Source organism: Rattus norvegicus, chromosome 2 (assembly GCF_021556685.1).
Source record: "Rattus norvegicus strain SHRSP/BbbUtx chromosome 2, alternate assembly SHRSP_T2T, whole genome shotgun sequence".
In the NCBI taxonomy this organism is placed as follows: domain Eukaryota; kingdom Metazoa; phylum Chordata; class Mammalia; order Rodentia; family Muridae; genus Rattus; species Rattus norvegicus.
This window is the reverse complement of record NC_141535.1, coordinates 62,774,664-62,846,061: the sequence shown is the minus strand read 5'-3', so window position 1 is coordinate 62,846,061 and position 71,398 is coordinate 62,774,664. Positions and strand designations below refer to the sequence as shown.

Below are 71,398 nucleotides of genomic sequence, written 5' to 3'. Positions count from 1 at the left end.
GCGCTTCCTAGGTAAGCGCTCTACCACTGAGCTAGATCCCCAGCCCCGATAGTGGGACTTCTTATCAGTTCATCCACAAGTAGATAGTGGGACTACTTTCACCTTTTGGCTACAGTAAGACTGCAGTGACTGCGAACAAATTCTGTTCAAGTCCCCACTTTCAGTTCCTTCAGGTAGGTACCTAAAAGTAGAATCGCTGGATGGCACAATATTTCTGTTTTTCATTACAGGGGAACCACCATATTGTTTCCTGTCAGCCACACTATTTTACATTCTCATCAACAGCGTACAAGGTTCCAATTTCTCCCAGCTGTCTTGAGCACTTGGTATTTTCTGTTCTGTTTGTTTTGCTTTTGTGGTTTGGATAGTGTGAGATGGCGTTCATTCATCCATCCCTAATTGACACTAGCATACAGTATTGTGCTCGGTGGGCATAGGGGAGCCTGCTGATGAAGAAAGACAAAAATGAGATATCAGAGACCATCTATGTTTCAGTATCACAATCTGTGCAGAGAAGTAAGGCAATGTTTGAGCTTCAACAGTAGGCCATGGCGAGGACTCTGCTGGGCTTGCTCTGAGTGCTTGGTGTGGTTGCTTTCCTTCAGTCCTTCCAACGGTGGTCTGTGAGGGAGATATGAGCACTATCTCATTTAACAGGGGAGGGAAGTGGGTGATTTGGTGACTTACTGAGGCTCTGTAGCCAGAGTTGTAAGTTTGCAGCCTCTTTCTCTGTAGCCTGGGATGCCCATAGCAGAGACAGAGTGATTAACCAGACCTTGGAGGGCAAGAGCAGCCAGATACCCTTGCAGATAAGGGCCAAGCTTCCGGGGCCCAAATTTGGAAAAAAATGGTCATCTGGAGCATTTTTATCCAGTTATTTAGAGCAGATGTGTCTAACCACAAGGCTCACCAGCCTCAGGACAGCTAAGAATGTGAACCATCTGGTCTTGTCCCAATATCAAAACATTGGACATCCCTGAATGAGAATGAAAACTGAATTTGCTGATTAGCAGAAGGAGTGGAGAATTCTCTTCATGCTTTCTCTTCATGGTTTCCATTGCTGTTTTAAGAGAAGAAGGAAAAGGCCCCATAGGCCCTAGCTTGTGTTATTTATTTTAGCATATAGAGTAACAGGATCCATTCTTGTCTCATCATACACAGGAATCCTCACACTTTGCTTTCCTTAGGGGCTCTCCCCTGTGCCTTTTGCTCTGGCTGCGTCCCCTCCTCCCTTCTCACTCCCAGTTTGTGTCTACAGACAATGGTATAGAAGAGGTGTGGAGAGGCCTGGAAGTTTGGCCTCACTGATAAGTCCTCTTCATTTTTGTGTGCTGGGGGCCACACCACAGCTTAATAATGATGCAGGAACCACCTTTTGTCTGAGGGCTTACTTCTGGGGCCGCACCTACCTGTGGATAGCTGTGTCTTAAGATGTCTAGAGGCCCAGGCTGGCCCCGAACTCGTGATCCTCTTGCCTCTGCCTCCTTCAGCAAATCCTACTGGCATGCGTCACCTCTGAAGAAAGAAATTGAAGAAGATCTCAGAAGATGGAAAGATCTCCCATGCTCATGGATTGGCAGGATTAATATAGTAAAAATGGCCATTTTACCAAAAGCGATTTACACATTCAATGCAATCCCCATCAAAATTCCAATCCAATTCTTCATAGAGTTAGACAAAACAATTTGCAAATTCATCTGGAATAACAAAAAACCCAGGATAGCTAAAACTACCCTCAACAATAAAAACTTCTGGGGGAATCATTATCTCTGAACTCAAGCATTATTACAGAGCAATAGTGATAAAAACTGCATGGTATTGGTACAGAGACAGACAGATAGACCAATGGAACAGAATTGAAGACCCAGAAATGAACCCACACACCTATGGTCACTTGATTTTTGACAAAGGAGCCAAAACCATCAAATGGAAAAAAGATAGCATTTTCAGCAAATGGTGCTGGTTCAACTGGAGGTCAACATGTAGAAGAATGCAGATCGATCCATGCTTATCACCCTGTACAAAGCTTAAGTCTAAGTGGATCAAGGACCTCCACATCAAACCAGATACACTCAAACTAATAGAAGAAAAAATGGGGTTCAGGGGTTGGGGATTTAGCTCAGTGGTAGAGCACTGGCCTAGCAAGTGCAAGGCCCTGGGTTTGGTCTTCAGCTCTGAAAAAAAAAATGGAGTTCAGAGCTAAACAAAGAATTCACAACCGAGGAATATCGAATGGCTGAGAAGCAGCTAAAGAAATGTTCAACATCTTTAGTCATCAGGGAAATGCAAATCAAACCAACCATGAGATTTCACCTCACACCAGTGAGAATGGCTAAAATCAAAAACTCAGATGACAGCAAATGCTGGCGAGGATGTGGAAAGAGGAACACTCCTCCATTGTTGGTGGGATTGCAGACTGGTACAACCATTCTGGAAATCAGTCTGGAGGTTCCTCAGAAAATTGGACATTGAACTACCTGAGGACCCAGCTATACCTCTCTTGGGCATATACCCAAAAGATGCCCCAACATACAACAAAGACACATGCTCCACTATTTTCATAGCAGCCTTATTTTTTTTTAAATACACATGTATATTTATTCACACACATATGTATATTTAATAACATTTTTTAAAAGCAGGCTATATATTGAAAGAGAAATGTTAGGTATATGGGAAAGATTGGAAGGAGGAAAGGGAAGAGGAAAATGGTATATTACAATATAATCTCAAAATTATTTTAGAAGAAACTATTTTAGATAAAAATATTCCACAAATATTTCTTCCCAATTAGCTTCTGCTGATGTATTCTAAGAAGTATATATGACATGATTAAATTCAAGCTAATTTTAAAAACAACTAGCTCCTGATTTGAAATTAATACATAAAAAGATTCACATGTTTCATATGTACTTACATGGTGAGGTTGAGCAGCCTTATTTATAATAGCCAGAAGCTGGAAAGAACCTAGATGCCCTTCAACAGAGGAATGGATACAGAAAATGTGGTACATCTACACAATGGAATATTACTCAGCTATCAAAAACAATGACTTTATGAAATTCATAGGCAAATGGTTGGAACTGGAAAATATCATCCTGAGTGAGGTAACCCAATCACAGAAAAACACACATGGTATGCACTCATTGATAAGTGGATATTAGCCCAAATGCTGGAATTACCCAAGATGCACAGAACACATGAAACTCAAGAAGGATGACGAAAATGCGGATGCTTCACTCCTTTAAAAGGGGAACAAGAATACCCTTGGGAGGGGATAGGGAGGCAATGTTTAGAGCAGAGGCTGAAGGAACACCCGTTCGGAGCCTGCCCCACATGTAGCCCATACATATACAGCCACCAAACTAGATAAGATGGATGAAGCAAAGAAGTAAAGGCTGACAGGAACCGGATGTAGATCTCTCCTGAGAGACGCAGCCGGGATATGGCAAGTACATAGGCGATTGCCAGCAACAAACCACTGAACTGAGAATGGGACCCCCGTTGAAGGAATCAGAGAAAGGACTGAAAGAGCTGAAGGGGCTCGAGACCCCATATGAACAATAATGCTAACCAACCAGAGCTTCCAGGGACTAAGCCACTACCCAAAGACTATACATGGACTGACCCTGGGCTCCAACCTCATAGGTAGCAATGAATAGCCTTACAAGGGCACCAGTGGAAGGGGAAGCCCTTGGCCCTGCCAGGGCTGGACCCCCAGTGAATGGGATTGTAGGGGGGAGGGCGGTAATGGGGGGAGGATGGGGAGGGGAACACCAATAGAGAAGGGGAGGGGGAAGGGTTGGGGGAATGTTGGCCTGGAAACTAGGAAAGGGAATAACAATCGAAATGTAAATAAGAAATACCCAATTTAATAAAAATGGAGAAAAAAAAGATGTCCAGAGGCATAAGTTTCATTCTGTTTTTTATGTATTGGTTGACTGATGTGTGTTTGTATGTGCGTGTGTGTGTATGTGTATGTGTGTATATGTGTGTGTATGTATTTGTGTATGTGTATGTGTGTGTATGTGCGTGTGTATGTGTGTGTATGTGTATGTATTTGTGTGTGTGTATATGTGTATGTGTATTTGTGTATGTGTGTGTGTATGTGTGTGTGTATGTGTGTGTGTGTGTGTATGTGTGTGTGTATGTGTGTGTGGGGGGTGTCAGAGGACAACTTGTGGTGACTGGTTCAGGTTCTCTCCTACTATCGTGTAGGTTCCAAGGATTGAAATCAGGTCCTCAGACTTCTCAGACTTGGCAATCATATTGTCAGGCTTGGTGACAAGTGGCTTTACCTGATGGGCCATCTGGCTTGGCCAATGATCCTTTATTATTATTATTATTATTTTGTTGTTGTTGTTGGTTGTTGTTGTTCTTAGCCCTAGCTGGCCTGGAGCTTTGCTGCCTGGAGCTTTGCTCCCTGGAGCTTGCCTTGTGGGCCAGGATGGCTTTAACCTCTTGCCTCCACCTCTGGTGTGTCAACATTATTGAGAGTATTAGCATGGCCACTTTAACAACTCATCAGTTTAAAATAACTTTTATTATAATAGTTTATATGCTTTTTATCTGCTCAGTGGTTATCATTGATCTCTCCCTTCTGAATTTATAAATTGGAAACTCTGCCACGAGGATGCATATCTGAGAAAGTCAGTACAAGAATGTTAGAAAACATGGTTTTCCTCTGTTCTCACTGCACATTCAACACAGAAGACCTTGGCAAAGGTCTGTGGGGGATTTGTCCAGAAGCAAGCAAACAGTCCTGCTGCTGGGAACACCGGCCACAGTGTCCTAGCGCAGTTGGTATTCTGTCACCTGGAGCTATGCCCTAAAAGGAAGTCACTGGCCAGTAACCTGTGAGAATGACCCACCATCAGTGTCCCCTTCGCATTTTATGTACTTTGCCTACGAGCTGACTTTCCCCTTTGTTCTTCCTTGCTTGTGTCTTGGTCAAGAAAATGTTCACCTGAATTGAAGGAAACCAGAATATGTTACTTTGAAAGTTTGTCTTAAAAAATCTATTTGGGCTAAAGAGAATTAGAAAGCTGCTAAATGAAGAAAATCTCCCCCTTACCCACTTTATATAAGAAGGCTGTACTTCCTTTTTTCCTAGATAGCCATAGGCTCTTACCAACCCTGGGAAGGGCCCTACAGTCAAACCTTACCCTAATGGCGTCCTCTCTGTGGCCATCTTCCCACAGTTCCCCACTGCTGGAAGCAGGAAAATCCCTTTCCTTTGTCTCTTCTCTTCTCTAAAAATGTACTGTTCTTTTTGAAGAAGCCAGAATTCTCAGGTACCACTTTAAGCTGCTTCCGTTGACTTCTCCTGTGTGGCGTGTGCTGTCTATGGTAATAAGCATGCTGATGTTTCTTTTCATAATTGTCTTTTGGTGTGCCTATTCCAACTAAGTGCACCTTAGAGAAAAGTTGCCTGTCTTCCCGACAAAGTGACATTTTCTAGAATTCTTTTGAAAAAAAAATATAGAAAATATATAGATACATATTTTTCCGTGAGTATATGACGAGCTGAATTTTACTTTGATTTTATGTACAGAAAGTAAATATATTTCCCCTTAAACATATGAATACCTGAATTTTCCTTTAGCTATACATTGTAAAGAAATGTGCATTCCCCATATGAACAAAGGAATCTCTCTGTATACATGCATTTGTATATGTTTTTTTTTTGTTATTTTTTAATTTTTTTCTTTGCTCACCCTTTGAGCCCTTTCTTTCCTTTTTTGGTCGGCTGGCACAAAAGCCTTCTGAGGTAAATCGTAGCAGGTCTGTTTCCCAGGACTGGCCTCTGGTGATGAGTGTGGTGGAGTTACACATGAAAAGATAAATGTGGGCATCTTTTGTACATTTGCCAAGAACCCTTTCCTTGGGAAGAAAAATCAGAGCCTATCAGGCAAATAGCCCATTAGGTGTGCTTTCGCTCAGCATGCCTCTGTACTCCTACTCTCGCTCGCTCGCTCGCTCGCTCGCTCATATAAAGATGCAGAGCTAGAAGCCGTGGCAGCCATCTTGTGACTGCTAGTGACAGCCTACGGACAAGAGGCTGAAAGGCTGTTAGAGATGTTTATTTGATGAAATCACTGGCATTTGAACTAGTCCCGGCTCCATAACTTTCAGATGTTAAAAGAAAAAAAAAAGGACAAAACCAAAATTTGTTTATTTGATAGGAGGTTTAGGTTCATAACAAAGTCACAGACACCCCGTCAACCCCCTGTAACTCCTGCCTCTGCGTGTGGCTCACCTTCTCCACTGTCACCCCCCTGCTGCGAGTGCAGTGCCTTTGCTAGAATTAGTGGACCCGTATGGACACAGCACAGTCTCCCCAAAGTACAACGTTTTCATTCAGCCTGCTCTTGGCGCTATCCACCTGCGTTTTGGACAATATGTGAAGCCATATGTCCCACCAACACAGCATCGTACAGAGACATTTCAGTGCCCTAAATATCCTTGTGCCGTGCCTGTTATCCATCTGTTCCCAGAATCGCCTAGATAGTACTGATTTTTGTGCTAGCTCCATAGTTTAAGGTTTCCCAGCGCGTTCCTCGCTGAATTCGTCGTCACGGAATCATTCCGCCATTAGCTTTGAAATCACTCGATACAGGGATGCAGTCTGTAGTCTCTTTGTATATTGCGTACACAATTCCAAAATGTTGTCAGTTTGGCTATGGGTTTAGCTCGCTGCAGTCAGAGCCTACAGCACAGTGGGCTAACAGAGTTAAAACACATACTAAAGCTGGCAGGAAATACAACTTTGGCTCACTGGGTCCAGCCTTCTCATTTTATGTAGAGAACTGGACAGGGTGCTTAATATTTGTTAGTGGCAAATGTAATGCTGGCTCCCTGGCTCCCTGTCTTTCCCTTAAGCCGTGCTTGTTTATCTCGGCTATTGGACCGCAACTCGTGACCTCCCCAGAACAGCTCCAGGCCCTCACATTAGTGTTTGCAGTAACTCGTGGTGTGGGTCCACTTGGAGGACCCACATGAAGTAGCATCCGAGAGATCAAAGAGACGCCCAGTGGGAGGGGCTCATGCTTACACTGTGATTGTTTGAGAAGGAAACCCGGGATTCCAGGGCAGTTGCAAAGATAGAGTAACTAGACAGCCGGAGGCAGACACTACCAGCTCTCTCTATGGTGTCTCCAAGTCCACACTTCTGCAGAGATGCTCTGTAGCGCGGCTTGCCGGTATCTTGGCCTCCACTCAGATGTGGTCCTACGCTCTCAGATACATTTGTAGGACAGGTCTACTGTGACAGTTTGATTTTGTGTGTCCACTTGGTAAAGCCTCGCATGATGCTTTTTGGGTTTGTTGTTTTAGATGCGACTGACACTTGTATTAGTAGTCTTTGAGTGGAGCAGCTCCCCATCTACGGTGTGGATAGACCTCACCCAATCTGTCAAAGACCTTGAAAAGAACATGGATGCTAAAGAGGCCGGGAGTCTGCCTTGCTGACCACTTTGGACTTGAGCTGCATCATCAGTTTTCCTCTGGGCCTCCAGCCTGCTGAACCACCCTGTTTAAACCCTTAGCCAATGTCTTTCAGTTTCACTCCCTGACACCTCCCTACCCCTCACACCTGTATCCCATTACTTCTCTTTCTTTGGAGAACCTTAATTAATTTAACGTAAAAACTGTAAAGTCCAAAGACAAATAACTCTCGCACTCTCTGGAATTTTGTGTTTGGGTGGATATTTACAGGGCCCCTGGGCCGGGGCCTAGGGGGGCAAAGCTGCAGGGATAACCAATAGGAGGCTTAGCAGGAAACAGTGTACAAAGGCAGTCCCTTTTAAAAAGTACCAGGAATGTTTATAGCCTGTCCTTAACACTCCCCGCCTCCCAACCCCCCGCTTGTCGCTTTCTCTTTATTCCTCCTCCTCCTGCTACTATTTCCTCTACTCACTCTTTCAGGGAACCTGTAAAACTGCCTCAGACTTATCCTCAGGAAGACAGCCAAAGAAACAACGACACACTTTGGGAATTAATGGTCCATCTCTATCCTGTCTCAGAGCTAATCATTCAGCCAGCTGTACAGGAGGCTGGGGGGTGGGGTGGGGCGGCTTTGCGCATGCTCAGAGGCCCAGCTTGAAGCGATGGTAAATTGATGCTACTAGAAGGAGAGAACTGGGGAACAGCAGCTGCAGGCAGAACCAGTAGAGAAGGGAATGGGGCTAGAGGAAGGGAAGAAGCCTGGCCCTGGCCCTGTGCATGCCCATGATGCTGAGGCAGAAAAGGGCCTATTTTTTTTCTGTAGCTATCACGGATGCAGGATGTACAAGATGCCAATCACTCCGCACCGTGCTATGAGCATCCTGTGTCAAAGCATTTAAAGCTACACCACCATCCATTTCACTGCTGCTTTCCATATCTAGAGAACAGCAACTCCTCTAGTCAGCGGGTTAGCTGTCTGAAATGACTTTGTAAATCGCTCATATGTGTTTTAGATTTCATTTTATGTGTGCCGTTAAGGCTTCACACTTAAAATGTAATTTAACTGATAACACTGTTGAAATTTCCCAATTATACAATTTAAAATGTGACCAGCTGTAGCTATTGGCATCCTTTTCAGCCACGAAGGGCAGAGCAAAGGAACAGTTATAGTGTGCTTTGGGTATGGGGAGGGGTATGCTGTTTTAGAGATCTCTCAGAGATACCTCTGGGAGGGAGGTATCGTGTGTCTCTCAACCCCGTTCCTCCCTAATCAGCTTCTATGTAGTATATTGAAAATACAGTTATGATGCGTTTTTGGAGACTGGTCTAAGTTAATAGGGGTGGAAGGTCTGTGATCAGCAAGGTCGAACTCAGAGTTCCCAGGCATTCATGGGGTTCTGGAAAGTTCCCAGGAGCTGAAACAATGACAAGTCTCAGAACTTGTGGTTTGAGTCAAGGACCATTTCCCTACAACCCCAGAGGGCATTTGGTAATGTTTGGAGACAGTTTTTGGTTATTTCTGAGGGGGTGTGGAGGGACACTGGCATCTAGGGAGTGGAGGCTAAGGATGCTGCTGGTTATGGTGGTCCTTATGTCAGGGAATGACCTGACTCAAAGTCGAGTAGCATTGGGGTCGAGGAACCCAGCCCAAGAGAAAGTCTGCCATCCCCCAGACTGGCCTCTCTTCCACTCCATGTGTGGAACCAGAGCTTAAGGTAGAATCATCAACCATCTCTGGTTTTTTTTTTCTCTTATGTTTTGAATCCCTTTTGAAATATCTCACCTAGGAAGTCCCCAGCAGCTGCTGCTGCTGCCTTTTACATGTAGTAAGGGAAAAACTCTCCAGTTTGACCTCTGTGCCCTTACTCTCCTTCACCTTCTGCTTCATTTCACGACCAAACCAGCAAATGAATCATGCAGGGGCATTGTCAGGATCAAGGTCTTCGTGGCGTGTGAGGCCTCCTAGGTGTCTCCCTTGGTCTCCAAAGAGATGTGCTGAGGAGAACCCCCACAGGCCCACTGCAGGGAGAAGCCCACTGGGTAGCATTCTCCTTTTATATCTGCTTAAGGGTCTGAAACTCTGATGTCTTCAGAGTTAACTTAGAACAAATGGTGGCACTCGGCCTTTGTCTGAGAGCATCGCCGTGAACGGATGTCTTGCTTCATTGAAATTGTCTAGACTCAGAAATGAAGGTGTCCGTTAGCGGTTATATTAAGAAGTCTCGTAAATTAGGCAGTTTGAAATGTCCTTCCTCAGGACTAAGGATGTAGTTTGGTTGCTAGAGTGCCCAGTTAGTATGTAGGGAAGCCTAGATTTTGGCCACAGTACCACTCACATAAACTGGGCATGTACTCTGTAATTCCCTGAACTTGGGAGGCTGGGGCAGGAGGATCCTGAGATCAAGGTCATATCCTCAGCTACATAGTAAATTATAGGATAGCCTAAACTACATAAGATTGCCCTTACAAAAAAATCCTTTTTCAAGTTGTTCAGTGCTGTTACAATTTGCCTCTGAAGGAGGTCCATCCCACATTGGAATGCTTGGTCCCCAGGTTGTGGTGCCATTTTGAAGGCTGTGAAGCTTTTATAGGTCTGGTTGATGGGGAGTAGGGGACTAAGGACAGGCCTTTGAATTTTATACCTGCCTCTGGTTCTGCCCTGCCTTCTCTGCTCCACATACCTGCCACGTGTTCCTAGATATTTAACCAGCGAAACTGTGCTGGTGGTGGTATGCCTGTGAACTATGAGCCCAAATAAACCTTCCCTTTAGCTTGGTTGCTTTGTTACAGATGATGTGGATAACACAGGAACACACACACACACACACACACACACACACACACACACACACACACGCTTAGTATATTCTTCAAGGAGATGTTGTTTATATATAAGTCTCTCAGAGCTGGGAGTCGGTAAAGGGAAGGAGAAATGCTGTGGGCACACAGTTTAAGGAGGAGAGGCCTCACTTTCAGGGTCCTGTTCAGGGCCAGCATGGTCTGCCATCGGCTCAGTAGTGCCTTGGGGACTCCCTTGTTTTACTTGGAGAAAGCACCCTGTTCTTATAGCACCCAACCTTCATGAAGGACACAGGAGGATAGAAAATGCTTAGAGGATTTGTCCAAGGTCATGAGTAATCGTGCACCTCCTTGTCTCACTTTGGAAACAAGCCCTCATGAGGTCTTCTGGTATCAAATTCTTCTCTTCAGCCCCCAAATCAGCCCATTCAAAACTCACAATTATTTCCCTAGTTCTCAGTGCCATTCCATTGTTTTCCTATTTCCAAACAGTTGATACTCCTTTATCTGACTGTCTGAGACACTTTCTGTACCTTCCAAATCTCTATGGTTCTCAACTCTTGTCCTTATGAATTCAATAAGCCAAATAATATTTACATCCTAATAGCTGAGACCATTTTCCACTATATACAGCAAAAGGGATTTGCAGATGTAACTGGGTTAAAGATTGGAGATGGTGAGATTTTTACTGTTTAGCCTGAAGGACCCTAAATATAACCAAACATCCTTTTTTTTTCCAAAGAGAGAGAGAGAGAGAGAGAGAGAGAGAGAGAGAGACTGTGTGTGTGTGTGTGTGTGTGTGTATGAATGTGTACATGTGTATAGGTATTCTTGGAAACCAGAAGGATATATCAGGTCTCCTGGAGTTACAGGTGGTTGTCAGTCACTCAACATGAGTGCTGGGAACTCTGCAAACACAGGAAGCCTTCTTCACCACTGAGCCATCTCTCCAGCTCCATAGCTATCTTTAAATGAGGAAGACTGTGGTGGTTTGAGTGAGCATGAACCCCTAAACATGTTCACATATTTGCATGTTTAGCCCCCCAATTGGTGAAGTCTTTTGGAAAGCTTAGAAGGATTAGGAAGTGTTGTCTTGTTAGAGGAAGTTTGTCACAGAGGATTGACTTGGAGATTGGGCCCATATCAGGCCCAATCCCCTGCCTCCACCCCCAGTGCCTGTGGTCTGCTGATCAGGATGCCAAGCTGTCGGCTACTGATCTAGCACCATGCCTGTCTGCTTCTCACCGTGACAAAATGGACTAGTCCTTTGAAACTGTAACCAACACCCACCAATCCCCCAGTTAAATGCTTTCTTATATAAGAGTTCCCTTAGTGTCTGTTCACAATAATAGAACAGTAACTAAGACAAAGAGACAAAGAAAAAGGGAGATTTGACTACAAAAGCAGAAGTGACACAAAAGGAAGAGTTGAAATAAAGTAAAAGATTGAGTGTGTGTGTGTGTGAGAGAGAGAGAGAGACAGAGAGAGAGAGAGAGAGAGAGAGAGAGAGAGAGAGAGATCCTTGAATCTAGTTTCTTTCCTCTTATTTCTTCTTTGAGCACATCTACTAACAAACTACCACCAACCCCCAACTCCACAGTGCAGGGCTCTAGCATTTATACACCCTCTGAAAAATTCCCAGAATTCCACACGTCACAGAATTGCAGGAACTGTCTGCAGCTGACAAAAACCACGCCTCTGCTAGAGCCCAAGGCAAATCATAGTCAGCTGCTGTGGACAAAGCAGTCCCATATGCCCACACCTGGGATTAAAACAAAACGATATCCTCATAATGCTCCTGTGTTTTAAAAAGAACCCAAAATTTCAAACTTCTCGCTTCAACAAGCAAATATATAAAATAAGTAAGCAGATGTACTGGTTAGTTTTTGCCAACTTGATACAAGCTAGAGTCATCTGGGAAGCGGGACCTCAACTGAGAAATTGTCTCTAACAGATCTGAAGCAGCTGGGACACACATGAGACCCAGGGTTCTATTCTCCAATACTACAAAAACTGGGCATGGTGGCACATGCCCGTGGGAAGGAACACCAGAAGCTCAAGGCCATCCCCAGTTCCACAATGTGCTGGCTACTTCTATGCCAACTTGACACAAGCTAGAGTCCTTTTAGAAGGGGTACCCTTTACTGAGACAATGCCCCCTCTAGATTGACCTGTGGACAGTTTGTGGTGCATTTTCTTGATTGATATAGGAGGGCCCAGCTTCTGTGGGTTGTGCTAGCCCTTGGCTGGTGGATCCATGTGTCATAAGAAAGCAGGCTGAACAGGCTGTGAGAAGAAGCAGTGGTCCTTCATGGCGTCTGCTTGAGTTACTGCTTCTAGTTTCTTGTTCTAACACATAGTAAGTGACCAAAAGGATCAGCTTTAAATTTTATTATTAGTATTACTATTACTACTACTCTATCATCATCATCATCATCATCATCATTATCATTATTATTATTATTATTATTATTATTATTATTATTATTATTATTCCAGAACCTAGTTCAGATTCCTGGCATATACTAACTACTTTTAAATCATCTTCTCGTCAAAAGATAAGAATATAACTCATATAGCGTAAGTTCGCCCTCTTAAATAGTATATGGTTTGGAGGGTTTTAGTCTGTTTACAAAACTGTATCACCACATCACAGAGCTGGCTCAGTTTTTACTTCCGGGGAAAGAAACTTCACACCCACAAGCAGTCACTTTGTTTCCGTTTCCAAACGGCCTGCACAGCACCTCTCCAGGTCAGTCAACCACAGTAGCTATTGACTCGATCTTGCCGAGTTAAAGAAACAGTTCTGTTTATTCAACAACAACTAGGATGCAGTCAACACACGCAGTGCACACCTTCTACATGGTGACAAACAGGACAAAGACAGCAACGCAGCTCCTGACACTGACACTGACTATGCATCCCCACATGGGCTGGCGGTGCCAGCCGGACAGCACCGTAATGTCCTGTGCCTGCGTGGTTTGCCTGTGTAAGAGAATTTGGAGGTGAGGAAGGAGAGCTGTGCCCTCCGAGTTTTCACCCGCAGCTCTTCCTCCCAGTCATGGCAGCTGATGGCTCTCAATGAGCAGAACCAATGGTCAGGGAACTGCCTCGAAAGCTCCTGTGTATTATTAACCTTTTGATTCCAGAAACTTTTATAGATAGCGTTATTTTGGTCACACACAAACAAGGGTGAGTCAAAGTGAAAATGACCTACTTCTCGTTCTGAGCTAAGGGTGCCTGCTTTTCACACCTGCACAGGGTGTGTGCATCATCCGGGATGAGGCCTGGCGAGGCGCACTCGTAGCTGAAGAAGGAAATGCATTTTCACCTGTTGAGAACAATTTCCCCCTGGGAGGAAATTCTTACATTTTTCATCACGAACCTTCCCTTACATTTCCTTAACAATGCTCTTCCCTTACATTTTTTTTTCCAATTTCACATCTCTTAGTGTTTTTAAAAGTTGTTTTTATTTCTGTACACGTGTGCCTGTGTGTGAATCCTTAAGTGTAGATGCCCGTGGAGGCTGGAAGACAGAATCAGATCTCCTGGATTGGAATTACAGCTGGCTATTGTGAGATGCATGAGATGGGAGATGGGAACTGAACTGGGAGACTTTGGAAAGGCAGGGAGAACACATAGGCACTGAACAATCTCTCCAGCCCTGCTTTCAAAACCGTGGAGTACACGTAGAGGTCACTACCTGGCTCGCCCCTGCCTTTGTGTAGGTTCTCTAGACTGAGCTCAGGTTGTCAGCCATGGTGGCAAGTACACTGAGCTATCTCACCAGCCCTGATTTAATTAATTAATTAATTAACTGTTTGCTGTTTATTGAGTCACAGTCTCACCAGGAAGGCCTGTTGTGGGGTTTCATACACAGACCCCAGCGGCCTTGAGTTTGTAGAGACCTGCTGGACTCTGCCCCTACCTAAGTGCTGGGACTAAGGGCAGGCAAGCAAACCAAGTCTAATCTGATTTTTAAATAATTTTAAAATTCTTAAATTAGCATACGGAACATTATATAGCATTATAACATATTCAAACAAAGTATGTTTTAGTAGATTCCCCTTACCCCCACATCCCCCACCTCCCTGCCCTTCTCCTTCCAGCCCCTTCTTCTCCTGTGTCCCATGTGTCCAGACTTCATCTTGCCTCATTACCTATTTTTACTCTCTTGATCTCCTTTCTAGTTTTAGATTTTACCCTAATCTACACATAAACACACACACACGCATGCACGCACGGACACACACACACACCACCACCACCACCACCACCACCACCACAACCACAGGTCATAAGAGAGAGAACATATGGTTTTTGAATGTTTGAATTTGAGTATTTAATATAAACCTTGGCTTTATGCTATACTTTCTAAATCTACCCATTTCCCTGCAGTTTGCATTTTCTTTACAGCTGGGGGAAACTCCACATTTTCATCATCTAACCATCAGGTGGGTGAGACTGGGGCCATCTTCTTGCTGCTTCAAGCAGAGTAGAAAGAGGCACAGATGTGCAAGTATCTGTCCGGTAAGACTCTGGAGACCTTGGGTACATCCCAGGAGTTGTATAGGTGGATCACATGGTAACTCTATTTTTAATTTTTTTTTTGAGAAACCCCAATACTAATTTCTACAGTAGGTAGACTATTTTGCACTCATGCCAGCAATGGGTGAGGGTTCCTCTGGTTCCTCTTTCTCCACATCCTTACTGGTATTTGTGATTAGATTTCTTGATAATGGCCATTCTGACTGGAATGAGGTGGTATCTTGAAGTAGTTTGAATTTTCTTCCTGCATCATCATCACCTCCATCATCACTATCATCATCACTAGAGCTGTTGAGAAAATGTCATCATGGAAAATAAACGAATTTAATCTTGACCTGACTCTGCATGGTTGATGGTTTCAAAATGCTAATTGTTGTCTATACCTATGGGGACGGTTCCTTGCTCTTGTTTTTGAAATAGCCCAGTTCTCTTTTTAGCCATCTGTGGCTGCAGGGGCACTGCTCTCTCGCTTGCCTTCTTTCTAGTCTCTTTCTAGTCTTTCAAAGTATGAGTAGCTGTCTTCTGAGGAGGAGGAACAACAGTATTGGCTACAGCTTCTTTGGACATCAGAATGTGGTGCTGTTTCAGGGTACTGTGTTTTGACTTAATTCTTGACATTTGAGCAGGTGCAGCCAAGGGGCAAGGATGTTTATACACACAGAATTACTAAAGAGCAGAACTTCTTGGAGGTAGAAGCACCAGTCTGTCTGTCTGTCTTGGTTCATTAATCGTGTTTAAACTGCAGAGCAAAAGTGATAGAGTCCACTGCTCCCAAGCAACAAACACATTTACTGGGGACAGAGTAATCAGCACAGGATCAAATGGCACTGTAACCTTGGCCTGGCTGGTCCTTCTCTTCGTAGCTGGCCTTGGGCTTCTGGGATAGCTGTTCAGAACTCTTGGGATCTCAGAGGTGCTGTTGCCCAACTGTTTTCTATTTGGATTTGTTAGTATAGGTGTGGCTGAGGTCTACTGTCCCTGGTCAGTGAATCTGCAGAGCTCGTGACAGATCTAGTTCTCACTTCAGCTGAACCCATGACAGTGTTGGCCAGTGCTCAGTCCCTATGACAGTTCATGCTCTGGTCCTTGCTAGGGGCACCACTGATCAATGCTAGTTCAGCATTGGGTCCAGGTAAAGAGAGGTGAACTTGGGCTAAGTTTTTCTTTATCTTTTTTATTTTTTTTTTTGGTTCTTTTTTTTTTTTTTTTTTTTCCGGAGCTGGGGACCGAACCCAGGGCCTTGTGCTTCCTAGGCAAGCGCTCTACCACTGAGCTAAATCCCCAGCCCCAATCTTTTTTAATTCATTATTTTATTTGTTTACATTTCATCACCCTAGCATTCCCCTACTCTGGGGCATCATGCCTTTACAGAACCAAGAGCCTCTCCTTCCATTGATGCTATGTAAGGCCATCCTCTGATACATATGCAGCTGGAGCTATGGGTTCCTTCATGTGTACTCTGGTTGGTGCTTTAGTCCCTGGGAACTCTGGGGTGTCTGGTTGATTGATAATGTTGTTCTTCCTATGGGGTTGCAAACCCCTTCAGCTCCTTCAGTCCTTTCTCTCACTCCTTCATTGGAGTCCTTGTGCTCAGTCCAGAGGTTGGCTGTGAGCATCTGCATCTGTATTGGTTAGACTCTGGCAAAGCCTCTCAGAGGACAGCTATATCAGGCTCCTGCCAGCAAGGGCTTCTTGGCATCAGCAATTGTATCTGGGTTTGGTGTCTGAAGATGAGATGGATCCCCAGGTGGGGCAGTCCCTGGATGGCCTTTCCTTCACCCACCTCCCCATCTCAAAAATATGAACCCAGAATTGCTCCTGTCTAAAGGAAACAGAGGGACAAAGAGTGGAGCAAAGACTGAAGGGTTGAGTTTTTAATTGGTTCTACCAGCAAAAGCATTAGAGTATTAAATATGAGGAGCAGTGAAGTTTTAACCCAAGTAATACTACTCAAAACCCCTTTTCACAGTGTCTCTTCGAGAGGCTATGTATTCATTCGGAAGCTGCTCCCATACTTGCGTAAAACTTGTTAGTGGGTCAATTAGTGGTCCTCATAAGTTCATTCTTTCATAAACATCTTCATCACTCACATAACTTATCTAGGAAACACTGGTCTACAAGTAGGAAATGGCATTTCTTGTCTCAGGGACTTTATAAAAGATGATGCTTCAAGAGAGCTACGTTCTCAAGAGACTTTAAAAAATGAACTCTGGCCAGTGTTGGAACCACTGTGGTGCTTGTGTGGCCTCCACGATGACTCTTGAAGGAGAAAGCACTTTCAGGTGCGAGTTACGGCATATGGATTAGAAACTAATTACACTGTTTTATAGCACATCAAACAGAGCAGGTGTAGCTCACAGGAGACGCACACTATTCACCCATTCAAAGTGGTATACACATACATTCGCTGTTATAAAGTGCATTCTTCTATAAAAAGTGATACAGTATGTCTAATGAAAGTTGGAGCTAAGAAAAGCTTCAGTACCAAGTTCACAAAAGTCACCTTGGGGAGAAAACACTCAGCAGTTTGAATTTTAAAGGCTTCCTTAATATAGTTTCTGGTACTCATTACACATGACCTTCATAGAACACACACTTATTTGTAATTATTTGGTAAGGAGCCTTAACACTTTAGAACTTTTATGACTTCTTTATATTGTACCAGGAAGGTTATGTTCTAAGAGCAGATAAAATATGAGCCTGGAGCAGCTTGTTCGAGACGATTTTAATAAGTAATTCATGGGTCTGCATGTTGGGGAGCAAAGGCAGATTTTCCTTTTCTTCTTCTTACCCCTCCAAAAAATTGTCTCCTTTGGGATCCAAATGACCAGCACCACTGGCAGAGCTGCTGGCTGAACGGCGCCTGAACTTTTCTAAGGGAGACAATCACTAGTTTATGATAGATGAGGCAGACCAAAGGAATGATTCCACTCAAATCTACTCGGAGAACTGATGAGTTTCATTATGGTTGCTAGTTGAGCAAATAGGTTATTAAGAAGGACATGGGCAAAGGCTTCTTATCAGGATCATGGCTCGACTTCTGAGTGCTTATACCATGGAAGAGATTGTCTCTCACTCTCCCAGTAATCATCAACCATCCACATCCTCAGGGATGGAGGGGTGAATGGGTGGGGTGAGGCCTTTTCCTCCCCCCGCCCAGAAACTGTTAACTGTCTATAAAACTGCAACAACCCCCACCCCCAATGGAGCATTCATGGGTTCAGTCCTGTTCAGCTCCTGGGCTGGTAGTCAGTCACAGTGTTGAGTTTAGAAGGGCAATGGCCATCTCACGCCCAGAGAACCGTGCCTCACAACACAGAGCGAATGCTGCTCTCTTGGTTTTTGATTGCTGCTGACTTTCTGATGTGGAAATAGCCCATCTAAGTTGAACCTATATAACACTGGGTGGACACATGGCATTTACTGGTTGCTCCTCCTCTGTTTCCAGTAGTAAATTTCTATTGTCTCATCGAAGAAGACAGAACAGCGTAGTGGTTTGAACAAGGATGTCCCCGATAGGCTGATCCCCAGTTGGTGGTTTAGGAGGTGCAGCCTTGTAGGAGGGAACAGAAGCCGCTGAAGAAGGGCTTCATGCTATTTCCAGCTTCGCCTCTGCTCCGCACTGTTTAGGAGATGAATTCTCAGCTTCTCACTCTGATTACCTAATTATCTCCCAGGGGCCTTCCTTCCCAATGTCACCCCACTGTGGGCTGGGATTTCAATGACTGAATGAGAGGGTATAAACATTCAACCTGCAATAACTTTCTTAGTTGTACCCTTTTTCTTCCCAGTTCTTCAGAATGACGGATTGGAGGACGTCCATGTATCTTAGTCAGGGTTTGTTCCTGCACAAAACATCATGACCAAGAAGCAAGTTGGGGAGGAAAGGGTTTATTCAGCTTACACTTCCTTCTACATCGCTGTTCATCACCAAAGGAAGTCAGGACAGGAACTCAAGCAGGTCAGGAAGCAGGAGCTGATGCAGAGGCCATGGAGAGGTGTTACTGGCTTGCTTCCCCTGGCTTGCTCAGCTTGCTTTATTATAGAACCCAAGACTACCAGCCTGCGGATGGCACCACCCACAATGGACCCTCCCACCTTTGATCACTAATTGAGAAAACACCTTACAGCTGGGTCTCACAAAGGCACTTCCTCAAGGGAGGCTTCTTTCTCTGTGATAAATCCAGCTTGTGTCTAGTTGACACACAGAACCAGCCAGTACACCAGCCTTCCCCTTTGTTCATTTTTTTTTTCTTCTTCTGATCCAGATGACTTCGTCCTAAGTATCTCTAAGACTTGCAGACCTGCAGAGATACCACAGACTTTTACAAATGGACCAGCTGGGGCTACCCCCTCGTGCCCTGTACCTTCAGCATCCTTGCTAGGTTTCCCCCAAGGTTTTCTGGAGGAACTTACGCTCTTCTAGTCCTGTGTGCTGAGATCTGCTCACCTGATTTAGTCTGCTGGCTGAACCAGAGGCTGCTGGCTTCCATTTGTGTACACTGTGTTCCCAGCATAAACACTGCTCTTCTCCATGAATTTCTTGCTTCCTCCTCTTTGTCCATCACTGGTATAACTCTGCTACAAATCTAAACTCTCAAGAATTGGGACTACCTCGATTTTTCTACTGTGACCAACAATTTTAGTTAGTGTTGGGAACTTACTCTTAGCTAATTTTGGGTCAAACTCACGACTCTTACTCTTATTCTTTCCTTCTAAATCCTATGTAGAGGTGGGTGGACTGCTGTGATGTCGGAGCAGCAGGGAGGTCCTGGGGTCTGGCGCATTTCCCGTGTGCCCGTGATGCTCCTGGGAGCGCAGGCTGCATCACTTCTTGGCTTTTTGGCTAGGATGAATGAAGTGAAGCATGCACATTGCTTCGTTCTTGTCTTTTACTCACTCTGGCACTTACGAGATGCCTTTGTTCTGCCCACACTATGCAGGTCATTGGGGCTGCAGGCTTTTCTGGCCACACCCCAGTTCCCGAATAACAACGCAGAGGCTTATTAATTTATTAAAAAATGCCTAGGCCTTAAGCTACGCTTGCTCCCACTAGCTCATAACTTTTTTTTTTAACCCATTCATACTATTCTATGCCTGTCACATGGCTAGTCACCTCTCCTTAGTTTCGTAGGTCTGATTTCCTGTGAGTCCCGGGTGGATTTCCTGCTTACCTGACTCTTCCCAGAGTTCCTATCTCTCTACCGGAACTCCCACCTTCTACTTCCTCCCTTTTGCTAAAAGGCCATCAGCTTTTGATTGACAGGTGATGCTTTTACTATACAAGAGATTATCTCTACAGGTCATGATTGGTGAGGTCTTGACCTGACTGTAAGGCCTTCTTTGCTCTCCTTGGCAAGGTTCTGGGACTCTGTGAAGCTGCCCCAGTCCTCCCTCTCCACAGAGACCTTTCTTCCCCCAGTCTTCAGGTACAGAGTTCCTCTTTACCCCTTGTCCCCATTAGCCCCATGAAGTGCTGGCTTGCTTTACTCTGAGAACCCTGAATGAGATTATGTGGTGAGTCACTTGAGGAAATATAACCTCAGAAACGGTTATTTGATCTGTCATCCCTTTCATGCAGAAAGCCATAAGTTTCTTTTGGGAGAGATAGTTTTCACATGCCAAGGCCTGAAAATATTCTTGACCACTAGAAGCTAGCAACTGGGGTTATAATAATTTGAATAAACAAATTCTTGGAAGCCACTCATATCTTGCACTAGCTCTCTATCTCCCCACAACATGCATTTCTTAGAAATATGCCCAGAATGAATGATTCTAGCTCATTAGTCATTGTCCACTATTCCTCCATGATTTTGTCTAAAAAGCATCGTGCTTTGATCATTTCTTCTGACATCATTGTCTTAAGGTTCCCCAGGTATACGTAAATTTAATAAAAACTTTTATATACGTCTCTTGTTAATCAGATTCAATATTAATTAGACCCCTAGATCTAGCTACAGAGCCTGTCTAAGAATCAGTGCAGGCTGGAGGAGACTCTTCTCTTCCCTAATCCCCAAAGTGTCTTTGGACTTCATGGTTTATTCTCCTGAGCTCTTCTGGGAAAACAGAGTGAGCAACTTTTCAAAGACACAGAGGGGGAATCTCCCCTCTCGACTCTTCCTTTCCATAGTATCAGGGACAGCTAAGAGGGTTGGGTATGGGAACAGAGGTTGGTTTTTCTTTTCATTTTTGTACTAAGAACTTTTTATAATTTATGTCTGAAATCTCAGTTGAATGGTCCAATGCCCAACATCTGACTCCTGTGCTCTACTGTAATATGCTAATGAAATGCTGTTGGGGGAAGGGCAAGGCTCAGAAAGAAGTAGCAGGAAGAGATGTTGCTTGATGCATACTTGGGCAAGAATACTCAATATTTTTTGGGGTTTCCTTTTATGGTGTTAAAAGGAGGAAGAGTTTGGTTACTAGGCATTATTTGGGTGGTTTTCTATTTTGATCAAAAGTTTTCAAGTTTCTCTACCGAGCATATCCCTCCTACCTGTGATATATCTGATTTTAGTTATTTATATGTTCCATTGTGAATACAGATAAGATGGTAAGTAGAAGATTCCCTCTAAAAGCTCACTTAGAAGACAGTTATTGTGAATGAACTCAGAAGCAGTTCAGACCTGATCAGCTCCTCTATCCTCATATCCAGACAGGATAGGAGCTCAATTGAATAGAATATGTGTACATTTGATAGTTGTTAAGGTGAAGAAAAACATTTCATCGTTCAGAGTGGTATGTGCATGCAAATTGATGCAGATGGGAGTCTCCTTTTAAAATAATGATAATGTGTACGTGGATGTTTCACCTGCATGCACTCAGTGCCTATGGAGGCCAAAGGAAGGCATCAGATCCCTTGGAACTGTAGTTGCAAATGTTTGTAGTCACTTTATGGCTGCTGGGAATTGAACCTGGGTCCTTTGGAAGAGCAGTCCACATTCTTAACTGTTCTCTCCAGTCCATAGTTGGGAGTCTAAGTTGCTAGGAGATGTGCATGTGTTTGGGACATGTAAGCAAGAGACTTAGGCTGTCAAATACATTATTATAAATGTGTGCATATTCCAAGCCAAGTGCAGTCCCAGGATGCTAATGTACTTTATAAAGAATTGCTTGTATACCTTATAAAGAGTTCTTTTTGGAGACCTCTGCTCATGTGAAACAAGCATCTTGACCTATGCTACTTAATAGAAGAATAACTAATAATATTAATAAAAGGTGGACCTGGAGAGAGGGCTCAGCAGTTAAGAGTGTTTTCAGTTCTTGCAGAGGACCCAAGTTCTGTTCCCAGCACCGATGGGTGGGCAGCTTATAACTGATAACTATTCGTAATTCCAGCTCCCAAGAATCTGATAAATTGACCGCCACAGCTACCTGTGCTCATGTGCACACACGCCCATACGCACAGTTAAAAATAAAATGCATCTTTAAAAAAAAGAAAAAGCTTTAGGATTGGGGAGATGGCCTGGTAGTTAAGATCACTCACTGTTCTTCTGGAAGACCCAGGTTTAATTTCCAGCAGCTACATGGTGGCTCATAATTGTTTGTAACCCCAGTTCTAGGGGAATCCAATGATACCTTCTGGCCTGAAGTGGTTTTAAGCTCACTGCAATCCTCCTACTTCAACTTCCTAAGTGATAGGATTACACACACGGACCACCATACTTAGAAAATTTAAGAGCATTAACGTTAGTTATATAGATGATTTGTCACACTTGAAGTCACACCAGAGGACTTGAAATATTAGGGGCTAGAGAGATGGTTGAGGTTATGAGCATACCTGTCCTTTGCAGAGGAGCTGAGCCTGATTCTCGGCACCCAAAACGGGTGGCTAAAACCACTGTAACTGCGCCACCTTGGGAGCTCTACACCTCTGATGTCGTCAGGCATTTTGATGTGATTTGTGTGTGTGTGGTGTATGTGTGGGTACACACGTGTGCAGGTATGCTCCCTGCGGGTGCAAGTGCAATAGCTGGAGGTTGGTCGGTTTTGGACGTCTTCCTCTATTGGTATTCATCCTGGTTTTTTTGAGACCGGGGGGGGGGGTCTTTTGGTGAACTCGGAACTCTCTTTCAGCCAGTGTGGCTGGCCATGGTACTCTGCTATCTACTCCCTGCATTGTCCTCCCCCACCCTCACCCCATGCTAGTGTTTCGGAGAAGAGCTGCCACACCCAGCTTGTGGGTGCTGGGGAGCGAAACCGAGGTCCTCAGACATACACAGTCAGCACTTCACCCACGGAGCCATCTCTCCAGCCCTGTCAGGGCTCATTTTTATTATGATTAGATGCTTCATAAAATATATTTTACAAGTCTGTTTGCATTTTTGTCTGCCTTTACATTTTTATAAGTCAAGTAGTTCCAAAAAGATTCAGAGAGGGAAGCTTGCACAGACTGTGACTCAGTCTCCTTCGTTGTCTGCTTTTCACTCCCTTAACATATACCATTCATCCATTCCTTCCCCCCAGCTCCCCACAGAGGACAGCATTCTTCTCCTGTGAGGGAAGAGTAGAAGGGACTCACAGGACTGGGCTACCTCCCAATGGTGGGTTATTTAGTTTGTTTTTCCTTTTCTTTTTCTTCCTTCCTTCCTTTCTTTATTTTTATTTTCGAGACAGGTTTTCTCTGTGTAGCCCTGGCTGTCCTGGAATTCATTCTGTAAACCAGGCTGGCCTCGAACTCATAGAAAACTACCTGCCTCTGCCTCCCAAGTTCTGAGATTAGAGGCAGGCACCACCACTGCCTGGCTTACTCCCTCAGGTTTTTGTTTTTTTGTTTTTTTGTTTTTTTTTTTTTTTTCCAGAGCTGGGGACCGAACCCAGGGCCTTGCTGTTGCTAGGCAAGCGCTCTACAACTGAGCCAAATCCCCAACCCCCTCCCTCAGGTTTTTATCTCCCACCCTTGCCTTGCCTTCTGTGGTGCCTCTGGTCTGCAGCAGGGCCTCTCTTTGCAGTTGTCTTCCCTTTCCTCTTCTGTTCCTCTCTAATTCACCTTGATATCCCTTCCCTTGTGCCTCACATTCTAAACAGTAAAGATGTTAACTGCTAAATAATGCTGCCTTAGATTTACAAAATCCAAAATGATGATCTTATCACAGACACCCCCACTCCCACCCCACCCCGCTCCTGCCGCCTTGGTCTTTAATTCTGTCAGTTGCTATAAAACTTAACTTGAGGAAAAGCAGTTAGCTGAGATCATGCTGGCCTGGTGTGAGAGCCATCTAGGCCTCTATGGTTGCTGTAATTATAGTCTCCGTGCCAGGTTACAAATCAATTTCAACTGTTTTAATGTTTCTTGAAGTATACCTTTATACTGTAAACAGCACAAATGGTAAGTGAAATTTTATCTGCATACCATGTGTAACTACAGTCCAGACCAAGATATTTCCTGCACCAGGCAGGCAGATTGCTCCATATTGCCCCCAGAGACCTCCTCCAGGGCCACCTGTAGGTATGTTTGCCTATGTTTAGAGCTTCACAGACAAAGGCTCTTTCTTCCCTTGTTTTATCTTTCCATAGTGTTGCTCTACTTGGACATTACACTCAGTAGGGGCTCGATGGTGCACTTCCTTACCCTTAGTAGGTAGTAGTGTGAGTCAGTACAGGGTTTGAATCACTAACTTTTGAAGACAATGGTCATTTCAACTCTCGAAACTGTTAGAATGAACAATATCTGTAAAATGCCTTATGTAAATCTTTGTGAGAAACAGAACTCTATTTATTGTTGGCTACAGTAGGAGATCATCAAATACATATCTTAAGCCATCTGCTGTGGTTATTTACGTTGGTGGAATGCATTTCCTCTGCTAGACGCTGTATCTGTATGTTGACAAAGGGATGGAGATTCAGTACAGTTCCCGGTTTCCATGTACAGCCCTTAGCGCCTGTATTCTAGGCTGCTGGTGAGGCAGAACACCAAGTCCATGGTAACCTGCAGAGAAGAAAGCTACAGAGAGAAAGGTAACACAGAAGGAGCCAGGAGAAAATGTATCCCCCCCGAAGGACACGCCCTGACCTCCAACACACTCTAATTCTTATTTTTCACCACTCGTAATAATGGCATCTTATTATGACTATATCAGAGCATTAATTCACTGATTAAGGCAGAGCCTTCAGGATTCAGTCTCTTCTGAAAAGGTCACCAACTGATAACCAGATCCCCAATAAATGAGCCCACAGGAGGATTTTATATTCAAACCATAACTACTTTGGATCCCCAGAACTTCATTTTAAGAATAAAGGTTTTCGTGGCTAAGGATTTCTGTAAGATTTGACTTTCTGAATTAAATAGTGCGCCTCCCTGGCTTGTTTCCTTTGGATTTTAGCAGCATGAGTCAGATATTAAAGGTGGAACAGGAAAATCATTTGTGGGCAAATGGGTCAGCATATCGTTCTTTTTCAGTATAGCCCGTCGTTTCAGTACAGCATTTATATAGCTGTACTATATAAAGAAAGCTATTTGTAAGCGCAAAGCTCCGTGGTTGTCATTTACATCTCACTCTCTTTCAGGTCAGGCCCAAGTCCTGTGGTATCTCACTGTGGCGCCATCTCCCTTTAAGGAGCATCCATTTCAGAAATATGGCGGTCCCTTTAAGGCCCTGGAAAGGGCTGGGTGTCCGTTGGGCGCCGAGGCCACGCCCCTTCACGTGTCCTTCGTGCCATTGGGCGGAGCCAGAGCCTCTAAGTTGCCGTCACTTCCGGCTCTCTGTCAGTCCGGAGCAAGCGAGCGAGCTAGAGGCTGTTGGACGGCTGGAGCGGAGCGTGAGTGCGCGGGACCCTAGGCCAATTCCTCGAGGCTGCAGCCAGGCCGACCTCAGGCTACCGTCGCCCCTTCGCTCTCCTTGCCGGGAGAAATAGAAGCTCTTAAGGTCCTCCACTCTTGTCCGCGCCCCCGCGGGCCTCATGTGGCGGCCGCTCCGGAAGCCGAGCGGAGCCGAGGCGGTGGGCGCGTGAGGGCGAGCGGGCGGGGAGCGGCGGGTGATGGCCGCGCGCCCCTCGGACTGTGTGGCGGGGGCTCCGGGCGGAGGCGCTCGCGGTCTGCCTTGAGGCTGCGCTAGCCCACCCCTACCGGGACCACCGTATCCGGGAAGGTCCCCGGGGGCGCTGGCCCCGCTGGGTTGAGGTGTGGGGGGCGCGCCTCGGCGAACATGGCTGGGCTCTAGGGCGAGGAGGATAAAATGGCGCTGGCGCAAGGCCCTCCTCTCCCGCACGCTCTCGGCGCCCCACGCCCCCTTCCTGAGACCGGTCGTAGCCCCAGCCCTCGCCTCGGGGCTTTCTGTAGCTTCCTGGCCGCGACCCCCACGGCGCCTCGCGCCCTCTGGCCTACGAGTGCCTCGCACTCTGGGATGTTTTCAGTACTCCTCCCCCACGCAAGTCACCGGCTGATCAGTATAAACTTACGCCTTTAGTTACCTTTTGCTCGAATTAGGAAGCCCCCCTGGCCCTAAAGAAACCACCCCAGTAAAGCCTCATTAAAGTTAAAAGTCCAAGTGTGGGGAACCGGCCGGCTTTCGTTACCATTAACATTGTTTTCTTATTGGGTAGATTTAGGTTAGATAATGACGTGGTTCTTTGAAGTAATTTTAGTTCCCTAGACAGCTTTTCGTAATGGGAGATAGATAGGGCTGGCTGTTGGCTAGTGAAAGATTTGTTTATGTGCAAGTTAATTCTCTTTCAAAAACAGGTTTTGTGTGGTTGTGTGAACCAGCTAGCTTGGGAAACTTGATTATGGAGGTCAGGTTGTGAAATGGAACAGTGAGAGGAAAAGCGAATGAAGCTGGTTATGAACCATGCTGCTCCCTCCTGTGTTATCTTTAACGGATGGATCAGTTGTGTTCTGTATGGTTGTGGTCAGAATTTGGATAGCCCACTTTTGCCTTGACCTCCTAGTTTGAACATTGAATGCCAGTTTGGTCTATAGTGAGCTGGGTTATAATTTTTTTATGTAGGAGGTGGGAACTGAAGTATTTTTATCATTTACAGAATCTGTTGTGTTTGTTAGGCCCTTTAGGAAGCCATACAGAAATTAATAAGTTTCTTTAGATGGAGGGAGCAGAAGATAGTTTGGTGAATAGCTTTGGTGAATAGCTTTTGCTACCTGGTTTTACCTCTTGGTGTGTCTTGAGAAGGAGTTAGGGCATGCCTAAGGACTCCTTGAAGTGTGGGTTAGAATAAGATAGTCTTCCCTTTGTTTTATGCTTGTGCACTAAATAGCAAGCAATGGGCTGTGTACCTGTCTGGTGAGTTTTGTCTCGAACATCAACCTTCAAATTTTATATATTTCCCAAGGTAGGAAGTCAGGTGCAAAATTATTGTGAATTGTGTATAACATTGTGAACTCTGATTGTTGCCTGTTATTTTGATAGTGTGGCCACAAAGTAAAAACTAGTGTATACAAAGCATGTAAAAGCTGATTTATAAGGGCAGCATTAATTAGGTGTCACTTATATAGGCAAGCTGTCTTATGTTGGAGCCTCTTAGTGTGAGTGGAATTAAGTACATTTCTTTTGGTTTTAAAGTAATTTTTCTCAGCTGCTTTCTTGTAGTCTACCCACAAATTTTATAGCCCCTCTACAATCAGTTGTTAAAAAGACCCATTGACTTTGAGAAGGGTAAAGGAATGTGCACATGGCTTTTATTTCTTTGTCTTGACTGGGCTTAGAGTATTTGGCTGTGCTTGTTATTTGCAATTTAGACATGTGTTCAATGTAATGACTCCAGTACTACAGAAAGGCAGAATGAGCCTTGGAAGTTATTTTGTTTTTTCTGTTTGTTTGTTTTTGTTGTTTTTGGTTTTTTTGGACTGGGAGAGCTAAGATGAAGGTACTAAAACTACTTGTAAATTATTCATGTGATGTCTTTTTCTTTCAGAATGCCTAAATCAAAGGAACTTGTTTCTTCGAGCTCTTCAGGCAGTGATTCTGACAGCGAAGTTGAAAAAAAGGTGACTTTCCTGTACCAAGTTCTTTTATAGTACAAAATGAATGGTGCATTAATTGCTCTATAATGCCGACACTGAGTTTTGAAGGGAAAGGCCTGTCAGTCTTTTTAGATAGGTTTTTCTATGCATCCTAAACTTCTCCAACCACCTCAGAGTTCCCTGAGGGCTGGGATAGTGTTACCAGTGCTGGACTCAGAATGTAAGAGAGAGAATCTGCAAGGGTATTCTGTAACAATAAATGACAAATGGAGTCCTTGAGTAGAATATTAGATTCTAGACTCATTTGCAGGCCTTACGTCAGATTGAGAGGTCTCTGTATTGTACTTGGGGTTCAGCCTAGCAGCCCAGTGCATTCCAGGAAAGTACTTGCCGTATCTTTAGCCTTCTTTTTACTTTTTATTTGTGACAGGGTCTCAATAAGTTGTTGGGCTGCCTTGGACTTTTGTCCTCATGCCTGATCCAGCTCAGACTAAAGGTGCTCCACCTTTAGTAACCAGAAGTCAACAGAAATGCTTTCTTAGACTCTAAAGGACCAGAATTCTAATTAAGCCAAGGGCACATTATTTAGAAATCTGTGTCATTCAAAAATCTGATCCTCTAGCCTGCTGCTCAGTGAGCTTGGTCTCGTTCTTCCACGTGGTAGGAGAAGAGACCTCATTATTCCAAGTTTGCCTTCTAACCTCATGTACCCACATACAGGCTTCTCAAGCACAACAATCACAAAATGACAGTAATAAAATTTCCCCAATCTATAGTTAGTAAGTCACTATTGAGCTGCATGAAGTTTTGAATGAAAACATTAACGTTGACAGGTTTCTCAGTCACTGCTCTCCTTTACCCAAATTACTGAATTTTAGTTTTGGTACATTTTAACATTAACAGTTATTTGCTTTTAGTAAATAAAGTCATTCAGCACAACAAACACAAAATTAGCTATTTTGTCAGATAAGCTTTTTCTGTGTTAGGTGATCGCTGTTTTGTCAACCTCATTCCACTCAGCTGATCACTGCAGTGAAGTGTGACGGAGCAGTTCATCTTGTGGTCAAGACTTCCTTCCACACAGCTGTCTCTTAATAGAAATTTATATCTGAATAAACATTCATATCCTAGAAATGGAACAAATTGTATTCTCCCTCTTCGTTGACTTGCTTTGTTGAGAATATGAAGTTAGTACACCTGTAGTTTACAGATGTGTAAAAGCAGCAGGCAAGCCAGTTTCCCAGGTCAGTTAGTAGAGTGCTAGCCTCACACTCAGGAAGTCCCAGGTTTGATCACCCCTCAGTGGAGATGGAAGCAGGAAGGTCAGAAGTTCAAGGTCACCTGGGATACTGGGGACCCTGTTTTATTTATTTATTTAAAGCAACAACCCCCTCTTTTTTTTTTTTGGGGGGGGGGGCCTCTGTACTAAGAAAAGGGAGCTCTCTAGGAAAATTTAGGAAAGTTGTAGCCTACAAATGTAAAGATAGGCTATAGTATCATAATTTTCAAATAAGGCTTCAAACATCATACATAGCTGTACTTGAAGTCTTTAGAACTTGGGGCATGCACCAGTCTAGAGGATTGCCTTCTTCCTGAGCTGATTTTGTAGCTTGTCTCCCATAGTACTATTAATCCTATAAACATTTACATTAAATACATCCACAGCTTTCATAGTGTGTTCTTATCCTAGCCTTAACAAATTTAATTAGTAGGTTTAGTAATATTAAACTAGTTTTTACTTGTCCACTAAGGAGGAGCATGCCTGCCCTCTACTGTTGGGGTTGGGAACTTAATGTGGGTTTTGTTTTGTTTTTTAATTTTTATTTTTTTATTTTTTAGCTCAGTTTGAGAATAAGGCTATATAAAATTCTTTTATACTAGTGCTGCTTCTAAAATATTATGAAGTTGAGTGCTAGTCTTATCACTGTCTATCTTCAATATTCTTAGTGCTGCTGAGGTTTTTGAGTTGTTGATTTTCAGTGCCTGGCATAAGATATCCGCTTCCTTTACCTGGGCATACGCTTCCCCCTGAGATAGAGTTTCATTATGTAGCCCTGACTGACCTCGGGCTTGCTATATAGTCCAGGCTGGAAGCATACATTCTTGGAAACAGTCCAGATTCCTTTTAGAATAGACAAGGAATTATAGTAAGTATTCGTGTTTTAGTCTGAATACATTGGTTATGTTTGTTTTTTGTGTGATCTTCAGCTTTGCTGTCCCAACCTTAGTCAGGCTACAGGGTTACCAGTATGCTTTGTCTCTTTAAAAAGTAAGAGAGTAAGAGGAGAGCTTTGGGCAGACTTGGGGTTTCCACAATTTATGTATACAGAGGGTACAGGCTGCTTCTTCTTACAGAGAGTGCTATGTGGGTTCTAGTCCACAAGCTGACTTTTAATATCTGAGATATCTTTGAGGATATTGAGAATAGAGTGTAAAAACACATCATTAGTTATGTGAAGACTAGATTCATAGTTAACATTTTTTAATGCACATTTTTTTAAATAAGTCAAAATTTGACTACCTCTTTAATGAAGTGCTTTGAAGTTCACATGTGTGTATTCTTAACTTTACCTTTTTTTTTTTTTTTTTTTAAGTTAAAGAGGAAAAAGCAAGTTGTTCCAGAGAAACCTGTGAAGAAGCAAAAGCCTGGTGAGAGTTCTAGAGCACTGGCATCCTCCAAGCAGAGTAGCAGCAGCAGAGATGATAACATGTTCCAGGTAAAGTCAGATTGCAGTTAGTCCAGTGGGATAGACCCTTGATCTGATAGCACACCACAGTCTGTGTTGTAATCTTCTTGACCTGTGTTTATTAACAATTGAGTAGGAAGTGAAGGTAATTTGTTCATTTCTGGGCTATTGGTAAAATCTAGAAGTCTAGTTTTACTATATTTAAATGATACAAATCTAAAGGTTTCAGAAAGCACCCCCCCCCCCCAAAAAAAAAAAAAAGAAAAGAAAAAAGAGAAAGATTTAGAACTGTATATTTGGGAAGCATATTTGAGTGAGTAAGGTTGAGTATTTGACTGGAAAGTGTAAATTTGATGGCCTAACTTAGGTTTCATAAGAAACAGAAGGCTGGGGACATAGTGTAGGTGTATAGTGCTGGAGTAGCATGTTTAGGCCTGGAGTCTGAGCTTAAGGAAAGGGGAGCAGGTAGGATAGATAGAGTGAGATGTAAACCCAGGGAGGGCTGCTTGGCATCTTGACTTTATTGTGTGTTTTTAGCAACTCAGTATATGCTTCACTGCAAACCCTGTTCTGTGAGGTGATCATTGTGAGTAAAAAATGATGCTGTGAGATTGTGGAGGCAATTATAGACTTTATTTATATTGATAAGGAAGAGATAGTGATGCTTACAAAGATGGTGATGAAGAAGGACCAGCCTTGAGTGAGGTAGACCTGATAGTGAATGTGGCCACTGAGGACAGTCTCCTGTAGCACCTGGGGGTCTTGGCTGGGAATTGCTTTTGTTGGCTTTTACATATGCTTGACTAAATAGCCAACCACTGAAGAACACAGAAAACAAAGAGAGGAGGTGATAGCAGGTTATGAGAGATTTGCAAATGGATGATGAAAGAAGAAAGGATTAAATTGATAAAATGGAGAAAGAAAACTCAAAATAGTGGAGGAAAGAAAGAGACAAAATATAGATTAACTATTATAGGTTTCAATTCTTTGACTTCCGTATAATTTCAGGGCAAAGGTTAGTTTGATAGAGAATATATAGATGAAGGTATGAGATGAGGAATTTAAAAGAATGATATTACTGATTCAAATGCGTAATAAATTGGATGCTTACTGTGCTCTGTATTTCATTCAGGCTTTGCCAGTTTCCAGTATTCCACATGGAATGGGATCTGTAACCTTGTGGAATTTAAGGGGACTGTGATTACACACATAATAAAAATTACAATAAGTCCTGAGAAGTAGTGGGCAGATAGAGTAGGCGTGAGAATCTCATTAAAAGAAGTGGCATCTAAGTCTTAGGATGTGAAGGTTAAGCCAGCTGTGCAAAGTGTGTGGATAAAGAAAGCATTTTCAAGAGCAGGAAATTGAGTTAATATCTTGAAGTTGGAAGGAGCTTGGGTTGTATATGAATTATAGAGCCCTTGTGGTTGAAGCCTGGGAATTCTTGCTGAGATTCAGAAGTCTATTTGGTGAAGACCTTCCAGAGCCATTTGACTTTTAAGTACAACAACAAACTGGGGCAGGACACATGTACAACTGTATAGAGTATTTCCTAGCGCTTTGGAATGTCCAGTTCCATAACTGTGTCTCAGCTATCCTTTCATCACTGGTGCTAATGCTGTGCTCTCCTCTTTACTTATAGAACAATGACTCCTTTGACCTGGTGGGGGGTGGGGTCTGAGGTGAGGGTCTTTTATAGCTCTGGCTGACTTGGCAGTCACTAAGTAGAACAGGCTAGATTTGAGTTTTTAGCAGTCCTCTGCCTCTCCTCAAATGCAAAGGTTGTAGACATGTACTGCCATGGCTTTTAAAGGTTCTGTTTTGCTAGAGACTTTTGAGAAACGGGGTTTATTTTTAGGGGATGATTTTCTCACTTAAAAAAGAGCCTTGGTTCCTTGGTTCTTTTTTTTGTTTGTTTGTTTGGTTTCTTGAGACAAGGTTTCTTTAAGTAGCCCTGGCTGCCCTAGAGCTAGCTAGCTCTAGTCTATAGAGCAGAGCCAGTCATAGACTCACAGAGATCCACCTGTAGCTTACACCTCCAATTCTGCCTGTTAGGAAGACTTGTCTCAGCCAGTGTTCTATTGCTGTGCAGAGACACCATGACAGCAGCAGCTCTTAGAAAAGCATTGAATCGGAGCTGGCTTACAGTTTAGAGGTTTAGTCCCTTGTTACCTTGGCAAGAAGCATGGTGGCAGGTAGGAAGATGTCTTACTGGAGAGTAGCTGAATTATACATTTGGATCCATGGGCAGCTGGGACAGAGAGACACTGGGCCTGGCTTGAGCTTCGGAAACCTCAAGAGTTCACTCCAGTGACACACTTCCTCCAACAAGGCTGCACCTCCTCTTTCAAGACTGTGTTCCCTAATCCTTTAAAATGATGCCACTCCTTAAGAGCCTAAGGAGGCCAATTTCATTCAAATCATGACAACCGGCTTTCCTTTGAATACTTTGGCTCCTTCCCAGATAACTTGGTCAGTTTATTAAATGTATGTCTTATTTCTGGGCTGCATTCTTAAACTCTTGACCTAAGTCTGGCTGCTTTAGTACCATACTGTCCTTATATTTACTGAATTTAGGAAGTGGAGAAACTAAAAAAAACACATAGCTTGTGTTAAACCACCAGTATAAATACTTTTTTTTTCTTAAAAGACAGGGTCTCAGTATGTAGGCCCGTCTCTTAGTTACGGTTTTTATTGCTGTGAAAAAGACTCTATGATCATGGCCACTCTATATATAAAGGAATACTTTTAATTGGGACTGGCTTACAGTTTCAGAGGTTTAGTCCATTATCAACATGGTGGTATGCAGGAAAGACATGGTGCTGGAGGAGTAGTCGAGAGCTCTGTATCTTAATCTGAAGGCAGCAAAAGCTACTGTGATCAACACTGGGTGTAGCTTGAGTATGAGACTTCAAAGCCCAGCCCCCATCCCCACAAGTATGTGCAGTGCTGCAGGACATGTGATCACACTGTGATCCCTGAGGTTGTGTTATTTACTGGAAAACCTGCTTTTTAGTTGTATGGCTCAGCCTTAGCACATACCTTTAATCAAAGCACTTTCTACTTGAATATTGTAAACAGGATTAAAGTCAACCATAGTTCAAGGGGGCAGAGCAAACAACCAGTTGACAGGAAGTGACCATAGGATCTTTAAAAAACCATAGAGAGTAAGAGGGAGTTAGGAGGACAGGTAGATGCAAAGGAAGTAGAAGGGAGGGACATTGAATTTGAAGGAGTTTGTTTGAAATGGTGTGAAAGAAGAGGCCATTTCTGGTCGGACTTTGGCTGAGGAGGAAGTACAACTGGTTGCTTTCTCTGCCTCTCTGAGCTAGCTGTTTTTCATCCTAGCATCTGGCTCCCAAGACTTCATTGGTAAAATCAAATAATTGTGATTTTTTTAAAAAATAACAATAACAACAACAGTATACACTTCCTCCAATAAGGTCATACCAACTCTAACAAGGCCACACTTCCCAATAGCTCCAGTTCTGTGGGCTAAGCATTCAAGCTCATAAGATGGTGGCTGTTCCTGTTCACCCCCACAATCTGGGTGACTGGGACTTGTTGTGAGTGAACCAAGCTGACCTTGAACACAGCTGCCTACCTCCAAGGGGGTTAATTTTTGATGTCTTTGAGTTTACTGTGTTAGGCTGTAGGCATCTAATTTAGGTTGAATCGGATAGTACTGCTGTTATTCTATGAGTGGCTTATTTCCCTTAGCACCATGCTATAGCATAGACAGGATTGCCTATATGAAGGCTGAATAGTGTTCCATTGCATGTGTAAGCTACAGTATTTGTGTCCTTATTTAAGGATAGATTTGTGGGTTGCTTCTACTTCTTAGCTATTATGAATAGTGCAATTAGGACATGTATGATTTTGGGGGGGGGGGGGCGGGAGACCCTACTGCCAGTTGTTTTGGATGTGCTGCAATGTGCTGCCTCCAAGTCAGTTAAACACATACATATACAATCTATAGGATTGGTATAAATTGTCTTACTAAAGTACATTCTGATGCTCACACAGAGTCTTCTGAATATGCATTTCTCAGAATACCCGGTCTGTTAAATATATATCTTTTCCCCAAAGTGAGATTATTGGAACATGTTATGTTTCGACTTTTGTCAAAGGACATCCATTCTATTTACTGTGTTAATTTTATTAATATTCATACATTTTAAAGAGAAGCTAAAGAAAGAAAGATAGCTCAATAAGCAGAAATTGCTTGTACAAACATGAGGACCTGAGCTTTAATGCTCAGCACCCACCTTAGGTAGTTGGATTTGGCTGCAGATGGCTATAATCCCAGCACTGAGGGGCAGAAATGGCAGATTCTGAGTACTCTGTGCCTGCTAACTTAACAGTGAGCCTCTAGTTTAGTGAGCGAGATCTCAAGGGCAGGTAGAGAATGCTAGAGAATCTCAGCTGAAGTCATTCTCTCGACATCATATGTGGACATACATGCATGCACACACACCACCCTGTTACAGTTGAATACTTATTCCAGGATTATAAGTGTAAGTCATGAATATAAATTCAAAACCTCTCTCTATGCATTTTCTTTTTCCCTCTTTGCTAGATTGGAAAGATGAGATATGTCAGTGTTCGGGACTTTAAAGGAAAAATTCTAATTGATATTAGAGAATATTGGATGGACTCAGAAGGTGAAATGAAACCAGGGAGAAAAGGTGAGGTTTTATTTCTTCAGTTTGATGTTAATGTTGATTAAATACTTATCTTAAACTGTTACAGGGTATACAGGTTAAGGAGTGGCCTTACTTGGTTGATCCTTTTGTAATCAATTTGTAATGAAACCTAGGAAAACATCCTGATGTCACGTTGAATTGATCACTAACTTTAACTTCATTTTTCTGAGGCAGGTTGGGCACTACTTGGGAAACTGTAAAATGAGAAACAGAAAACTCCTGGTTTAGTGTTTGCTTTGGACTCAGATCCAGCAGGATGTTCTTTAATCCTTAAAGGTCTCTGTCCTCTTAGTATTGGTGCTTTGCCCAGTTCCAGGCCTCTTAGCAAGGACAGTTTATTTTGTTACCAAGTAGCTAGAAAGCATTTGTGCCAACTTGTATTTGGTTTTCTTGTGACAAGATATGACACAAAAGCAACTTAAGGGAGGAAGGGTTTATTCTGACCCAGTCTGAAGGTGGAAGGCAGCTGCTCACATGGGGCCCAGTCAGGACGTGGAGAGGTGAGTGTGCTGGGACTTGGCTTGGTGTCACTTAGGCCTTAGGTGGGGCCACTCAACATTCAGGATGGGTCTTCCCTCATCAGTTTAACCTGTTTGCAGACACCCTCTTCAACACTCACAGAGGTATGTTTATGATGCTTCTAAATCTATCAAGCTGATGGTCAAGGTGAACTGTTAATAACTTGTCACTTGTGCTTCTGGGAGCAACACCAGTGAGACCTGTAGACAGAGGCGTGCACACAGTAGAAGGGGACTGGCTGGAAGAGGCAGGTGGTGAACAGGAGTGGGAAATGGGGCATTAGGAAGGAGTGGAGGGAGGAGTACATTATATACATGTAGGAAAATGCCATGGTGATTATGCTAATGCACTTTGAAAAAAGAGTAACCACTACTTAAATTTATATAGTTCTGTGCTCTAGGATTATTCAGTTGATGAAAATGCTTTCTTGGGCCAGTAAGGTATGGTGCCTCAGCAGGTGAAGGCACTTGGTGCCAAGCCCCTTATGATCCCCAGGACACATGTGGTGGAAGGAGAGAGTGGGTACTGCCTACCCTGTTGTAAATACTGTGGCGGGGGAGGGGGAGTGATGATAGGATACAAGCACGCATGTGTGCACCCATTCAGTGAATAAATGTGACAGATTTTTAATAAAAGGAAAAAAATGCTTCCTTCTAATACTATTTTGTCTGTTTTTAAAGGTTTTACTTCTTTCATGCAGTTCTCAAGTTTGTTTTAGAAACTTCCTTTTTATGCTTACTGATTATTTCTTTCTGGGTTTTCATTCAGGATTTTCCACAGTGGCTAACCCTAGATTTTATTCTTGCAAATGTTTCCTGAAGGAATTCAGTTAGCCTCAAAGGCTTCCTACTGCTGCCTATTGTGTTCTCCTTTGCAGTTTCATGGCCTCTGAGCAGTTTTCTAAAAAATACATTGTTTGCTTGTGTTGGATGTTAGGCTAAGGTTTCATATTACCTGATTTAATGTATCAACCATTCTTTGATGTGTAAATCTCATTTACTAATTAAGAAACTGAATCTAGAAAATGCAGCTAGTGATGAAGCTGAGCATTGCTCTTGAGAGCATGATTCCAGAGTGCACTCATGCCTGTATCTGAATTCTGCATTCTCCCATGTCCCTTTTGAGCCACTCTAAGGAGTGCCCCAAAATGGACGCTTACAGAAGAACTTAGCATAGAGCTGAACACCTTGAAATTTGGTGGAAATATGGAACAAATGTTGGAAGAGACAGGATGTAAAACTGTCAACATCTTATGCCAAATTTAGGTCATTTTAGACTGTACATATTTGTGAAATATCTTCAGATTATTATCAGTTCTTATTGGTCAAAATAGGCATTGTGTTGGAAGTTAAACTGGATATAAAAATTGAACCTGTGCCTAACAAATGTAAGATTTTAATATCAATATAGATCTCTCACAAAACTTCAACATTCTAGTGTTGTGCCATTCAAAAGGGCAGTTTGGGAACTGAAGTAGCTCTGTAATAGAGCGCGTATGTGGCATGCATGAGGTCTGGGTTCTGTCTTCAATGCTAAAAAATCCACATAAGCAAATGACAGTTTTGATAAAAAATTTGGGCATATCAAAATCCCCCAAAAGACTTGATTTTCACCTTGTATTTCTTAAACCTTGTTTAGGTATTTCTTTAAACATGGAACAATGGAGCCAGCTGAAGGAACAGATCTCTGACATAGATGACGCAGTAAGAAAGCTGTAAAGTCTGAGCCATATCAAGCCTGTACTGTCGTAGCTGTTTTACTCTGTCTTTTCACATTGGCTTTTGTTTTCTAAATGTTGTTTTCCACGCTGTTGTATATTTGGATTGCAGAACAATTTGTAAGACAAATACTTTTTTTTAATGTGCATTATTAAAATGTTCTAAGTGAAGCTAATTGTCAACTTTATTAAAGAGGATTGCTTTGTGCCCCTTACCTAGTGTAAAATAAAGTCAGATCATTACAATCTTAACTGTGGTAGCCTTTTTTGATAAAAAAAATAAACTAGTTACTGTTTAAGGCCCAAAAAACAACCTTTGTAGGCACGTTGTTGAGTCAGCTTACATTCAGAAGGATGTATTACATTGAGCTCTTAGATTGCTTTGTGAAATGTATACTCAGTCTCTTTCCAACCTGATTTGCTGAATTTTCCTCTCCAGGACTTCTCCCTACCACAATCCTTTTTTTCTTCAGTTTTCTTAGTATTCACTTTTCCATCACTCTCTACTCAGATATATTATGCTGATTTGGAAAGTCAAGCTGTCCATGTTGTTGCCTCCAAAGTCTACTGTGTTAATTATTAGCAGATTATCTGTTTAGTAACATGGCTTAAATGGGAACTCCAAGCAAGTGTGTGTCATTATTCATAGTGCGCTGTGGAGATGTTACTTAGTCTACAGAACATAGTGACTGATGTCTGATGAACCGTCTCTCGGTAAACCTTTGTGCTGGGATGGTGGTTATAAAATCAGATATTAAACTAGATTAGACTTGTAAAAATCGTGACACTTACTGGCCTCCTATTCTAACAAAGAGTGTGGATTATATGTAGTCAGACATGTCACTGAGCTTTACTGTCATGGTAGGTTACATGGCTAGTTTTTATAGAGTTGGCTGTTTTACAGTCTGGACAAGAGACTTCCAGATTTGATGTTTAAATTTGATAGACATTTTCATGAGTTTTCATTTTAACCAGGATGATTAAACAGACAGGCACATGTGTTAGGGCTATTGCTCCAGTGAAAAGGAAGGGCATAGTGTTCTGAGGGAAAGTGTTTGCAAAGGAAAAATCACACTGAAGGGAGTTAGCCTGTGATGTGAAAGGAACTTTCTTGAAACTAAATGCACATGGTATGTTGGCGATAACAGTAAGATGGGTCTAGGTAGAATAATAACTAACAAGGATGGTTTATACATGTGAAAAATGCTACCACTAAGGGCTGCCATATCAGAATTGCCCTATCTTATTAATCAGTTTAATTCCCATCGTCTTAAGCATTTTATGGAATTGTCAAGGATTTAATTTAAAAAATAATCTGTCAGGCCTCATGTGGTTAACTTATCCTCCTTACAGACATTCTTTAGGTAACTTTTTAGTGCGTTACTCCAAATTGACATATTAAAAAAAAGAGAGAACCTAAGTGTTTAAGATATATATACCATAGCTCATTCCTGAGGGATGCTACCCTTATAATTTGTTGTATTTCATTGATTAATTATTTACCATTTAAAGAAAGGATAGTTAGAACATAAAACTTTGGTTTTGGTATCGATGAGGAGGGAATAATAGACAAATTTTCTAGGCTGTGAATTCAGAGGGCGTATGTGCATTTCAGCTGTCTGCTTCATGGAGACCCGCAGAGACCTGTCATCTGTTACCTAGGCTGCTTAGCATAGTAAAACCTCCACTTGGAAAGCTTTTTCTGGCATAATTTGTTAGACTGATAGCTAAATTCATTCACTAATGTTACACCAGAGTTACTAATCTTTTTCTTTGTGTGTGTTGAAAAGGAGAATTAGGTTAAAAGGGGCTTTTCAGACGAAAAGAAAGGCTAGAGTCCTTCTATTTTGCGTTCAGATGCCTTTCTCCTTAGTGTCTTAGTTTCTTTTCTCTTGCTGTGATGAAGTGCCCTGATGAAAGCAGCTTAAGGGAGAAGGGGTTTATTCTTAATCGCAGTTCCAGGTTACAGTCCATTGTTGCATGGAGTCAAAAACAACTACAGGACTCCAGACATCCGGACACACGGCTCCATGGCCAGGAAACCGAGAGCAGTGGTTGCATGCTCAGTTCCCTCTCCTTTTCATTTAACCTGACTTAGCCTGTGAGCTGGTCCTGTCCGCAGTAGGCAAGAGTTCTCCACACATGCCTAGAGGCCTATCTTCAGGTGGTTCTAGGTTTAGTTGAATGGATAACACTATCATAGTAAGTTTTCTCCCAGGAAGAAGGCTTGACATTTTGAGGTATAAGTATCTTATTTTGTAATGCTAAAATGATTAGATCTGCTCTCAGGTTTGCCCTTTAATACGCCCCATAGCAAGGCCTCCAAATGGGTTTTCCTCTTAGAGTAAAAGCCTTTAGCCAATTTCCACAATCACTGGAAAAGAAAAACTTGTATTTTCTTTTGTTTTGCGTCACAAATGCCTAAAATCTTGGGAAATACTACCTCATTAACCTAGTCAAGATGCTGGTGATAACCAGTCTATTCTGCGTAGTATCTTAGAATCAGCAACTTAGGGAAAACCAAGGAAGAAAATGTGTCCTGACCTGGCTACAAAGGGAGGAGGGGATTGAACGTTTATGTAAGTGTTCCGGACAGGAATGTTAGCACAGAGCTTGCCACAAAGCTTGAAAGTCTTAACTGTTGAGTTATATTTAGGTATCTTTTTTGGATTTCTCTGCAGTTCATATTTTATGGAAATTAATGTAGTGAAACACTAAAGATCTCTTTTTTCCGTAAGGCATTTTTTTTTCCAGATAAACTATAATGTAAACATGCATATAGTGAAACGTGTGTAATTCTGTAATTGTGGAATGCCTGTATGCTTTGTTTGGTACATCTTCCATGGGGGTGTCAATGAACCTATTATTCCACTTGTGAATATTTTAAATGTTGAAATAAAAACAAGAAATAGACCCTTTGTGTTATCCCATTTTCACACACCTGAAGATGGAGTACTTTTGTCTGTTGTAAATAATGTTTCTCTGTGGATGTTCTAGAATCTGTACTAGCTTTAGAGTGTTAAGTCTGAAGGCTTTGGGGACTTGGTGTGGGAAAAAATGCAAATGCCAAGAAGTACATAGCATCAAGTTTTCCATCCTGAAAATGCTTTGCAGTTTGATGCTTTGGTCTTAGTCATTGTTCTATTGCTGTGAAGAAACACTGTGACCAAGTTAACTTTTATAAAAGAAAGCATTTAATGAGGCTTGTTTACAGTTTGAGAAAGATAGTCCATCGTCTTCATGGCAGGGACCTTGGTAGCACACGGCAGACATGGTGCTGGAGAAGTAGCTGAGGTCTACATCCAGATTTGCAGGCAGCAGGAGAAGACACTGGGCCTGGCTTGGGCCTTTGAAACCTCAAAGCCTACCCCTCGTGACACACTTCATTCAACAAAGACACACCTACTCTATCAAGGACACACGTAGTCCTTCTCAAGTAGTGCCACTGCCAGATGACTTAAGCATTCAAATTCATGAGCCTATGGGAACCATTCTCATCGGAACCACCACAATGAACTTGTATTTTCATTTATAAAATCCATTTCATCTTCATCAAGTTGAATTATGCAGTTATATGGAGAGCTTATTTGCATTTCTGTTTATGAACTTCAGTAGGGATAGACGCATGGAGAGTAACTTAGGACATTTATGCAACTTTCAACCTGAGCGTTTAATAAAACATGAACTTAAATGTCCAGTCAGAAGGGAAAACAAAAGTATTTGAGATTTCTCTAGAGTGGATCAGAGAAGTTAATAGAATAAAAGGGATTTTACGCACATGCAATAAATTGCATGTGGTTATTTACTACATAATGGTCTACTGATGTCCATTTAAGACATAGGTCTTTGCCCTCCTGCCTAACATAAGGTTTCAGAGTCCGTATTCTCTAGAATTGCTCTTGTACTCATTTTAGTCTTGGACTAATAGTGACCTGCCCCCCTTGTTCCTGTTTTATTACAGGCTTCTTAGAGTTTATTACAGGCAGGCTAGGGTTCAGTTATCTTCTAACAGAATTGAGAGCAAAGTTTATTGGCAAGCAGTGCAGACGTTTTAGACTGAGAGGGGTCCCAGAGTTGGAAGACCCCTGACAAGGAGAGCTAGTTTTTTACTTGGTTTTAAATACCCATTCCTGGTGACTCCTCCATTGGTCCTATGGTGTTCTGTGTCCTCTGGCATGGGACTGGGTTCACATTGCTAACAGGAGCCTCTGTTTTTGTACAGGGCATGGAAGCAGCTCTAATAGGGTCCTCTCTTCCACAGCACATGCGCAGATACTGCTTGTTGGATGGGGCTCCCAAGCCCACTGGGGAGGGAGAAGTTTACTGCAGGGGAAAAGGGGAGTGACCTTTTCCTTACTGGGTTGCGCTCTCCCCTGGGCCCAGGTCTCCTGGATGATTACTGTAATTAGATAATGACAAACACCGTCCCCTTTCTTTGAGTCTGACCATGCACTTACCTCTGAATTAGGTGGATACAATAATCTTTCTTGTTTCAGAAAAACTGGACCGAGTACTTCTACCATCAAAGCCATCATGCATCTGAAATTGTGTATGTGTGTGACCTTAGTGTGTCCTGGAAAGTGCTACGAAGTTCTAGTTTTAACTGTTCTGTTGAAGATGGATTTAGCTCTCAGCCTAGTTTTGTTTCCTTTTGCTGTGATAAAATACCATGACAGAAACAGCTTAAGGGAGAAAGGCTTTCTTTTTATTATTATTGAGTTTCCGAGTGTCCATCACGGTGAGGAAGACATAGCAGCAGGTAGGGAAGGCAATGGCAGTGGCAATCTGGCTGGCTCACAGCGCGTCTAAGGTCAAGAAGCAGAGCAAGAACAGCAATTGGGCGGACTAAATGGGGAAGAGCACTGAAGTGGGGAGATGTAGGGCAGTTGAGGGATTCCAGGGAGGGATAACGCTAAGGATGTTTGAGAAAGCCATTTGGAAATATTGCTTCCTAAATGTACAAATACATCTACATATACAAGAGTTTAACTGGAGCTCCCCTATGTAAGTTGACAAAAAGTCCAGTGCCAAATATGGGATGCCTCTCAGTTACTGGTCAGGGTTGTCCCAGAGACCCTCCCACCCAAAAAAGAAGACAAAGACTGTTGCTCTTGGTTACCCATCAGAACTTCATTTGCTGAAGACATCATATTGGTAGCAGGATGTGGGGAAATCACTGGCCAGCTTGCTTTTTTTTTTTTTTTTTTTTTGGTTCTTTTTTTTCGGAGCTGGGGACCGAACCCAGGGCCTTGCGCTTCCTAGGCAAGCGCTCTACCACTGAGCTAAATCCCCAACCCCTGGCCAGTTTTCATAGTACCAGAAGGTGCAATGTAGGCAGTTGTGGGGAAGTCGACAGTTTTACTTGAACTGAATTCTGGGAGCTACAATAGTGACCAGTGTGCCAAGATAATGGCCGTGGGTACAGTAGTGACATGTTACAGTGGTAATCACACTTTCTGATCGGAGTTAAGTGCCTAAGTGGAAATGTACCTGATCCCGTAAATCTGGCTAAGAACCAATGGCTAAGAAGTCCCTAGTCCCTAGTGCTGAGTACCACAGTGGATGTACTACTGCTATTTTGCTAAAGGATCACACAGCAAAGTATCCTCTAAGTTTGCTTTTCCATATCTGTAAGTTAGTGCAGCTCTGTCCTCATCATAGTTTCTTTGTGCTGTAGACACTGGTTATGCAGAAACTCATAACTGATCAATACAGTGTCTGTGGAGCGCTTAGCCATAAGTGGGACATCCATATGACACCCCCTCCTACCAAGGCTCAGGGATCATCTTTGGAAGAGGAGGCAGAAGAGGTTAGGAGAAGACCTAATTGCTAGGGACAGTCTTTGTGAAGCTGTCTCGTGGTCTGGACAGGACCACTGCACTCGGGAACTCAGCTGTGGTTGCCTCCACAAGATCAAGCCAGGCAGCATCCCAGCAGAGCAAGGAGGGAGGGGCTCATCAGCCTTCATCCAGTAGCTGAGGAACAGTTAATGGCTTCTGAGAGGGAGAGTTGGTTTTCTTTAAGGATATAACCCTTGATAAGTCGACCGTGCTCCCATGGGTACCTTGACTTCCCTAAGTAATCAGGTCGGCACAAACTGGATTAGGTGGGTTATAAAATAAATGAAGTCATGAAGTTAGGAATGGGGGTAGATTTGGGAGGAGTTGGGGATGAGATGGCTGTGATAAATGCTATATGCAGGTATGAAATAATAAGTATATTAAACATGAGAAACAAACCAGAAAGCCCTCCCCCAGTGACACAATTATTCCAGCAAGATGCTACCTCCTAAAGGTTGCATAACCTCCCCAAAGAGTGCCACCAGCTGGGGACCAAGTGTTCAAACACGTGAGCCTATGGGAAAAATTTCACATTCAAAACACAACAGCTTTATTTTCCAAAAATGCACATTGGTATAAGAATGATAAGAGAACACTTAAATACTCCTTTACTCAGACACCCGTTCAAAACGTCCATTTTCCTCTTCTATCGAAAGCTTCCAATCTAGGATTGGGGAATCATTTAATTATGCCTTTTGATTTATTCTGGGAGTTCTTTTTTTCTTGACTTTCACAACTGTTGTTTCTGAGATTCCGAAAGTGAGGATCACTGGAGTTGATGACGTGGGGAAAGGTAGAGGCTGTTCAAATGAGGGAGAAAGACTATGGTTGGCATCCAATGGAAAAAAGATAGCTTTTTCAGCAAATGGTGCTGGTTCAACTGGAGGTCAACGTAGAAGAATGCAGATCGATCCATTCTTATCACCATGTACAAAGCTTAAGTCCAAGTGGATCAAGGGCCTCCACATCAAACCAGATACATTCAAACTAATAGAAGAAAAAGTGGGGAAGCATCTCGAACACATGGGCACTGGAGAAAATTTCCTGAACAAAACACCAATGGCTTATGCTCTAAGATCAAGAATTGACAAATGGGATCTCATAAAACTGCAAAGCTTCTGTAAGGCAATGGACACTGTGGTTAGGACAAAACGGCAACCAACAGATTGGGAAAAGATCTTTACCAATCCTACAACAGATAGAGGGCTTATATCCAAAATATACAAAGAACTCAAGAAGTTAGACCGCAGGGAGACAAATACCCCTATTAAAAAATGGAGTTCAGAGCTAAACAAAGAATTCAGAGCTGAGGAATGCCAAATGGCTGAGAAACACCTAAAGAGATGTTCAACATCTTTAGCCATAAGGGAAATGCAAATCAAAACAGCCCTGAGATTTCACCTCACAGTAGTGAGAATGGCTAAGATCAAAAACTCAGGTGACAGCAAATGCTGGTGAGGATGTGGAGAAAGAGGAACACTCCTCCATTGTTGGTGGGATTGCAGACTGGTACAACCATTCTGGAAATCAGTCTGGAGGTTCCTCAGAAAATTGGACATTGAACTACCTGAGGACCCAGCTATACCTCTCTTGGGATATACCCAAAAGATGCCCCAGCATACAACAAAGACACATGTTCCACTATGTTCATAGCAGCCTTATTTATAATAGCCAGAAGCTGGAAAGAACCCAGATGCCCTTCAACAGAGGAATGGATACGGAAAATGTGGTACATCTACACAATGGAATATTACTCAGCTATCAAAAACAATGACTTTATGAAATTCATAGGCAAATGGATGGAACTGGAAAATATCATCCTGAGTGAGGTAACCCAATCACAGAAAAACACACATGGTATGCACTCATTGATAAGTGGCTATTAGCCCAAATGCTTGAATTACCCTAGATGCCTAGAACAAATGAAACTCAAGACGGATGATCAAAATATGAATGCTTCACTCCTTCTTTAAAAGGGGAACAAGAATACCCTTGGCAGGGAATAGAGAGGCAAAGATTAAAACAGACACAGAAGGAACACCCATTCAGAGCCTGCCCCACATGTGGCCCATGCATATACAGCCATCCAATTAGACAAGATGGATGAAGCAAAGAAGTGCAGGCCGACAGGAGTCGGATGTAGATCTCTCCCGAGAGACACAGCCAGAATACAGCAAACACAGAGGCGTATGCCAGCAGCAAACCACTGAATTGAGAATAGGACCCCGTTGAAGGAATCAGAGAAAGAACTGGAAGAGCTTGAAGGGGCTCGAGACCCCATATGAACAACAATGCCAAGCAACCAGAGCTTCCAGGGACTAAGCCACTACCTAAAGACTATACATGGACTGACCCTGGACTCTGACCTCATAGGTAGCAATAAATATCCTAGTAAGAGCACCAGTGGAAGGGGAAGCCCTGGGTCCTGCTAAGACTGAACCCCCAGTGAACTAGATTGTTGGGGGGAGAGCAGCAAGGGGGGGAGGGTGGGGAGGGGAACGCCCATAAAGAAGGGGAGGGGGGAGAGGGATGTTTGCCCGGAAACCGGGAAAGGGAATAACACTCGAAATGTATATAAGAAATACTCAAGTTAATAAAAAAAATAAAAAATAAAAAAAAATAAAAGGGGAACAAGAATACCCTTGGGAGGGAATAGGGAGGCAAAGTTTAAAACAGAGGCAGAAGGAACACCCATTCGGAGCCTGCCCCACATGTGACCCATACATATACAGCCACCCAATTAGACAAGATAGATGAAGCAAAGAAGTGCAGGCCGACAGGAACCTGAGAGACACAGCCAGAATACAGCAAATACAGAGGCGAATGCCAGCAGCAAACCACTGAACTGAGAATAGAACCCCCGTTGAAGGAATCAGAGAAAGGACTGGAAGAGCTTGAAGGGGCTTGAGACCCCATATGAACAACAATGCCAAGCAACCAGAGCTTCCAGGGACTAAGCCACTACCTAAAGACTAAACATGGACTGACCCTGGACTCTGACCCCATAGGTAGCAATGAATATCCTAGTAAGAGCACCAGTGGAAGGGGAAGCCCTTGGTCCTGCTAAGACTGAACCCCCAGTGAATGTGATTGTTGGGTGGAGGGTGGTAATGGGGGGAGGATGGGGAGGGGAAAACCCATATAGAAGGGAAGGGGGAAGGGTTAGGGGGATGTTGGCCTGGAAACTGGGAAAGGGAATAACAATTGAAATGTAAATAAGAAATACTCGTTAATAAAGAAAAAAAAAGACTATGGTTGGAAAACTAGGTTGTGAATTTGGTGGCCCAGGTGTAGGCTGAGGAGTGCAGGGCATGGGTGGACATCTGAGAGGAACAGGAGGGTACCTGCCTTCTTTTATTGCACACTTAAATTGAATCAGCTGTTTTCACGTCCCTCTCCTTGTGGGTTTTCCTGGTGTACCTTCCGAAGTGCCACCCTAGACCATCAGCATGCTTTTTTATGCCTCAGGATTGAAAGTGTCCCCTGGGGTTCAAGTTTGAACACTAACCCACTAAGAATAATTTCAGAAGCCCTGAGACTTTCTTCAGAGATGTTATCAACAAAGGGTTTTTGTTATCTGGGCATCATACCCCAGATTCTTGTGAACTCTGCTAGCTTTGAATATGAGAAATGACTTCTCACTTACTCTATGGCCATTAGTTATTAGGCAGAGGAGGCTCTTAGAAACACTTGATAATTTCAGACGTTTGAGCCCTTCACAGTGGTACTTGAAACAGAAGCCACTTTCATCAGAAAAGCACCCCAGAAAGGCTGATGGTGTACACATTAAAAAGGAATCAAGCTGCATCCGGGACTGGGCTTGGTGACTTACTTTTATGTATTTACTTCTGGGGTCAGGGTCGCACTCTGTAGCCCTAGACTGGCCTGGAACTCACTCTGTAGACCAGATGGAATGAACAGAAATCTGCTGTCTCCCCTCCCGAGCTGGGGCTAAAAGCATGCATCACCCTGCCTGGTTCACTGCTTTCCCCCTTTTCTTTTTAAAGCTGTAGCAGTAATTAGGGATGTGTGGGGGCCACAATTTAAGAATGCTTGGGATTCCTTCCTTTAAGTATTGAAAAGTTCAACTGGATGGTTTGCTGCATTTGTATAACCCATCCCGTACTGCAAACCGCCCCGTGGGGTGTCTGATGTGGCCTAAGTGTCCCCATTTATTAAGTACTGGGGTAGAGAAGCATAGATGGTAGCAACTGTGGGGCGTTTATTTTCCCACCTAATTTTCATTATTCTATGAGAAATGAAAGAACTAGACATTTCTCATAAGAAGATGTTTCCAGAGAATCACTGATGTGATCCAAATAGCAAAAGTGGCAGGGTTGGGATTTGAACTCTTGTCTAACTCTTAAGCCCATATTTGCTTATGTTCTTGTGTAGCAGACACAGGAGGATGGCAGGATTCTCTCTGTTAAATGATTTAGCAACGGACTTTATTGAAGTATCCCTTGCCCTAGTTTTCACTGCTTAGAATCAAGAGCTGGGATCTGACCCAGTGATTCTTGCCAGGTTTCTTAGAGCCACCTCCCGTTTCTCCGCTGCTGCAGAAACAGCGGTTGTCCACACATCCACCTCCAGCTAGCTCATGGGATTCTTGGCGGAAGCCAAGAGAAGCTGGATTGAATCAGTCAGCTTGGAAGGTTAGATTGTGCCTTTACACAGCTTGGGCACAGCTCTCATCTCATCCTTTGAACAGAGGATAAAAGTGACATTGACACCACTATTTTGTTTCTTTTTGAGATGGAGTCTCATAGTTCAGTCTGGTGTTGGGCTTACAGATGTGCTGCGATGTCACACTCAGTCTATGGCTGCTGGGGATTGAACCTGGGGCCCTGTGCACGCCAGGCAAGCACTTTATTAATACAGCCAAACCCTGACCCTTACTCTTCGGTTTACCACCCACTTGGGCTGCTTTTTTTCCCCCCTCAATTACTTTGGGCTTGGTTTTACTTTCATAAACTCCAAACCTATGAGACATTTGAATAAATGGTTATAGGAAACATATTCTCCACTCATTATTCCACAGTATCTCGTCTGGCTGTTTGAAAGTAAATTGTAGAAATATATGCACACACATGCGCTTAGATGTTTTCACTTAAGCAGTTTGGAGGTAAAATACTTTTCCAAAACCTTCTGTACTGTTGAATGAGAATGGCCCCCTCGGGCTCCTATGTTTGAATACTTGGTTCCAGTTGGGGGAGCGTTTGGGGAAGGATTAGGTGGCATGGCCTTGTGGGAGGAGTGTGTTACTAGAGGTGGGCTTTGAGAGTTTCAAAGCCCAGGCCATTCTCAATCTCTCTGCCTCCTACTTGCAGGTCAAGATGTAAGCCCTCAGTGACTGCTCTAGCAGCATGCCTACCTGGGCTAACTTTTTCTTCTTTTTTCCCAGTCCAAAAACATAACCTATATGTTCCTTTATTGGAGCAGATTCCTGACATATACAGTGATGAATTTACTAAAACAGAGTCCTGTGTAGAAATTATACATGCTCCGTCTAGACAGATTGAGGTTACACTTTGCCTATTGATGGAGTAGTTCCATTTATAAAGTTTTATACGTCAGAAAGCTTTGAATTTGACCAGGCTGTCCACCAGTCATCGCTGAGAAGGGGGCGTTTCATTTTAGCTCTGTTTTACAGCATTAAAAAGCTCATACATCTGGTCGCTCCTCGACACCTGTTCTCCCACACAATGGCGCTGAGCAGATGGCAGACAGCTCCTCATCGACGCAGTTCAGAGTCGCGTCCGAGCGCTTCTGCTACACACCTGTGACAGATACCTCCTCCCCGGCTGCTCACCCTGACAGCCCACCTTCTCGGTCAGTTCACACTGCCAGTGAAGACACACCAGCAGCTGTCCTTCGTACAGACGGCATAGAGCAACAGGACAGTGACACTGGGAGCAGGTGCATCCATGACATATAGGTAAATAAAGGCCCATTAAAAAAACAAAAAAACAAATTGAGATAAAAATCAAAGTTACAAGTCCCTGGCAAGCTGTGTCCACACTCAGTGGCAGAGAGGTTAAGACATGATTCAAATCCCTTTTTACTCAAGCTACACAGCCCTGAGGTCGTCCTGCAAAGTGCATACAGAAAAATACAACGTTAGGGAGACAAAGTTTGGACATGATGTCATTATGCAGGTCAAACTTGGAAGGCCTGTGGAGCATTTGTTCTTACAGAGACGCATCAGGTCCTTTGTGTACACATTGATTTTATTGTAACAAAGCAACTTGTACACTTTAACATTTAAAATGAGCATCTTTTTCCTTCCAGTGAAGACCAAAAGAAAAAAAATTAAAAATAAAGTTACGACAGATAATGTCAACTCCAAATAAAACCCTACAGGTTCTGCTGATTCTCCCAGTGCGTGGCAGGGCTCAAGCCTTCATCAGGAGAGAATTTTATTTTAAGTGTCACCTTAAACTGCAAGGTTGTCTGTTAAACATCACAATTAGACATGACAAAGGAGAAGCCATGTTGTCACCCCCACCACACACACGCCTCAATCCCACTCTTGCTCACCATCGATAACGCCCCCTTTTTTTCTTTTGATTAAAGATGAGAAAGAAGACAGATACATGTTGGCAAATGCTAACGTCTGTATTCACATAGAGACGCAGTGTAATCTCTGAGCCCAATATACAGAGGAAAGAAAAAGCTAGAACTCTATGCACTACTATGCAGGGGCCCAGCACTCTCCAGCCTCCAGCAGAGCCAAGGGAACTGGAGGGCTTTTCTTTCTTCCCACAGAGCATGGTGGAGGTGTTGAATCCACAGTTTGAGACAAGAATGGGTAAAAATGAATTTAGAACAGAAATGTGGGGATTCTGTTCCTGTTGTATTTTGCTCAAGATATTTTCCCCCAAGTTAATTGTGAACCATGGTGTTGAGACCTCAAATGAGGGTGACTGAGCACAGAGGGAGGGACAGGGAGGAAAGGACTGCAACTCGATCCCCGCTCCCAGGAACTGGAGAAATAAAAAAATAAAAAGAAAATAAAAAAGGTTGGAATCCACCTGGGGCAGCAGCCGGTCTGGGTTTCTTGGGCTGAGCATTCCCAGGGCCAAGGCGTGAGGGAGGTAGCCAGGAGACAGAGGCCAGAGTACCCCCACCCTTGTCCCACCGATGATCACAGCAGGAAGAAACTCGCAAGAACTCTCACTTTTTCTTCTTTTGAGATGGGCTCTCTGTGCAGCCCAGAGTAACTTCACAATCACAAGCCCCCTGCTCGGCCACCCAGGTGCTGAGTCTCACATTTGCCCTGCTGTGCCTGGCTTCCCTTTATGACTAGTTTTCCTGAGGATACAACTTGAGAGTAGCCAAAGGGTTGGCAGAGCCTCTTTGTCTTCCCTGAGGGCTCCCTCCAGACACCTTAAGTGTTCGCCAACACAGGTCTCCCACTTAGTGCATTTTTGTGGAGTGCCTTGGTTTCTTTTCCCTTTAATGTGATTAGACACTCTGACAAAAGCCACTTGAGGAAGAAAGCGTTGTTTTAAGGTCACAGTTGGCAGAGCGTGTTCCTACCATGTTCAACGCACAAGCCTCGTTGCAAGATTACCTGAGCAAACAAGGTGGAAGTCTGAGTCTGGACAAGCCTGAAATGTGGCCAGAGTAGATATACAGGCAGAAAATGGGACTCCTGGTCCCAAGCGCCCACTGGAAGCCTTTAATAGAGGAGGTGACGTCACACTTGGCTATCGGCGAGTTTCATTCTTTTCCCTGTCTGGTGCAGACGTCTTTTTTAGAGGAAGCATCTGTTGAAAAGGTCTTGATAATTTATGAAAGTATCAGGCTGAGGAACTACTTGTTGTTGCTCTTCAGCTGGACTCCCCCAAACCGCAGTCTCTATTTGTGACTGGAAAATTTGGACTCTGTGCTTTTTCTTTTTTTTGATGTTCCGATAGATGTTTAAACGTAGGTATGCCCTATGAGTGGCTGCTGAGGGAGCTGGAAGTATCATGAGCCATGTGTTAATAGTGTGTACAGGGAGTTTCTTGCTGGCTTTGGGTCGTACACTCATGAAAGCTTCATTCAAGGAGTCTGGAAAGTTCGAGCTGTGTCTGGTTCCAGACATCTCTAAGGCAGCACGTCCTCTCAAGGAGCATGCAAGTAACAGGGAGATGGTCCTGCAGCACCACCTGGTGGCTGGAAAGGGGATAGACCAGCGACCACGCTGGTTAAACTGGTGAAATATATTATTTCCAGTCAGCTCTGGACCAGAACTTTCGTTAAACACAACAAAAATTTTAGGTGAAAAACAAAAATAAAGGCATAATTTTTATTATTAAATCCATCAAGCCATAATACTTCAATTGATACAACTTCAATAAAAAAGACAAGGAAAAAGAAAACTGACCAATTTGTCCATGACCACTGTAATGGTCACTTCTCCATATTAAATAAATGCTCTGATGTGATTTTGAACAAATGCCATAAATATAAATATTGCTTTACTGTAACAAATGAACTTGTTTCTTTTTAAAAAGTATCTAATTTGGCTGAATTTGCTGGCACGTGCCTGTAGTCCCCGGCATTTAGGAAGCTGAGGCAGCAAGATTATAAGTTTGAGGTCAGCCTGGGTTACATAGTAAATTCCAGGCTAGCCTGAGCTACAAGAGTAAGACTTTGCTTTAAAAAAAATCTGGGGAAAAGATCCATTATATATTAAATTGATGACTTTGTCACCTGTGGGGATAATGTATGGTTTGAAAAGCACAGTTTTCAAAGTAATTGGCTTATAGGGTAGATTTAGTGAGAGCCGAAAACACTTTAAGGGCATCCTTAGCAAACAGAGTATTAATGTTAAATTTTATAAATGTAACATGAACAAATCAGCCTACATACATTTTCACGTTATCTCTAATCCTGGATCAGCCAATTTGAGTAACTTTTATCCACAATCCATCTTCTCTCTTCAAGCTGTAACTTGCAATTTGATTGAATATTTCTATTCTTGTCTAGATTTCAAATGAATGAGACTCAGATTTATTCAGCTTTCGTGCAATTACTGGGTAAGTCAGCCCTACTATAATTCTCTAACGCTAGACTGGTACGTCCCCAACTGTGCTCCCCAATTCCTTGTGTTTGAGTCTTTCCAGGTTACTTCCGCTCCTGTAGTCTGTCTTGGCGGACTGTTTCACTTGAGCATGTGCTCCTGGTTCATCGAGTCTAATGGCGATCTCTTCTCCCTCTCCTTTCTCCTTCTCTTGGTCCCTGCCTGTGACCCTGCCTCTTTCTCTTCTCCCCAGTAATTGGCCAGTTTTATTTAACCTATAGTTTTAAATTGGGGAGTGAGGTTTACACAACAAAGGCTATGTGGGAATTCTTGGGGCAGCCAGATATGGGAGGACAGAATTTAGCATTTGAATGCATAGCAGGACCAGGCCAATCCCCAACCATTACTTGTTTTGGTTCTTAGATGTTATTTGCCACTGAAAAATATGTTGCATAAAACTCTTAAAATAATAGAAAATACTGAAGCTAAAAGGAAGATAAAAGATGGAGCTAGGGCTGCACTCGCAAGGGGGTTGCACTCGAGAGATCTCCAGCAACCTGCTAACTAAACAGGAGCTGATCACGGATGACACACATACAGGAGCCGATCATGGATGACACACATACAGGAGCCGATCACGGATGACACACATACAGGAGCCGATCACGGATGACACACATACAGGAGCTGATCACGGATGACACACAAACAGGAGCTGATCACGGGTGACACACATACAGGAGCCGATCACGGATGACACACGGATGACATGCTACATTGGGAGGGGTTGGGGCGGTGGCCCAGGAAGATTAACTGCAGGCTACTTACTATCCAATGCTGAGAGCAGAAATAGTCTTCCCCAGAAAAGAGGGCACCCACTGGCTATCCAATAACGAGTGGTCAGCCCTGATAAACATACATACACGTGACATTAGACAGACTGAGCAGGCTGTGTATTTAGGAATATATATGTGTAAACAGATATGCGTGTAATGACAGTCAATAAAAGAAGGGGGACCATTCAAGAGTGAGCAAGGAGGGTTATATAGGAAGACTTAGGGGGTTATATAGGAAGGGAAGGAGGAAATGAGGTAATTAGATTATAATGTCAGAAAATAAAGAATAAGAAAGATACAGTTGTTAGCTCACTTCCTTAAAATGTATGAAGGGACCTTCTGATCAAAAAGTCTATTTCAGACACTCAACAGCAGACCTTCCCAGTAGCCATGGCCTCCCAGCCCACAGCTGTAGCTGATGACATCCGGTGCTGTAGCATCACGAGGAGCGAGTGTCCTGGATTTCAAGGCTTTGATTTCACTCACAGGGGATTTTCTGTACCAGCAATAGACTGTGAGGCTGACGCTCACTCAATGAAGAGGTGGTGTTGGCTTATCAGATGGAATCCAAGAAGAAAGTGGTGTCAAGCACGTCAATTTTCAGGGGCTCAGAAAGCCTTGTGTGAAAACTGTGGTGTTGAAAGTTGGGGAATCAGAGCACAGGCAGATGGATATTTCCTCCTCAAAGCCTGAGGTAAAATATGACTGGAAAGAAAAATAGTTGATTATTTGAGAAGTATTCTTCCCCAGGAGCTTATAAGAAACACAGATTTCAGCCCCAACCCTAGGCTTCCTCTGTCCAGTCAACAAGATCATCAGGCGACCTATGAATGTCTTAAAGTTTGTCAGCCTGTTCAGAGAACGTTGAGCAGACAGTTTAAGATAGGGCTGCTGGGGCTGGAGAGAGGGCACAGAGGTTAAGGGCACTGACTGCTCTTCCAGAGGTCCTGAGTTCAATTCCCAGCATCTACACTGTGGCTCACAACCATCTGTGGTGGGATCCGATGCCCTCTTCTGGTGCGTCTGAAGACAGAGACAGTGTGCTCACATACATGACACATACATGAAATCTTTAACAAAAGAAGCAGCTGCTGATGGGCCATGGTAGCATTTTCCTCTTTCAAAGCACTTTAAGTCACAGTGGTTCCCCATGGATGGATGGATGGATGGATGGATGGATGGATGGATGGATGGACGAGCAAACTGGGGTACCTGGCTTACTGATCTCCCTCAGTGGGACTATGGACAGAGTGATTTATACATGGGATGATTTAATCATGGTCAGACGACTGGGCTTCACTGACTACCTCACTTCACTGTTGTGGTTGACTCCATGCACCCCCCTTTTTTGATTGAAAAACATTTTTTAATAAAAAAAATATGATGTTTGCTTATTCTGCGTGTGTGCTTGATGCCCAATAAGGCCAGAAAACTCTTTTAGAACTGGAGTTATAGATGGTTGTGAGCCACCATGTGGGTGTCCACCATGGGGACAGAATCCCGGTCCTCTAGAAGACGGCCTGTGCTTTAAACCTCTGAGTAGTCTCTCTAGCCCCCTTCATGTGACTTTTATAAAGAACTGGCCATTTATTCTGCAAGATGTCAGCGTGTGTGTGTGTGTGTGTGTGTGTGTGTACTTTTGAGATATGTTTTCTCATCTAGCCTTGAAGTTACAGAGATCCATGTGCCTCTGACTCCTGAGTGCTAGGATTAAAGGTGTCACACCATGCCTGTCCCACACAATATCATTTATATAGTGTTTTCTGGTTAGTTTTGTGTTAACTTGACACAAGACAGAGTCATCTGAAAGGAGGGAACCTCAATTGAAAAAATGCCTCCATACCATCTTCTATAACATCCAGCTGTAAGGCATTTTCTTACTTGGTAGTTGCTGGGAAGGGTCTAGACCATTGTGGGTGGGGCCATCCCTGGGCCTGTGGTCCTGGGTTCTATAAGAAAGCAGGCTGAGCAAGCCATGGGACGCAAATCAGTAAGCAGCACCCCTCCATGGCTTCTGCATCAGCTCCTGTCTCCAGGATCCTGCCCTGTTTGCATTTCTGTCTTGACTTCCTTTAATGACGAACAGTGCTGTGTAAGCTGAATAAACCCTTTCCTCCTCAAGTTGCTTTGGTCATGGTGTTTCATTACAATACTAATCACCCTATGATATAGTGAACTGTGAATAAGATGATCTCATCCTGTGTCACTATTCTATCAGTGGCTTTTCTGCTGCTGAATAAAATACCATGGCCAAGGCAACGTGTAGAAGGAAGTTTATTTGGACTTACAGTTCCTAGAGGGTTAGAGTCCGTGCTGGAGGAGCAGAGGTATGGCAGCAAGCAACAGGCACAGTAGCAGGAACCGGAAGCTAAGGGCTTCCTGTGAACCTGAAGCAGGAAGGAAACAGAGGAAACGGGCATGCCTTTAGCTTTCAAACTCTCAAAGCCCGCCCCCAGTGACATACTTCCTCTAGCAAGGCCACACCTCCTAAGCCTCTCTCACTGTACCACCAACTGGGAACCAAGTGTTTGACCACCTTAATCTATTGGGCACTTCTCACTCAAACCACCTCAGGGTTTCTGCCTGTTTACCTAAATTGACCCAGCGGTCTAGAGCAGCGGATCTTGTGGGTCATGGCCCCTTTCGTGTTTGGGGGGGTCACCTAAGACCAGGCATTTACAGTCATGAAGTAGCCATGAAAATACTTTGATGATTGGGGTCACCACAACACGAGGAACTGTTTTAAAGGGTGGCAGTGTCAAGAAGGTTGAGAACCACTGCCATAGAGGATCTTAGGGAACGTGTTCTTCCCTAGCAAGAAGGAGACCCTGTGCCTCTTATCCCTGTGACAAAATAGCCGAGACACAACTTAAAGGGAGGAAAAGTTTCAGTCCTCGGCTGGCTGGCTCCACTGCCTCTGAGTCTGTGGCAAAGCATCATGGTAGAAGGCTGCGGTGCTGCAGAGCCTCACTTCCTGGCAGATACATTCCTCAAAGTCTGCCCCTGTGATCTTCCAAGTTGGCTTGACTTCCTGATAACCCTTTCAATAGTGGCTAGAGCATGAAACTCAGCAGGAAGCATAGAGAACAGTCAGGAAGCAGGGGAAACTTTTTACTCTGGAAGCAGACCCTCCCACCACTGCCTCCCGTCCATGCCCATACCCCCATCTGCCAATACTTACGCCCTGCCAATATCCCCCCTCCCCCCCGCCCCAGTTACATACTTCCTACAGCAAGACTGCATCTCCTACACATCACAAACAGCGCCACCAACTGGGGTAAAATGACCAAGACTGTGGGGGACATTCTCATTCAAACCAACACAGGGGCTTTTCCTTAACCTCTTTTCTTCCAAATTTTCCGCTTATATTTGTAGCCACCATTTTTCTTTTACTGGACCTTGAGTATTCGAAACAGTTTAAAATTTGAATTTTCTTACGTGTTGGAAGAAGGCCTTTTTTCTCTGTGCTCCCTTTACCCTTTACCAAATTTCACTTCTGGTAGTAGTAAGTAGATGGATGTGAAATAAATGTATAATTTAAACAAAATTCTAGAAACTCAGTGTAATCAAATAGCCTCAGGTGTTCACGTTTTTGCCAGAAGGTGGTAGCAAAGTCACAGTCAGACCTTGGATAAACATTTTTTTTTTTTTTAAAGTGTCACCACTCAATGGAAAACCAAACCAAACCAAATGGAAAGCAAAACCAAGAGCAAATGAGACAAGCAGTGGGGTACCACCTGCTTATTTTACTCATAGCTTACTAAGCCTGCTTCAAGATCCATACCTCCTAATCATGATAAAATTAGTGCTTCTTAAAGTTATTTTGAGTTGAAGACTTTTTTTTTTTTATTTTGAGACCCCTGTTTCTGTATAGCCTTGGCTATCTTAGAGCTAGCTCTGTAGATCAGGCTGGGCTCGAACTAGAGGTCTGCCTGCCTCTGGTGCTGGGATCAAAGGTATGGGCCACCACTGCTCAGTGAGTCAGAGACTTTTTATTGTATTTGTTTAGAGTGTGTGTGTGTGTGTGTGTGTGTTACACATACATGTGCACACGGATGAGAAAGGGGGGAGAGAGAGAAGAGAGACAGAGAGAGACAGAGAGACAGAGAGAGATAGAGACAGAGAGACAGAGAGGCAGAGAGAGACAGAGAGAGCACAAGTATGTGTGCCCCTGTCATGGTAAACATGTGGAAGTCAGAGAACAACATATGGAAGTTGGTTCTTTCCTTCCATAATATGGGTCTTGGCACATGCTGGGTCATGTCTCTGGTCCCATAAACAAAATGATTTCATGTAATTACTTTGTGTTCTGAGAGTTTATTTGAAGGTACTATGAAGAGATGAATGCTGCTTGTATATCCTTGGCCTTCCTCTGCTGGGGAAGGTCCAGCCAACGGAATGGCTTTGGGTAGGATATCTGCCACATTAGTCAAATCAACCCTTGGCAAACAGCAGAGTGACAGATGTCACAGCCAGTTCACTCTCACAGCCTATTTAATTGCTTAGAAACCTCCCACTCCCAGCTATGAACTATCGATACACGAAAATGGCCCAAGCATTTGAAATAATAGATTTGAAGTCGTTTTTAGTCTCCTCTTTACGAGCTCTCTCAGTTGAGCAGTACAGTATAAACCACATGGAGTCATGATAATCAAGACATGCTGTCAACCTGGCTAAGTTTGTAACTGTTCCTGGGAAAGCATTCTCACTGCAGTTGAGAGCTCTTCGTCTCAGTTGTCCGGTTAGTTAGCTGCCTTAAGGGGTGGTCCTGTGATTGGTGCATGGGGATCCAAGCCTGCCTGATGTCATGACTAGCTCTGCTGACTCTATAACACAGAACCCCAGCCCTGTTGATGCCACCGGTGTACCCACTTCCTGTCCATCAACTCCTTCCACAGGGTCACCTTACGTCTCTGCATAAGACAGTGAGGATGCTGGCTGTGTGACAGATAACGTCCTGCCCAGGTCCAGGTGAGGACTCGGCCATCCTAGGAGCAGCTGGCCATGATGCTGGCTAGGAGACAAACTTGGTGGTGCTGAACTCTGTGCCTCCAGCTTCTGCTCCTCCATCTACTGCTTGTCTTCCTCTTACCACATGGCACCAGACTCAAACTTCTTGATGTATTGGATTTCTGGCCCTTTAGCTAGTCTATGAGGTCTCCAAGAGCCAAGTACCCCACTGACAGCATGATAGCTTGTAGTGTGAGCACTGCTGATCTGAGATTGCCACTGGCCTTCTCTAGTGCAGGTCAGCTGGGAGATGGTCCAGCCTGGGGTCAGATTCAGACCACAGTGTGGTGAGCTCACACACAGAGTTCAATGAGTGGCCATGTCCCAAGTGCTTGTGGATCTCCCAGGTGACCTTTTCTTCTCTCTCTCTTTCCAGATAATGTTTCTGGTCACAGGAACATGCATGATTTCTGAGTATTATTAGTCATGGAATGGATCCAGACTTTTTAGAAAAATTATTTATTTAATATATGTGAGTACACTGTAGTTGTATTCAGACACACTAGTAGAGGGCATCAGATCCCATTACAGATGGTTGTGAGCCACCATGTGGTTGCTGGGAATTGAACTCAGGACCTCTGGAAGAGCAGTCAGTGCTCTTAACCGCTGAGCCATCTCTCCTGCCCCGGACCCAGACTATTTTACACACAGATTTTTCATGACCCTGGGAATTGGCTTTGAGAGTCAGCCCACACTTGGGCACACTGAAAAGATTTGAGACCAATCTGAGGGGTGGGTTGTATACCACTGGAGTCCATTTGGGCACTGTGTGTGCCACAAGAGTCAGATAGCAGGAATTCTGTCCCCGTGGGAGTTGTCCTGGCCCTAGAGCTGCAGCAGTGGCCGCTGGGCCTTTGATATGGCAGCTCCAAGCTCTTTCCCAACAACAACTCTTTTTCTGGCATCGAACTGACTGAGTCAAAGGCTCTATTAGGCTAAACTTTTCTTCAGTGTTAATTTCAACTTAAGATACAATAAAAAATGGAATTAATGCTCAACTGAAAAATTCTCAGTGTTCTGTAAGTTCTCACAGTGGTGTGCCACTTGGTGTCAAATCATTCAACTTATTTTCCAAAAGGGAAGATACTAAGGTTAGTGATCGAAATGCCCTCTACTGTTGTTAAGATTGATATGAAAAATATGGGGCTAAAGGGATGAGAGAAACCTGAGCAAATGCCCCCATTTTCCCTCCTGTTTCAAGTTTCAGCATTCTTTTACCCCCTGCCAGCCACCCAGTGCAATGTCCCCTCCTTCTCCCTCCCTTCCTCCTTCCCTCCTTTTTCTCTCCCTCCATCCCTCCCTCCTTCCTCTCCTCTCTCTTCCTTCCTCCTCCTCTTCCTTTTCCTTTATTGATTTCATTATATACCAGGATCTGCTTGAGTCACTGGAATAGTTGTGACCAAAACAAATAAGGACCCCACTTTATATTCTAGAATACACCATGGTGCGGTGCTTCTTGGAAGAACTCTAAGATAGTAGAGATGACGTTCAGGCCATAGACTCTGGCCGATAATGCCGATTGTTCACTGTGCTGCCCAGTACAGTATCCCTCAGTAAAGGGCTTCGGTTCATCGGACTGTTGGCAGGACTGGACCTGGAAAGTTTCTGCCAGCTTTAAAATTTTGTAATTCTGTTTCCACAGAATAAAATCCCACAAATTCCTCTGGCAGTGGAGCTTCAATGCCCAGTGTCCCACTGGTTTTTAGAGTCAGGACATTACATGGAAACACTCAGGAAAATAAGCCGGGGTCTATGGCACGATGTCCAGTAGGTGCAGAGGGCACCTGGCGCATGGATGGATGTCACGATGGATGCCTATCTACATAGGCATCTCAGCTACACAGTGGGGATGTCTTGAGGGAAGGATAAAATTGCTCACAATCAGGCTCAGGAAACCGCACATACTTGATGTCTGAGTTGCAGGGGTGCCCTGAGCATTTGGACGGGAAGGTGCAACTCTCTGGTCTACACTGCAATTTGAGGTCCCAGTGGCTATCTCAGAATCTATAACTTGCTCAGAATACTTTAATTAGACTAATGTTGAGTGAAATCTAACACAAACCTACACTATAATATCTTGACTAGGTCATGTCAATTGAAGGAAAACCAACAGTGGCCATATACTTGGAAAACACTTTCTATAAAATCCCCCTTTCCTCACTATTGGGAAGTTGATCTAATACTCGTTGGGTCGTGGGAGGCAAATACCCTGTGTGACACTCCCTGTGCGACACTCACTGTGTGACGCTATCAGCTTTATCCCCACATTCACATCCTTGGTCAGAATTCGATATTTACTTAGGAAGATCTGCCAGAAGTGGATTTGATTGTAATTTAGAAGGAAGAGTGGACAGTAGAGAAAGTGCACCTTGGTGCCCAGCTTTGGGAACTCACTAAAGCCTGTTTGGGTGGAGTCTGAAGCATCTGCCTTTGATTATTTGTCCTTGCTAAGTGGTGTCTGAAGCATCTGCCTTTGATTATTTGTCCTTGCTAGTCACCACTGTGTCTGTGTCCTGTGAGATTATAAAACCGAAACATGCTGTTAACCACATGTAAATGCTGGTCCACTGTCATTTTCCTTGAGATCAGAAGAGGGGTCTTGATTTGGATGGATTTTTTGGGTGACTTCTCCCATTTACAGATATCTCTTCTGTTACTTCATGAAGAGACCAAGCCAAACAACTCAAAACCCTTCACTCTTTCTCTCTTTTGCTCACAATGACCAGTGAGTGACAATCACTAGGAAGTCATTTTCACACTATTATTGCAGAGAAGACAAAATCAACAAATCTTTAGAGAGTTCTCTAGGACTTGCTTCCAATTCACTTACAGCAGAGAGGGACACCTGTGAGAAAGCACAGGAAGTTCCGGCATCTGATGCACGTTCTTGAGAGGGTAAAATGCCTCGGTAGGTGCTCCACTGGCTGTCCTACAAAGCAGAGGACGCCCTTGTGAGAAAAGGACACAGAACAGGCCTATGGAGGAGAGAGGGGTTATCCTTGGGAATTTTCTTAAAGAGAACACAGGGTCTAATTAGGGCATATAGGAAAGGCAAGAACCCTACAGAAGCATCATAATCTCACTTGGTTTGGGGCAGAATCATACAATTGAATGTTATTATTTTTAAGATTTTAATTTAGCCATTGAATAAAAATGAATTGAAAAATCCTATTTTGTAGTTTAGTCACACCTTATGTTCTCAGTTGACACATATATTAGTCAGAGTTCTCACAAGACAAACAGAGCTGATAGAATGAATATATATGAATATATGAATATATAATGTGTGTATGTATATAATACATGTATATGCATATATGTGTGTATATGTATTTGTATGTATGTATATACACACATTTACATTTAAAGGGATTTATTAGAGTGACTTATAGGCTGTGGTCCAGCTAGTTCAATAATGGCTATCTCCCAGTGAGTAAGTCCAAGAATCCTGTAGTTGTTCAGACCACGAGGCTGGATGTCTCATCAGGTCCTCAGTATATGTCTTAATCCTGAAGACTGGCTCTAATGCCAGTGCATTGAGACCAGGAGCAAGCAGGCAAAGGACAAAAGCTTCTTTCTTCCTTGGGCATTGTGTAAGCTGCCACGAGAGGGTGTGGCCCAGATTTAAGGTGTGTCTTATGACCCAAAATGATCCGGACTTAAGGTGGGTCTTCCTACTTCAAATGAGCCAGTTAACTAAAAACCCTTCACAGCTATGCCTGGCGACCTCATCTTAGTGAATTCCAGATGTAGTCAAGTTGGCAACCAAGAAAAGCTCTCATACTCATGCGTTAACTGTATTGGATGAGGACGGTCTACATACATTGCTCCCTGTGCCATGGTGCTATTGTGCTCTCTGGATCAGTTAGAACATGTATTGGTATAGGTAAGAGGCCAGAGATGCATGGGCCTCTATGAGCTAGACATGGAAAGAGTCCATGGTGGGACCCAAGGTATATGGTAGGAGGAGTTGTTCTATGGGGCTGGCCAGTTTGAAGAGCTCGTGCCCTGCATTAACAGGGGCTGCTACTGTGCAACGGCCAAGGGCTGCTTTCTGGAAATGTAGGTCCAGGAGTGCTGGACATTAACTTTAACTTTTACTTATTTATTTTTTAATTTTAGTGATTGTAACCAATGTTGTGTGTGTGTGTGTGTGTGTGTGTGTGTGTGTGTGTTCATGTGTGCCCATGTGCATGCAGGTTCCTCTGTAGGTTTTTGGGGAGAACAGAGGGTTATGTTAGGTGTCTTCCTCCATTGCTTCCTACCCTGTCTTTTGAGAGAGGATCTCACTGACCCTGGTCTCACAACCTTCTGATTGGCTAGAATGGCTGTCCAGTGAGTCTTGGGATCTTGTGTCCCTGGCATGACCTAGGCTTATAGCTGTATGTGATCATGCCTAACTATGATCTTCTATGATTACTGAGGATCCAAACTCAGGTCTGCATGCTTCTGTGGCCAAAACTTTGTTGAACTATCTCCCCCGCCCCCATTTGTAAAGCATTTTAAAAGTACTAATATTATATATAGTAAGTGGAGCCCCAGGGCAGCTCATCAGCCCTCAAATTTCAAATTTTGCTTTATTTCAAATAATTTCTGTGGCATTTGCTTCTGTGAAAAAAAAATAGAGAATTGATAAAATGGTCACTGTACAAGGCTAGGATCTGGATTTGAGTTCCCAGACATGGGCAGTTTAAATAAAGACATTGTGGTTATAGAGAAACAAGACCTCAAACATCAACAACAACAGAAAAGGACCCCCCCCACTTTTTAAAAAAAAATTCAAGGTTAACTTCCCAGTGTGTTCAGAATGGTAGGTAACAACGGCAGGGTAAGGCCTCCAGGAGGGGGAAGCCTCAATTTCAGGCAATAATTTCCCTCAGCAATCCCAGCTGCACCCTGCCATCATCTACTTGAAGAAAAGTAAAATTACTTTTGTGCTCTGAGGCACCCAGAAACTAGGTGCTCCCAAGTTTTCATTGTAAAGTCTCAGAATCATAGCACAGGAAAATATGGAGATTCTAAAAGACATTTCCACTGAATGGGACATATTGAGGGAAGTAACTAAATCACAGAGCTATGACCCATTGCAGTGAATGAACTCATCTTGCTGTCACATAGGATGCAGGAGACCACCCTCCACAGTTTTTCATCTTTTACGTACAGTGCTGGGAACGGAACCCAGGGCATTGAGCATGCAAGGCATCTACTCCACTGGAATCACATCTGCAGCCCTATCTTGCTGTTAAATTATAAATTTTACTGCATATCCAATTCAATCCACTGGTCTGACTTACATGGGTTAGAGACAGCTTTCTTTTTTCTTTTTGTTTTCTTTTTCTTTTTTTTCGGAGCTGGGGACTGAACCCAGGGCAAGTGCTCTACCGCTGAGCTAAATCCCCAACCCGCCCCCCCTTTTAAAAAACATTTATTTATTTATTATGTATACATCATACAGCTTTCTGCCTGCATGTATGCAACTACAGGCCAGAAGAGGGCACCAGACCTGATTATAGATGGTTGTGAGCCACCATGTGGTTGCTGAGAGTTGAACTCAGGACCTCAGGAAGAGCAGACAGTGCTCTTAACCACTGAGCCATCTCTCCAGCCCCTAGAGACAGCTTTCAAATGATACAGACCAGTTTAGAGGGAGTAGCCACTGTAGAGTTGGGATGTAGCTCGGTTCATAAGACATTGCCTATCATGTAAAAGGTCTGAATTAGACTCCCAGCTCTGCACAGACAGGGCATGGTGATGCATGTGTGTAATCCCAGCACTGGAGAGGTAGAGGAAGGAGAATCAGGGGTTCAAGGCTGTGAACAGCTACAGAGGACTCTGAGGCCACCCTGGGCTATATGAGATCCTGTTTCAAACAAACAAATGAACAGAAAAGAAGGAACTCAATTTAATAATTCAGCACTGAGAAATTGTTATATCTTTATGTTTATTAACTATTCTTCTATAGTTATTTTTATTAATTTATTAAAAAGAATTTGCAAATAAAAACATCATAAACCAAAATTAATTAAGTCCAAAGTCCATACATCTCAATGAACTTCTATACAGTTTGTATAATTATATTATATTTATTTGTTAGTTCAGGTAGTGTAAGAAATGGTGCATTGGGGTTTTGAATTCCAGAAGTATGTCTTAGTTATGACTCAGATGGTCTGTTGATTGCCTTAAAATTGCTTTTATAATTTTTTGACATGATGCCAAGAATGTTGGGGGGAAAAGACCAGATTGAGAAACTCGAGTCAAACTGAGGCAAACATCAGCAAATTTCTTCCAAATGCAAAAGGAACTTGCAGTGTTCACTAGCTATTGCAACAGTCTGGATTTCTGTTTTTAAAATTTCATTGCAATAGCCAACATTTTTTGAGGGACCGTTGTGTGGTCTTAGCTAAGAGCTCCCACGTTGGCGTATAGGGATAAATTCAATGTCTTAACCGTTACAAGAACATCAGAAATACCATTAGCAGTTTCTTCTGACCTGCTGTTCAATTGACAAATGATGATCCAGGGGCTAATATGTTCCAGGTAACATGTGAGGTGTTTGAGATTCCGTTAAGGCTTCAAACAAATTAGTTTATCTAGCAGTGTTGTAAAGGACCAGCAGTGTGTTTGCAGACACAAGAACTAAGTTCTTTCTCAGAAAAGAAAATGCCACTGAACCACAAAAATACTGTCACCTTTTGATCACATGGTCCCTTTCTCTTTGGAGATCTTCTGCACACACTGTACTTTGTTCAAGGTACTTTGTACCTTGTGGAGATGAGACAAAAGTTCAAAAGAAAGCTTTATTTTGTTTTCAGACAAGGATCGAAGATGCCAGGAAGACAAGACACACTCCCCAGTGTTTCTTCAAACAATTAAACGTCTGTCCTTTGCCGACAGATAAGTGTAGTCAAACTGAGGCAAGAAAATGCCTCAGTTTGTATCAGATGGATATCATTACAGGAAACCACAGTCAATCAAAATGCAGAACACAACTAACAAAACACTCCCACCTCCCAGCTCAGGGAACATTGCAGAAGAGGGGACAGAAAGATTGTAAGAGCTGAAAGATCAGGGAGTTTGCTGTGGGATTTTTATCTCCTAGTAATATCAAAAGCTTACACCAATAGAGACTCACCAACATGACTGTTCAAACGTGAGATGGACAAGGATGACAGCAATGAACATGGGAAACTGGAGGGAGAGGAACCCACGAGCCTCAACAGGGAACTATGCACAGTGGTGAAAGGCTGGGATAGGGGAAGATGGCCTTCCAGAGAAGAGCACACCAATTGGTTGTCCAGTGCCAAATAGTCAGCCCTGAAAACACACATACAGTAGCATAATACAGACCGAACAGGTTATATTTAGAAATACGTTTGTATATACATATATGCATGAAATAATTAGTAAAGAAAGGAGTGGGAAAGGGTGTATGGGAGGGTTTGGAGAGAGGAAAGAGAAGGGAGAAATGTAAGTATGTTACAATATCATAAATTTAAAAAAGAATAGAACTCAAAAATGTTTTATTTTTATGATTTCAATTTGGAGTAATTAGTCATGATGACAGTTATGAAAAAATTTCTTCAACCCAATGATGTCTTGAGCTCCTCCGTCCATTCAGTCTACCATAAGTTCATCAAGGGTCACATGTGTGCACAGGAGGGTACCACACAGGTCCGGAAGGGTAGAGAAGAGGCAAGTGATGACCTTGCCTCCTCCTACCTTCTGGAGGTTTCCAGTCATGGCCTTCAGTGGGTTGAGGCATTCTCTGAGGGACCATTGTAAGGTGGTTTAGCTTAGTGCATTACGGGAGAAGGATGGCTGTGTGACGTAGACAATTCGAGCTGGCCTCGGTTGTGTGTGTTTTAGAATATGAGTTACTGGGCTAGTCACAGGCTCTTGAGGTAGGGTGTGAATAGGAAGAATATGGCTGTACAAGTCTCCACGTTCAGTGAGAAGAGCTGGAAGGAGAATATTGAGTTCAATGATTCAGTAAAGATGAGAAACAAATCCACACTTTCTGGTTAAACATGACCTACTTACAGGGAAGCAGGGAGAGCCAGAAGTCTCTCAGTCTCTCTCTCTCTCTCTCTCTCTCTCTCTCTCTCTCTCTCTCTCTCTCTCCCTCTCTCTCTCTCCTTCTCTCTCTCTCTCCCTCTCCCTCTCTCTGTAGCTTGCTTGTGCATAGCAGTACAAATGCAGGGGAATCTTAAAAGCAAATAGAATTGACTGGAAGAGGGAAAGCTGAATGTGTTGGGGAACTTAAAATATATGAAGCCTCAACTATGGTGCTAGATCTCTTGAAGGATCATGAAGGATTTAATTGTGTTAGGAAATTGATGTCCACTCTCTCTCGCACTCTACAGACTTTCTTTTTTTTCTTTTTCTTTTTTTTAAATAAGCAAAGGTGAGGTTTATTACGGAGATCTATTACGGAGATCTCTGGGCTGACACACATATCCTGCGCAGGAGACAGAGGTCTCTACAGACTTTCTAATTCCTGCCATTTATTTCCCTTTGCTATTAATTTGTTTCATCTTTTAGACCACCCGGGGGAACCGCCCTCTCTCATCTAACATTCCCTTGAGTTCTGTGTCATCTCTTCGGTGACAGTGTCTACCGTAGTCAGTAGATGTCAGTAAGAGTCAAGTGACCCTCTGGGGAAGGAGCTTCATGTTCCCTTTCGTGGATTAACTCCCTTCTGGTTGGCTTTATAAGGTTTAAAGCCTGCGCATAGTATGTCCTTAAGACGGTCTTACAGCCTTCTCGCCATTTCAGGTGTGACGTCATTGCCCGGGTCTGTGAGGACCGGCTCTCAGTGGCCTCTCGCTACAGCACATTGCCTCACACTCTAAGAAGGCCCAGTTGCCCTTCAAGCCTGATTCAATGGCGTATAATGGTATCTACCCCTGGCCTGTTGCCCTCTGGACTCAGAAACTAAGTTGTAGCCAAAAATCTTAGCTCCAAAGATGGAGACAGGATCAGGTACCACATGGTCCCGAGTGCAGGAGCCAGTCTGAATGTGTCCTGTCACTTGATAGCAGACAGACACTCCTCAGGAGCTACTCAGGACTCCCGGCGCCAGGAAGTAAGTTGAGGTCAGGGAGTTTGTTTTATCTACTGATTTGGAAAAATATTTAACCTCCCTGGAGCAGGGATGTACATTCCGTGAGCCTGAAGCCATGAAGTTTGGCAAGTCCCATATCAGATGCCTGATACTGTTATACAACACAGTCTAATTTAGGTTGTAAGGCTGCCAGAGGGACCTAAGTCTCCCCCTAGGACCAAAAGTCCCCTCTGACAGTTCTTTGGACCCAACAATCAATTACAATTATTAGTAACCATAAGAGTGATATCCACTGCCCAGATTTGACCTAAAGGTCAATACAAACAGCTTTGCATAATTATACATTAGGATTTAGAGGGACATGGGGGTGACTTATACAATGTTTCGACTGTTCTACAAATAAAAGCAAAGGGATCTGGCACCATGAGTGAGTTGAAATCCTCTTGAACTGTATGCTCTCTCTCTATTGACCCTGCCTCTTGGAAAATAAAAGCGAGCCTTCTTGTTATCTTTTACCTAAGAGGCCATTACATGTCTCACATAATTTTTTCCAAACTGTTACAAAAAAAATTCATTTTAATTCTGCCACTTAAATTTCCAAGGTATATGTTGATCTTCAAGGATCTTGAAGCTATGATGATAACACAGTTTGGGAACAGCATAAAATGGAAAGCAGTGTGTTCAGCACGCACTCTTCGAATGCTCAATGACAACTGTGCATATTTGCACGGGATCAGAGGGACTGAAAGAGGATAGCTTGCCTCAGTGTCGAACAGAGCTGGACTCAGCCTGAGGCTCTGCAGACTCTTCAGTTGTCTCATCTGGACGGCCTATCCATTTGGCAAAGCCTGTTTTCTGAAAAGCTCCTTGTGAAGACTATGGAGAGGTCTTAAGAAGAATGACAACTGCAGTTAAATATGTTTGGAGAGGGTCTGTGGAATAAAATCCTGTGACTTCTGAATTGCAGGCTTCTCAGAGCCTTTGAGCATTAATGTGACTCTCAAAGAGGGAGAAATGTATAAATTAAAATGCAGTAAATAGCTAAATGTTGCCAAAACTTGCCCAACTATGAAAACTTTTTTTTCATTAAAGTATTTCATGGGGTTTGGGAATTCAGGAAAACAACTGTGTCTCTCAGGATTCTTCAGGTCATAAGTGATAGAGGCCAACTACTGACAGGGCAAAACGTGGAAGCTATTTGCTCTGGGAACTGAATCAAAATCAGGACAAGGGTAGGGCTAGTCTTGTGGGCAACTAGAAGAGTTTATATTTATAAAATACTTTTACTTATTCCATTTATTTAAAGTGTATTGAGGGGCTGCATGTTATGGCCTCCTTATAGAGGTCAGAGGACAATTGGAGGAGTCAATTCTCACCTTCTACCAAGTGGAGGTCTAGGGTTTGAACTCAGGTCTTCAGGTTTTGTGGCAAGCTCCTTCCCTTGCTGGGGCATTTTGTCTGTCCTATTTTTTGTTATTTACTGTGAGATGACCATGTGCCAGGCCTTGTTCAAGATGCTTGATATGGATGGATTCCTTTATTCTAATATCTCCATGAGCTAAATACCAAATGTAACCTTCTCTTTACATGCAGGAAACTTGACTCCAGAGAAGACAAGTTGCCCATGGTCACCCGAGCATTCAGATGTTAGCCTACACTTGCAAGCAGTGTGCTTCTCATGGGACTGAAATGCTGCTAAAGCTCACGTACTTGCTATGACTCTCTGGTCTTTGGCCTACTTTATTCTCGTCATCAGGTTTTCCCTCATGAGATCAGAGACCTGGCTGTCTTCATCTTGCTCCCTCACCTCCTTCAGGAAAGGGCACCTCTTTCAATTGCTATGGAAACATTTTGGCAAGGGGCTATTCTATGACTGGCTGATGACTTGGGTCATTTGTCCAGTCTTGGGCTAATTGCCAGGTTGGTGTTGAGGCCAACACACCAATCAGCTCAACTCACTGTGACTGGAACACAGTGGCCCTGTGATTAGCCACATTCACTACATCAACATGGTCATGGTCTATGGAGAACAGTCACTTAAGAAGGTTGGTATATGCTCAGGATAGGAGGTCTAGGGCCTTGATATTCTGACTTCTAACCTTGCTTGGTATCTGTTGGTTGGTTTTGCCTTTTGAGACAGGGTCTTGACTGGTCCTGAAGTCCCGACTCTCTTGCTTTTTGCCTCCGGAGTATGTTGTGATTATAATCCATAGTATCTGGCTGTTTCTTGTGGGGTCTTCTATAATCAAATCATACATACATACATACTACACACATACGTATACACATACATACATACGCACATACATACATTCACACACATATACATATACACATATACACATAGACATACATCATGTATGTTTGTAGTGGAACTAACATGCACAGTAATAGGCAGGTAATTCGTTGTGTCTACTGTTTTGTTCAGGTTGCAGAAGATAAAGACCTTCCTTTTGATGTGTGGATGCCAACTCTACCAGGTATAAGAACTAGCAATGAATGTTACTTTTATGCAGGTCTGAGAGGTAAAAGGAGACCTTGAAGGCTTAATCAAAGCCTAGATCTGAGAAGTCCGAATAAGCTTGAAGACACAAAAAGCAAGGTCACAGAAAGTGGTCGCCAGATCCACACTGGTCCTAAAACAGAGACACGTTCATAGAGCAGGCCTGAGGCCAATATTCAGAGGCCCAGTCTAAACAAGAGGGTACTGAGACACACAGGCAAAGGTCTAATTTAGATCAAGGTCTGGAGTGAAGATTTCCATGTGTCTGGAAGTCAGGGGCAGCTCTCAGGTGTAGAACAGGGTGACAGGTAACGCCACAGATGTGAAATGGGGCTGTGTGTGTGTGTGCCAAATTGAGTTGATGGGGAGTTAACACCATTTGCTAAACAGGGAAGGTATTTGCCCCAACACACATTAATTTACTTCCACCAGCTGCACCTGTGTCGCAAGGTTACTGTTCACTGTCCACAGAAGCAAACTCAAATCATATAATAGGGACACGAAGTATGCATTACAAGAGCTCCTCTGGGTGTTTTCCACAGCTTGTTCCTCGCCCCAGCACCTTTATGAGCCACCCCTGTTCCTCCTCTGTGAGGAAGTGAGCCTTTTCTTCTGTGATTGTCTCTGAGATGAGTCCTCACCTTGATTAACTCTAGCAGATCCCAGCAAACCTAGTGGCTTCCACATTGTGAATTTATTATCTCATGGGCAGATGCTGAAAGTTACTCTCTTTGAACTAACATCAAGGTATTGGGAAGGCTGTCTTCTTTTCTGAGTGTTCCTCTTTTGTTCTTTCCAGCTTCTAGATGCATCTTTACTACTTGGCTGGTGGTGCCCTTCCTCCATCTTCAAAGACAGTGGCATCATATTTTCTAATCTTTGACTCTGATCCATTATTGACTCTGAATCACTATTCCCTCTATTATGGTTAATACTGATTGTCAACCTGACAGAATCTGCAATTACCAAAGACACAAGTCTCTAGGCACGCCTGTAAAGGACTAACTTTATTAAGTTATGATGGGGAGACTCACCCTAATTGGGTGACACCATTCCCTAGGCTGTGGTCTTGAGAAATCTAGCTGAGCAGCAGATGATTTGAGGCTAGATGCCTCAAGATCCTGCTGCCATTTCTCCTTTTGAGTGACCAAAGTTTGGATGGGAGCCAAAACAAATCCTTCCCTAAATTGTTCTGGTCAGGTATTTTATGACAGTCACAGGAAGATAACCAAGACATCTTACAAGGATTCCTGTGATTACATTGTATTTACTGCTGTAGTTGATGGCCTGAACCCGGGAGGGTGGTGGCCTTAAAATAAGATGCACTAAAGTTTCATGCAGTAGTCAACTTTATTCAGGGCATCAGACAATTTATATCCTGAGGGTTAGTTAAACAAGGTCATGAGCAAAATTGATGAGTTTAGGCTGTGTACAAGGATAATCTGTGCTTGAAATATTGAATAACAAAAGAAAGATGATGGTTAATCTGAAGTAAAACCCACTTCTACTTACTACACCCCAGACGGGCATGAAGCACATTCCAGAACAACCCACGCTATGGAGGAACAGGTTAGAAGGCTTTTGTCTTGTTTCCTTGGAGTTATCTCACAAGCACTCAGAGATCTCTTCACACAGCTTTATTCATGGACTATATTCTGAGAACATTGGATTGATTGTCCCTGATAATCAAGAATGACAGCTTCATCTCAAGGTCTTTCTTTAGTTGCCCATGAAGTGACTTCTGTCATGAGAAACACAGGTTCCAGAGGGCTGGGTATGGCAGTCTATGGATGG

The 71,398-nt window shown here is 43.4% G+C and overlaps 2 protein-coding genes and 1 long non-coding RNA gene across 6 annotated transcripts; 1 reads left to right on the top strand and 2 right to left on the bottom strand.

Moving 5' to 3' along the window:
- Window positions 1–24,480: 24,480 nt before the first annotated feature.
- On the bottom strand, window positions 24,481–25,382 carry LOC120101085 (uncharacterized). The gene is made up of 2 exons (XR_015674204.1): window positions 25,283–25,382; window positions 24,481–24,736 (listed from the first exon to the last, which is right to left on the bottom strand). It is a non-coding gene; the product is annotated as an uncharacterized LOC120101085 (long non-coding RNA).
- A 118-nt stretch (window positions 25,383–25,500) lies between these two features.
- On the top strand, window positions 25,501–37,590 carry Sub1 (SUB1 regulator of transcription). 4 transcript variants are annotated; one of them, XM_087615646.1, is made up of 5 exons: window positions 25,501–25,551; window positions 27,661–27,733; window positions 30,304–30,426; window positions 34,976–35,084; window positions 37,260–37,590. In XM_087615646.1, the coding sequence occupies exons 2-5, from the start codon at window positions 27,662–27,664 to the stop codon at window positions 37,337–37,339; spliced, it is 384 nt and encodes a 127-aa protein (XP_087471772.1). In that variant the 5' UTR covers window positions 25,501–25,551; window position 27,661; the 3' UTR covers window positions 37,340–37,590. The 4 variants fall into 4 exon arrangements, with proteins under 4 accessions (XP_087471772.1, NP_001009618.1, XP_087471774.1 ...); NM_001009618.1 differs by having other exon boundaries at window positions 25,537–25,658; XM_087615648.1 differs by lacking the exon at window positions 25,501–25,551 and adding an exon at window positions 25,738–25,912.
- Window positions 37,591–41,454: 3,864 nt separating this feature from the next.
- LOC147996120 (uncharacterized) lies at window positions 41,455–68,554 on the bottom strand. The gene is made up of 6 exons (XM_087639963.1): window positions 68,478–68,554; window positions 65,757–65,802; window positions 60,868–60,966; window positions 55,316–55,414; window positions 48,991–49,087; window positions 41,455–41,642 (listed from the first exon to the last, which is right to left on the bottom strand). Exons 1-6 carry the CDS (start codon window positions 68,552–68,554, stop codon window positions 41,455–41,457), a joined length of 606 nt encoding a protein of 201 aa, XP_087496089.1.
- Between the last annotated feature and the right edge of the window lie 2,844 nt (window positions 68,555–71,398).

Bases quoted from the DNA above. Each gene is read 5' to 3' on its own strand.
- LOC147996120 (XM_087639963.1), bottom strand. From the start codon at position 68,554: ATGCCCCAGCAAGGGAAGGAGCTTGCCACAAAACCTGAAGACCTGAGT. The intron at 49,088-55,315 runs GTAAGTCCAAAT...ACCTGCTCCCAG, and splicing joins ACTCTAACCCTCTAGGAACT to TGTCACTGTCCTGTTGCTCT. The intron at 41,643-48,990 runs GTGAGCAGCCGG...CTCCCTCCCCAG, and splicing joins CGAGAAGGTGGGCTGTCAGG to TGGGCTTGGGAGCCCCATCC.
- Sub1 (XM_087615646.1), top strand. From the start codon at position 27,662: ATGCCTAAATCAAAGGAACTTGTTTCTTCGAGCTCTTCAGGCAGTGAT. The intron at 27,734-30,303 runs GTGACTTTCCTG...TTTTTTTTTAAG, and splicing joins ACAGCGAAGTTGAAAAAAAG to TTAAAGAGGAAAAAGCAAGT. The intron at 35,085-37,259 runs GTGAGGTTTTAT...AACCTTGTTTAG, and splicing joins AATGAAACCAGGGAGAAAAG to GTATTTCTTTAAACATGGAA.